The sequence below is a fragment of the Quercus lobata genome, chromosome 1 (assembly GCF_001633185.2).
Source record: "Quercus lobata isolate SW786 chromosome 1, ValleyOak3.0 Primary Assembly, whole genome shotgun sequence".
Lineage (NCBI taxonomy): Eukaryota > Viridiplantae > Streptophyta > Magnoliopsida > Fagales > Fagaceae > Quercus > Quercus lobata.
In genome coordinates, this window is record NC_044904.1 from 49587210 (window position 1) to 49659298 (window position 72089).

The following is a 72089-nucleotide window of genomic DNA, read 5'->3' on the forward strand; positions in this document are numbered from 1 at the left end:
AATTTTGACAAATCTACCATTGTATTACATCTTCTTATTATATCTTCAATACTTGCAAAATTTTTAGAAAATTAAATATCAATAACTATGTCATCAATAAATTGTTAAAATTACAAGTTTTTGTAGTTTAAAATTATGCATAAAATATAAACTTAGAAATCATATAATAAATAATATTCGATTCATACAAAATTTAACATTTGTATTAAGAACACACAATTCAACTATTAAATTTTTAAAATATGTAGTAATGTTTATTTTACAGATGTAGGGTCGCGGTTCAGGGCCCAGGCCCAACAGGTATGGGATTCTGGCCCAAGGAGCCCGAAACAATGAATTTATAGAGAGTGGGCTACAGAACTAGGCCTTAACGAAATGTATTCTAGCTAAAAATTGGGCCATGCAACAATTAAAAGTAAGGAAATCCCCTTCATGTCCATTAGGTGTTCAGTCCGAGGAGACGTGGAGGATGTATATCGGTCCCTACTCAAAGGTTATGGTTCTAATACTGTTTTTCTGCTCTAAGTTTCCCCCTGTCCTTCATGGGGACTCTCTTCTCTTATATAGCCCTCTTGAAGTCATCATGACTCTACACTTGTTGATCATCTGAACATTCACTTGAGTGTCTGTCCCATCGGACATCCCCCCCCCCCCATCTTTCTATGAGTTGAGGTAGTCGAGGCAACACTATTCACAAGTCCTCTCCACATTAATACGGCCAGAAAAGTAGCTGTCATGCATTAAAAATGGCAGCTGCAGCCTCACCCTTGGCATCTTACGCTTTCTTCCTTCTTATGGGCTTGTGGGACTCATCCTTGTTACTAAGGTTCGTTGAGGTGGATCCTTCTAGCAGGCAAAGTGCACGTTTGAGCCATATTTGGTACATCCAAGAAAACATTTCTCATTGGACAGCCTTTTAAACATCTTCAGGCGCACAAGAATTGGGCCGGGAGCCCTTTTTGGCACCCACGCCTTCTCCTCGGCCGTGGTCGAATTCTCCATACGGGACCCAAGGCCCATTGTATGATCTTGGACCTTTGCCCCTACAACTGAGAAATGAAGTTCACATGATAAATCTACAATCAAAAAGAGTCTATTAATCGGTACACATGCCTTCCAAACTTTCCTTTTTCATGGATCGACTAGACAAGACAAGCAATAGCACTAACAGTAATGGCTAAAATTTTGCCTATAAACATAAAACGAAGGGCCGAAAACCACATTTGAAATGTAAAGTTATACCCAGTTTTTCAATTTTGTTGCTAGATTTCAAAAGTAACAACTAACATAGAACAGGGATGTACCATCTAATTAAGCACACTTAATTTTTTTTTTTTTTTTTAATTAAGTCAAATTGAAATTATTATGAAAAAAATATGTTTGTTCTTATAAATTACTAGCATGTAACCCATGCAAATGCATGGATACATTTAAAATTAAACACAATTTTTATTATAAAAATATAAATAATTAGTCAGATTATATAAAAAAAAAAAAAAATAGCATGTAACACATGCATACATATTGATACATTTAAAATTAAACACAATTTTTATCATAAAAATATAAATTGATGAACACAAGAAAATCAATAGGCTGAACGTCTCAAGCGTTGATGATCTCAGTGTGACTTGGAATGTCCTGAAAAGATAAACACAAAATCAGAGGAGACTGGGGAAGACCGGCCAAGAATCCTTCAATGGTAAAGTTAGTATCTTCGGAATTCCAATTTGTATAGAAGTGTCTCAATACCTTACCCTCCTGTAGAAGAGCCATTTTATAGTGTTTGTCTGAGGCAATTATTCCCCTACCATTGTGGAGTTCGGAAGATTCGGAGGTAATTTCCATAACCGCCATGGAAGTTACATTATTTGGAATCTGTTTTCTACAAATCGTTTATTAGAGGAACAATTTGTAGTCTGACAAGAAAACAGAGGTCGCGTCAAGGAACATGTTCAAGACGCAAGGTGCTTGTCCTTACGACTTCACAGACGGACGAGCTTACCCTTGGACGAACGTGTCTTTCCATTAAACTTTTCCTTAGGACGAGACATATGGATGAGTTTAGAAGTTGGTCTTTTTTATAACACCATCAGTAATAATTAATCAAATTATTTTTCAAAAAATGTAAACGTAATTAGTCACTTATTAATATTCTTATCTAAATTTAATACTACTTATGATCATTTTTTTTCTAATTTTTAATAAGATAGAACGTGTGGTGATTTTTATTGAGTATATATGATTAGTTTTTTTTTTTTTTTTAATTTTATAGTTCATTAATATTAGATTCTTAGTATTTTGCACTCATTAACTCACTTGGCAAAAAAAAAAAAAAAAAAACTTAAGTGGACATATGGCACAAATTTAAGTGGATAATGGTGTAATCCCCACATAAATTTAGATGCATGGCACAAATTGAATTCTAATTGAACTTTCTCTGAGTTTTGCATATATATATATATATATATATATAAAGAGAGAAATGGGTCCAAGTTACACCTAATGTCACTTCACAATAGTTACACTTTTTTTTTACCGTAGATTACCATTAGATCTAATGGTCAATAACATTCTATGTCTTATAATTAATATTCTAAATATTGCATTAATGAGTTACCAAAAAAATCCATTTTATTTTGTTCTTTAAAATTAAATGTCTTCTCTCTCCAATTCCAAAGCACACACATTCTCTCTCTAATCTCATCTCCTTCTCCATGGCTTCACCCTATCCACCACAAGACACATGATATCTCATATATTTATCTTTAATAATAAAGAAAAGAAATTAAGCAAGAGCCAAATCACTCCATTTGTATTGTGTTTAAAGGACAACCCAGTTTTTCTCCCTCTCCACCCCCCCCCCCACCCCTTCCTTTTTTTTTAATTTTGCTTGGGCCCCTATGATTGTAGTCTGTAGATCTAGCAAAAATATGAAATCTTAACCTTCCACCACTTATGACATTAAAACCCCAATTTTTGAATTAGAACCACTAACAAACGTTATGAGATTTTAATGTAAGTTTCCATAGTTCCACCACAACATTGGATATCAACCATTCTTATCAAATTAAGTGTTTATTTTAAAGGATTTGGAGGTAAGAATATTTAAGAGAGAAGTTGCCAATTTGATGGCTTACAAACTTAGAAATTGCAATAGCCATATCATTAGAACTTTTTTTTTCTTTTTACTGGAATTTCTTTGTCATCCCAATGACTGAAGTGAAAAACACCGAAACATACTGTGCAAACTTCAAATACTGCCTCAACATTTGATTTCTTACAATTGAATAAACTGCTTAATTTTTAAGAAAGCCTATAACAGCTATTCGTAAATGAAGATATGAGATATCATGTATCTGTTGTGGAAAGGATTAAGGCGTGAAGCCATGGGAGAAGGAGATGAGTTTAGAGAGAGAAGATGTGTACTTGGTGATTAGAGAGAGAAGGCATTTAATTTTAAAGAATAAGGAATAAATAGAAGGAAGTTTTTTTTTTTTTTTTTTTTTGGAGAGATAAAAGGAAGATTTTTGGTATCTCATCAGTGCAATATTTAGAATATTAATGATAAGGCATGTATAATTTTTTAACCATTAGATCTAAAGGTAATTTACAGTAAAAAAAATGTGTAACTCTTGTAAAGTTACACCAAGTGTAACTTGAACTCATCTCATATATATATATATATATATATATTAGCAAGCAACCTACAAGGTGGTGGGTTAAAAAGTGTCATGCTTTCAAGTATCAACCCAAGTGATAATAGTGAACCTGCATGGTCGGAACATAAATCTTGTTGGAGCATGACACTTTTGGTTAGGGGTGGCAATTTCAACCCAAACTCATTTGCCCACTTATACCCACCTACTTAAATAAGACCCAAACTCACCCAATTATTAATTGGGTTAAATTGGTTTTAATTGGGTACCCAATTAGACCCAAGTATCAATTTTACAAATCACCCAACTCTAAAATACCCCAAAACCATTAAAATAATTAAAATACACTTCAAATGACCAAAAATATCCCAAAACCTCTAAAATGACCAAAATACCCCCAAAATCTCTAAAATTACCAAATATGCTCAGAAACCACTCAAATGACCAAATATCCCCAAAATCTCTAAAATGAGCAAAACACCTATGAAAACTCTAAAATTACCAAAATACCTTTGATATCTCTAAAATCACCAAATATGCTTTAAAAACAACTAAAATGACCAAATACCCCCAATATCTCTAAAATCACCAAATATGCTTTAAAAAAAAACCACTAAAAATTATCAAAATACCCCCTAAATCTAAAATATGACCGAAATACCTCTAAAACCTAAAATATAACTAAAATACTCTTGGAACCTAAAAATTACCAAAATAGCCCATAAACCTAAAAAATGACCAAAATACCCCTGAAACATAAAAAAATGACCGAAATACCCTCAAACCTATAAAATGTCCAAAATACCCCCTAAACCTTTAAAATGACTAAAATACACCCAAAACCTCTAAAAGGACCAAAAATAACCCGAAACCCGTAAAATTACCAAAAAATACCCTAAAACCTCTAAAACGACCAAAATAGCTCTAAACCTCTAAAACGGCCAAAATACCCCTCAGAATATCTAAAATGACCAAAATACCATTGAAACCTTTAAAACTACCAAAATACCCCTACACCACTAAGATGACCAAAATACACTTGAAAACTCTAAAATTACCAAAATAGAGGTTTGGGGTATTTTGGATGTTTTGAGGGTATTTTTTTTCAAATTAAAAGTTCTAAGAGTATTTTGGTCATTTTGTATGTTTTTCAGTAATTTTTTAGGTTTTAGGGGTATTTTGTTAATTTTTAGACTTTGGGGCTATTTCAGTAATTTCTAGGTTTCAAAGGTATTTCGGTTATTTTTTAGGTTTCGGGGGTATTTCGGTCATTTTTTAAGTTTCAGGGTATTTTGGTCATTTTTTAAGTTTCAAGTATATTTCGATCATTTTTTAGGTTTAGAGTGTATTTTTATCATCTTATAGGTTTTAGGGGGTATTTTGGTAATTTTTAGGTTTCAAGGATATTTTAGTCATTTTATAGGTTTCGGGAATAGTTCGGACATTTTTTAGTTTTAAGGGGTATTTTGGTCATTTTATACGTTTAGGGAAAATTTTGGTAATTTTTAGGTTTCAAGGGTATTTTGGTAGTTTTTAAGTCTCAGAGGTATTTCGGTCATTTTTAGGTTTATGAGGTATTTCAGTACTTTTTAGTGGTTTTTTTTGGGCATATTTGGTGTTTTTTTAGATTTCGGGAGTAATTCTTTAGGTTTATGGGGTAATTTGGTAATTTTAGAAGATTTTAGGAATACTTTAATTATTTTCATGTTTTAGGATTAGGAGTATTTTGATAACTTTGATTATTGGGTAATTGAGTGGGTTGGGATTTACCCATAATAATTGAGTTGGGTTGAGTTTGGGTTAGAAGTAATTAGTTAAATAGGTAATGATAGGTAAATAGGTTTTATGTACCCAACCCAATCATGTCTGCTCCAAACTCACCCATTTAACACCCCTACTTTTAATCCATCTAAATTGAGGGCATGTAAGTTAGGGATACTTTAGTGTCCGTTTGAATATCCCATAAGTTTCAATATTTATTTGCATAGTTTTCATCAAAATATATAATTTTTTTGTTACTTTTATGCTGAATATATGACAAAAACCTTTAAAAAATAGTTTATTTTCAAAAGTACTAGTTTTTTTTTTTTTTAATTGATACAAAGAAAAAAAAAAATTGTTTAGCTTTTCCTAACAGGCACTCGTGTTAAGTCAAATGACACATCAGCATTCTTTGTGCCACCATGCAAGTTCACATATGCCACATAGCATTATAGTGGCAATTTTAAATCATATAGACTTTTTTTTTTTTTTTGACTCCTAAGAGCACTAGTGGGGGGTGTAAACACCCCCCAATTGCTATTTTAGCAACCACTACACCAAAAATAAGCTACATCCGGATGAGGGAATGGATTTTTTTATACCAACTGTAGCACGGGATATAAAAATAAAAATTATTATTTTATTGAAAATATCTCTCTTTTCTCTGCCCCCTCACCCGTGTCTCCCATCTTTCTCATTGCTCTTCTCTCTCCTCTCTCCTCTCTCCCATCTCAGCTGCGTCTCTCTCTGTCTCTCACAAACCTCACCTCCTCTCTCTCTCTCTCTCTCTCTCTCTCTCTCTCTCCGTAGGTTTCATGGGTTAATTTTGCTTTCGGTTGTGGTTTTAACATGGGTTTGGTTGTTGATTTGGATGTGGTAATGGCAGGTCAATTTCTGGTGGTAGTTGTTAGGGTTTATGCCCTAAAATTCAATTTATTGGCATGTCATAAATAATTAAATTGTTTAATTATATGATAATATTTATTAATGAACTAATGGAACATTATCTTAGTCCTTGAGATGCATTGTATGTGATTTATGTGAATAAGTTACAGAAGATATAAATCACAAGTTCCTTATAAACTCAAAACGTAGTTCGTAGTCGATAATGAAATTGGGCATTTCATCTGCAAAGACTATAACACATCAACTAAGATGATTTGTCTTGATCATGGAAGTGGAGATTTCTAATTGATGTGTCTTAAGAGTTAAAACATATTGAACTGGACCGCTGTGAGATTAATTATTCAATCAACAACTGTCACCTAAATAATTAATCTCACGACTTCTAATTTCATAGACTCTTAATCCTGAGAGGATAGTGGACTTGATCATGAAATGTAGGTTACTTTAATATATTAAGAGTGAGATCTAATATTCACGGTCAAAATCTCAGTATATTGGGTAACCACATGTAATGTTAAGAGAACACATATTCTCAAGATGGAATTCATAATCTCTTTTTTATAGAGACACAAAATATCCCCTTAAGATAAGTTTAATGAGAACTAGTTATTCAGGATGCCCACTTTAGTAAAGAGTTACTAAAACTTATATTTATTGAAATTGGATTTCAATAAATGTGAATAACTAAAAGATTAAACCGGTTACTCAAGGATAAAATAGTTATTTACAAAGTGACAGTTCATTATGACTTTGTTCACTATGGATATTTTATGGAGGGGTCAAATGATATCATTAGAGTTTTAGGATATAATTTATTAATAAGACCTAGAATGCATATATATTTATATAATGGTATTAAATATAATTAATGGTAACTTTGGACTTGTCAAAAATTGACAGAAAAACCTAAGGCCTATTGGAGTTAGAGTTTTATTTGTTCCCTTTGGTCCCATCTCGAACGACAAACTAAAACCTAATTGAGTAGGCCCAAAAGGCTAAACCAATTAGATAATCAGTTTTTATTTAATAAGAGTTATTAAATAAAATAACTACCAAGGTAATTAGAATGTACGTATGATGAAAAGAAAAGAAAACAATTTTTCTCTACGAGGAGAAGAAGAAAGACTTTCTTTGAAAATCAACGTACATAAAATACTGATTAAAATATCACACTTCTTGGGCACTATGTGGAATTGAGATGAAGATAAAAGGTATTCTCAAGCCTTGGTTTTGATTTTCATAGCATCAAGGTACGCTTTCTATTTTTTGTTCTAAAATTCAAAGTTACTTGTTATCTCTCATGAATAAAGTAGATCTGTGATTGTTGCTTCCGCTGTGTGTTTTATATGAGATGCAAAATCAGATTTTCCAACAATACTTAGGTTGGTGGTTGCGGTTTCTAATCTGGGCTTCGGTGGTATGGTTGGGTTTTGGGCTGGTTTTGTGTTTCAGTGGTGTGAATCGACGATTGTTGGCAGCGCTGGGTTTGATGTGGTGGTGCAACGGTGGCGTCGTGGTGAGTTCGGTGGTTTTGGGTTCATCTGATGTGGGTTTGTCGTAAATGTTTTTTGGTTTTAGGTTATTTTGGTATGGATTTGTTGGGATTTTGCTGTGTTTATTTTGGGTTTGGATGCTTGTTGATTTTGGTATGGATAGATTTGGTTGATTTTGGTAGGGATGGATTTTGTTTGCTGGGCTTGTGGTATGGATGGGTTTGGTTGCTGGGACTTGGGGGCACGGCAAGGAGAGAGACTCTCTAGCAGTAGTAGATTGAAAAAATAATAATAATTAAAAAATAGATAAAAGAGAAATGAGAAATAATTTGTTTATATTATTTGATGGTATAGTTTATATTATATTAATGAGTTTTATGTAAAAATAGAGACTAAGATACTGGGTGAATTGTAAAATGAGATAGTATAACAGATAAAGTAAGTTTTGAGATTATAAAATAGAACTTTTCTAACATCCCGGATGCTAATGCTCTAAACCTTTCTTCTTTTAAAATGTAAATGTGTCCAAATGACACGTCAACATTCTGTGAGTGTAATACAAAATTGGATCATTTTACATTTTTCAAATATTTTAGTTGATACTTCTGAAACTCTAGGAAGTAGGAACGATTGGACATTGAATTCCTTTCAAAAAAAAAAAAAAAAAACTTTTTAAGGACTAAATTTTGATATTTGGCTTAAAATAAATACACAATGTTTTTCTAACAAACACCCGATATTATTAGATTTGATGCTTGGACTTCGACTGGAAAAAGCTATATGCAGTACTCTCATGTATATATGTCTGGACTCTGGAGTCCAATTGTTTAATAAATAACTATGACTATGATGTTACAAAAAAGAATTAATACATAATCTTTTATCATCTAACTTTATAGGTACAAGTACAACTATATATATATATATATATATGTATATGTATCTACACACACACAACTATATATATATATATATATATATATCTCTTTGCAAATCATATAGCCATGCAAGAGGACTCACCAAGAAACTCTGATCTCAACTGCATCAACAGCCGGCCTAGATAATTTAGGCCCTCTCCATCTCGCCCACCGCCCCAAAAAAGATCATGTGGTGAAGCTTCTACTAGAACAGAACCAGCAGTTGAGAGCAACATAGAATTCAAATGAGGGTAAATCGAGAATTTGCATTTCAATGCTCTGTACATAACGTCAATCTTTACACTGTCCCAATCTGATCTTACCTGCGTACCCCCACAGAAAATAAAAAGCTTAAATCAAATTGTTAGGAAGAGAACAACAATGCCTCTGATGCTTTTGTGTCTGCGTATGAATATGATCTCATCAAAAAAGTTTTGTTTTCCTGGCCATGAAACACATAAGTGTATTGAGTGACAAATGTAAAATTTATAAATCATTAAATCACACTTGCCACAGCTAGACAAGTCAATTAGGACCATGTAATAATGTCATGACAATGCAGGGTACTCTGACTTACTGAATTTCCTCACTTTCATACCAACTCTTTTTTTTTAAGAAAGAATTTCAACTTATGATGTCTACTCTTAATAATAGCTCTTTATCATCAAACCAAGACACCAGTCAATTTTTGGTGTAGGCAGGGATTGAACCCCAAATTTCTTATTCAACCATCAAATACTTTACCAGTTAAGCTAACTGAAACCCACACTTTCTTACCAACTTGATGACTTAGTTTCTAACCTATTTTTTTACTATGTTTGTGGAGACGGACAAAATGGTAGGTTTTGCAAAATTGGTGTTTATTAGAAAGGTGCAACAAGCACTATCTCACCTGAGGAAAAACAAAACCTAGTTGCATGTGGAAATGGAATAACTAGACCAATAATTAAATGAGGGTCAGACCAACTGAAATTAGTTAGGACCATAAGACCGCTCTCTTTAAGTCTGTTGGGGGCCAAAACGAAACCTGTAAATGTTAACAGGGTTTTGAATGCAATCAACTTCAAATGGGACGTTAGCTCTAACATAATGCTTCTGATTTAGGGAGAATATATATGCTGGGATCCTCGAGAAATTACAGTCCAAGTGGCAAGTGCAGCACTTCTCAGACCAGGTTATGCATTGTCATTTCTTTTTTATGATAACAAAGGTTATGCATTGTCATGTAACAGATGTAGAAAAGAGATGACGATCTCCGCAAACATCCCAGGAATTGTCCTGAAGGATTTCACTGCATTTCAGGGCAAGAAAGAGAGCTGGGGTGGAATCACACACTGGCCTCCTTATGCTGGTGACTGAGATGGAGGACTAAAATTTTATGGTGGATGTGTTTCACCTAGTTTAACAAGAAACCTGAGAATCCTATATGAAGGAAGCTCCACAGGGTATGGAGTACTTTTTTGGTTCTACTTGTTTCAGGTGTCTCAGAAGTTGAAGCTACTTAAAGCTGAGTTGAAAATGAATAAGAAGAATTTTACTGCTGTCTGGAAAGGTGATCATGGCTAAAGAAAAACTGAATGAGTCATGCAGATTGGTTCAACAGGATCCTGGCAATGCTGACCTGTTTGCTAGTGAAATTTTTACAGTCAAGTATTGCAGTGAAATGAGTAGAGCAGAGGAGAGCTTTTTTTTTTCAACCAAAGGCTAGGGTTCAGTGGCTTAATTTGGGTGATCATAACATGAGAGAGTCTCTTGAAACAATGAAAAAAAGATTTAACAGGAACAAGATCATAGCTTTGAAGAGAGATGATGGTTCTGAGGTGAAAGAAACAGCAAGAGTCAAGCTTCATTCTTTCTATCATAACTTATGGAGGTTCAGGGGAAGTTCTAGAGATGCATCTAACTTCAGAAGATTAGAGAAGCAATTACTCTCAGATTGGAAAAGGAAGATCAGAGGTGCTTGGGGCAGCCAGTTGCACAAACTAAAAATGAAGAAACTAAAGACCATAAATGATGCAGACAGTAAAGAAGAGTTCAAGGAATAACAAGATTAAATACACAAGATTCCAGAATTGTGGTCTAGTTTTGATGTAGGGCCTTCTTAGCACCTTCATAGGTTATTTTAGTTATTATTTTTATTTAGTCTAAGTATTAAGTTCTTAAGGTTAGAAAGTTGCTGGTTTAGTTTTAATAAAATAGGGGTAGTTTGGTAATTTCCGGATTTGCTGGAATGGGCCGACTTATAAGCCAAGCCCGTGAGTCATATATTATGTTTTTGAGTCATTTTCTCATTTGGTTTAGAAGTCATTAATTTCTTTTTGGTTGGTTATTAGTATTCCTAGTCATTTTAGGAATAGGTTATTTAGAGTCCTCTTAGTCCTCTAGGAAAGGGTTTAATAAAAAAAAGCCTATATAAAGGCTTTATTGTAGTCAATATTATTCATGGTGATTTTGATTTTAATAAAATTCAGCAGCTTATTTTAACCATTGAGGATGTTATTTTCTTCTCCTAGGTGTGATTGCCTAGTGTTTTATTTATCTTGTTTTTTGTTTTATCCCCTGTTTTAAGCCCCAAACAGCTATCAAGATTCATTCTTTCTAACCTAAAAACCTTAAATATAAATCCTTATTCAAGAACTCATCAAGAATCTAGTATAATGCTGAATTCTTAAAGACCTTACATCAAATTTGGTATCAAAGACCAAATCAGCACTATGACAACTAGAAGCGGTCAGCCTTAAAGAGGCAGAGATCTTTCTAGGAGAAATTTGAACAGCAAAGAGAAGATCCTATCTCGCCTCCTCATGTTAAAGCTGAAGGTATGTATCCTTTCGAAAGGCCTCACTTTTACACCTTATGACATTGCCCAAGAGCTGATGAAGCAAAATTATTATGAGAGATGTGATTGTCGCAATGAGGCAGAAGATATAAAGAAGTTTGCATAGAAGTTCCAAATTTTTATGGAAAAACTGATTCCCAAGTATTTCAATTTGGCTTGTTTCTTTGAAAGGATATTTTGAGTTGTATGACATTTCCGATGAGAGGAGGGTCAGATTTGCTATTATGAAACTTATTGGACAAGCCCAAATCTGGTGGATAAGTGTGGACTATGATCATCGACGCATTGGACAGCCTCCAATTGTTAGATGGGATGACATGAAGCAAAAACTAAAATGAGAGTACTTGCCTTGTGATTATGAAGATGAACTCTTTGAACAATTAACTACTTAGATAAAGCAATATGTTGGTAGTTGAGTATATGAACAAATTTGAGAAGTTAAAAATTCGGAGTAGGGAAATCAAAGATCCATGACAAACTTTAGCCCAATTTAAGTTAGGGTTAAGGGCTGAAATTCATAGCCAAATGATTACACAAAAAACTCGCACAGTTAATGAGGCATTCGAATTGGCTTTTAGAGATTGAGAAGCATTTGAAGCGGGAGGTTTTATTCCCAAGCCGGGGAGACACCTTTAATAAAGGTTGACCCTAAAGGACTAGAGCATCTACAATGCAGCTAAATTACAAAGCCAATACTGCTATTGGGTCGAAAAATAAGGCTACTATGGTTGATGAAGAGAGAAAAGAAAGCAAGGATGATTGTTTAAAGTGTAGGGAAAAAGGGCAAATGGCATGGCAATGTTTGAAGAGGAACTTATATGCTAATGTTGAGGCTCAAGAGGCGCCTATTGGGGAAGATGAAGAGGGTAACAACTCAGGTAGTGAAATTGGACCATTGAATGTTGATGATCTCCAAGAAGTAGAAGAAGACACATCTCTTCTTTCAGTCGTTAAGCGTATTCTTGCTACACCCAAGCAAGAGGAGGATTGGAGCATACTTCAATCCTCCTTTTCCCTATACTTCAAACAATGATCATTGCTTTCTTTTCTCCATTCATCAACCATAGTGCCTTATTTTTCAACTCAATAGCAATATTGACCTTGTAATTTGGCTGCATAGTAGATGTTCTAGGGTCAACCTTTCTTAAAGGTGCCTCCAAGCTTGGGAAGAAAACCTCCTAGTAAAGGGCTGCTTCAAATGCTTCTCAATCTTTAAAGCCAATTGGAATGCCTCATCAACTCTACGAGTTCACTGTGTAATCATTTGGTTACAAATTTCAGCACTTAACCCTAACTTAAATCAGGCTAACGTTTGTCATGGATCTTCGATTCCCCTACAACAAATTTTTAACTCCTCAAATTTGTTCATATACTCAACTACTGACACATTACGGGCCCGTTTGTTACCGTTGTTTAAATAACAGTTTTCAGTGTTTAAACAACATTACACATATTTTCACACTTTTTCACACAACCGTATTTCCAAAAAATACAAACGACGTTACTAGAACAACATTACCAAACGGGCCTTATCTAAGAGTAGTCAATTGTTCAAAGAGTTCATCTTCATAATCACAAGGCAAGTACTCTTGCTTTAGTTTTACTTTATGTCATCCCATCTAACAATTGGAGGCTATTCAACGCGTCGACTATCATACTCCACACTTGTCCACTAGATTTAAGCTTGTCAAATAAGTTTCATAATAGCAAATCTGACCCTCCTCTCATTGGAAATGTCATACAACTCAAAATATCCTTCCAAAGAAGCAAGCCAATTTGAAAATACATGGGAATCAAGCAAGCAAGGAGAGGAAATACCATTAGAAAATATCCTTCCAAAGAAGCAAGCAAGCCACCTTATTTCAATTTTTTTTATTTGGTAATTACACACGCACCTAGTAGGCCTTGAAACCATGATCTCGCCCTCCACTTTACTCTTACAAGTAAAGGAGATGCCATTTGAGCTATAGCTCATTGGCAACTTCAAGTTCCAATTTTTTTTAATTCTTGATACTTTCTCAATGTAACTTTAGTTTAGGGTTCTTATTAATTGTTAACCAATGTGAAGTGCATGTATAGCTGTTTTGTTTCTTTTACTGCCTGTGCTGTTGTAATGTTTTTTCCTTTTAATACAATTGACTTACCCGCCGTTTATTCTCAAAAAAAAAAAAAATACAATTGACTTACCTAAAAAAGGAAATTGATAGGGTTCCTTCATGTCCTCAGATATGGACCCTAGTTGCAACTCATTAAATAATTTTCTTAGAAAATAGAGATCATTGTACTGTACTTTAAAAATAATAATGATAAATGGCATGAATTTGTGCTTTCTAAATGGAAACACATCAAATTAAGAGGTTGAGAGCAGTATCAAATCCAACCAGAAAAAGAGAACCATACCAGATCAGGTTGCTGTCTCTGTATTGACCTTCCTATTCGTGCTGCTTCCTCTGGACTTTTTGCGGATTTGATATTTTCAACACATTCCCATGCCACAGGATCATCCACCCCAACAAACTTTTGTGCCTATGAATTGAAAAAAGTTTTGAGAGAAATTATATAATGATGCAATGCACAAACAGAAATATCCAGGAAAGGACGTACCTGGTAGTAATGCTCTACACTCAACCAAGTGGCATAATCACCCTTCTCGTCAGGCATTTGAATTGGATGATGAGAAAAATTTGAAAAACAACCATAAGGATCCCATGTTTTATAGAAGAAAATGATGCTTGATTCATGTGGAGTGACAGTAGGATCAATTGCAAAGGTCTCATCCACTGATGGGATAACAGGTGTGACATCTGGTAAGGGCTGAAGAAATCCACTAACAAACATGTCAGGTCCAACCTGTAATTCAAGTCACAGAAGCACAATGTAATTATTCCTTATTTGTACTACAAACAGTAGTATACGTATTACATTTCAAGTTCCTGAAAGCTCTGCCAGAATAATTAGCTTCAACTGAAAGCTTACATGTTCAATGGAAACAGGTAAGATGCATGGACATGGACACAGGTTGACGGGTACAGGTATGAGAATGTTACAGCGACACAAGCAATTTTTGAAAAATTATAACATGATAGGGCAAATAAGACACCATTATGACATAGATATGACATGGGTACGGCATCCTAAATGAAGTATCTGTGCATCCAAGGGAAACAGTATAACCTGATTCCAGTTTTTTTTTTTTTTTGGGTGGGTGAGGAGGGCATTGTTTAGGTTGACCAATACATTTGTCTGTTGAGAAAATAAGAGCTTTTCTGCTGTTTTTCACATTTCCAATAGATTATCTAAATCTAAAACCAATCAGTCTAGGGTGCAAAGAGAAAAAGAGCATTGGAAACCCCCAACCTAGTCAGCATAAATTGTCTAACCAGCTTAGAGTTCTACTCTGGTTGGACAGGAACAGCATTGGCCATATTCTATCCACTGAGTACAATATTTTAAACTGTGTTAATTTGCTTTTCAGCATACCAGATAGTGCTGCACGTGAACCACATGTTCCAATATATACAATTGCGGAACTAATGAAGGAAAGAACTTATATATTGGACGGTGGATTGCATCTTGAAACTTGAAACACGCAAGGAATATCAACTTGAAAGGAAACATAGATGGTACAAGGTCCAATTATGAGAACAAAATTTAACCAAAACCAAACAACAAAAAATCTAAAATTCACCACCAACCTGCTCATAGCAAACATCAATCAAATCTAAAGCTTGTGTCATTTCAACCATCCCAAGTTCACCCACAGGAGATGGAGCATTCTTCCCACCAATAATTTTAGGAGCAACAATTGCAAATACCTGCAACCAAAAAAAAAAAAAAAAAATCATAGATCATGAAAACCATAATGTGAGCCAAAACCATACTAAGGTCAAAAGTGAGCCAGATATAGGAAGCAATTACATGAGCACTTGTTCCCCTTAACATCAGTAGACATTTATTGTATTGTTTCAGTCCAATTGTTAAAGGCTTGACTTCAAGAAACCCAAATTTCTTTATATGATAGGCAAATTCACAAACAAAGGATCTAGGCAACTATGATTCTGACAGAATGAAAACCACTAGTAAAGAGTAAAGACAACAAAACCATGTTTAAAAAGAATGTATCCATGCCCACATATCTCAAGCCCCTAATAGAGCATAACAAAGTGCAATAGCAGATCCAACTGGTAATCAGAAACTGTTTGTAGCTCATGAATTTGTTGGTTGCAACTTCATGTTTACAGTAAATAATGCATGTACTAACTTATAAAACACAAAATAACAAATAAAAATGCTCTATGAATTAGGATAATAATGAAAGAAAGCAGATTGCACCATATAAGATGCAAAAAGTAAAACGCATTTACTCATGAAGTTAAATTCAGCAGAAGAGTGGCCAATATATAAAAATTTCATAAAATCTCATGGAGGAAAACAAAAAAACCTTGTGTATTACTCCAGATGAAATAGCAGATGCAGAAAGTGTCCCTCCACATTCCCAAAAAACTGAAAGACACCCACGATCATGCAAATATTCCATAACCTCTCTAGGGTTTAAAATGTCAAACTCCACAATTTCTACTCCTTTAGAAGCAAGCAGTTTCTGAAAGCTCCTCCTAGCACCCCTTTGTGTTACAACTATAGTAGATACCTCAGACAAGTCCCAAAGGTTTGCTTCCTCAGGAAGATCAAGAGTCTGACTCATTACAATGCGCACAGGCATATGCCCACCCCCATGTCTTGCTGTTAGTCGTGGATCTAATTCAAGATAAGAATTTTATTTTTATTTTTTTTTAATAGCAATAATCTTCAGTACCATCACCTACTACATGATCAAAACAATCACATTGTCACAGGTGATTAAGATACTTACTGTCCCTGCGTACAGTATTTCCTCCTACGATAATGGCATCACTTCTACCCCTCAACTCAAAAACTCGACTCCGAGACTTTTTACCGCTTATCCAGGATGCATGTCCACTACTACAAGCAATTTTTCCTGTTCACATCTAAAGTTATACCATTCACCCTTTCAAAAGAGGATAAGATACACTTGAAAATGGTTAAAAAGTTAGTAAACAGTATAATGCTCACCATCAAGAGTCATTGCAAACTTGAGAACGGAGAAGGGAACTCGCAAAGCAGATCTACATATAATAGGAGCATTGACTAGGAGGCATGTTTTTCGAGCTTCCTACATAGGTAACTCCAACAAATTAGAATATAACAGAACTCCATCCTATTATATGGGAGAAGGGAGTGACAGTTTAGCTATAGCTCATTGAAATCTGACTTTTCCATACAGCATTGTCATGATCAGTCTTCCTGTCATATCTGACTTCACCAGGTTTTAAGATTCAAATACGTTGCACTCTAGGACAAAAATAGCTACTTTATCCTTAATGAAAATTATGCCACTCACAATGACTTGATTGTTAACCAGTCCATAACTTATTAATAAATAATAACTTGAAAAGAGTTAAATAATTTATCAGTCTTTTTATAGTCTTGCAAGCATGATACACTTTTACATTTTCCATTGATGGTGTCATATAAGCATTCTAGATGAAGGAAAATAATAAGAAGAAGAAGAACTGCATTAGCCAATGAACCTCAACTTAAATGGCACTTCCTCCTCTCACAAGGTAGGTGAGGACTAGAGAGTGAGGCCGAATGTCCAAATCCCACTTATTAATAAATATAAAAATGAATGAATTAACCACAAAGGAAAAATGAGAATTCCACAGAACTAATTAAAAGGAAACCTCAAAACCCATTACCAAAACTTCTTTGTACAATCAACCAAGAACATTGCAAGTGTGAGTGGAAAAAGGTACACATACCTCAATAATTTTGCTCTTTAGATCCTCTCCAAGAACATCAACTTGAACTCCTTGACTTCTCAATGCACGTACCGCATTGCCTCGGAGATGCTGCAAAGGGTGCCTCATGCCAACCACAACTCTTGATATCCCTGCCTAATCTACATCATTGCAAATTATCCCAAAGCCATAAACAAGGCAAAAAGGAGTAAAAACCACACTAAAACATAATCAAAGACCTAAAAAAATTGTTAAAGTAAAAATGTTTCATTAAGTTTAGAGTGAGAATTTTTTTTTTCACAAAAATGTTCAAACTAAGATGAGCAACAATAACAACTTATGGCCCATTTGGTAGGCAGAGTTTAAACCACAGTTTTCAGTGTTTAAGTGCTAAAAAACTGGGTCCAAAAAAAAAACAAGTTTGGTAACAGTTTTTAACAAAATGTGTTTTGAGTCACCGTTCTCAATTTATAGTGCCTAATCACAGTATTTTGAGAACAAGTCAGGCTGTTTTCAATTTTCAAGTAAGAGTTTTGAGAGGCATTGATGTAATTATTCTGAAAACTATGGGACCCACATGATGTAAACGCATAAAACAAACACTTTTCTTTAAAAACACAAACTCATTGCAAACACTGAATAATTTTCTTTAATAGCAATTTTCCCATCATTTTGACCTAAACAGTGCCACCAAACAGGCCATTGACAACTCAATGGCTGTGAAAATAGCACTGCTCAAAATGTTATCCAACAGTTCATTAGGTTTCCTAATAAAATTAAATTCAATCTCAGATGCATACGGACAGTATAATCATTTCTAACCACAATGCAACTATATATGTTTGTATTTTACTGGAGAACTTAATTTACTAAACCTACTGTATCTAAGTTTTTTTGTTTTTTAACCTGGACGAGAGCGGAGACAGCAGTGTGGTCGCCGTGGCAGTCACCGGGCTCCAAGTTGACATAGGCGGTGGCGCGTCGACTCCACGCACCGGCCGACTCAATGGCCTGGAGCTCGGCCGGCTTGGTGCCCTGAGCGTAAAGGTAGCCCTCGCCGGCTACATGGCCAGAGGAGGTGGCGATGACGCAACCGAAGTTGGGGTGAGGGGAGGTGAAGCCGGCGGACTTGTCGGCAAGCTCAGCGGCGCGTCGGATGTACGCGGCCTCGAGCGCGTGGCTATTGTTGTTGATAGTGGCCTTGCAGATCATATATGGTGGCCTGTAAGTGGAACAACATGTTCCTAAAGTAAATGCCATAAGGCCCATGACAAACACACTCTCTCTCTCTCTCTCTCTCTCTCTCTCAGCTTCTGGATGGGTTGAAGAGGTTTCCAAGTATTTGTCTGATAAAACGACAATTTCTTTTTTCTTTTCTTTTTTTTAATGTACATTTTTTTTTTTAACACTCGCTTTTAAATGACTGAGATACAGTCATGACATGAAATCCCCAACAGATACATAACAAAAGTCAAGTTTAGTAGGAGGGAATGGGAGAGTAGGGAAGAGTAAGAATGAATTCTTTTTTTCTTTAGTTTGGCTATAAAGGAGAGAACAATGGTCCATTTGGGAACACTTATCTAGTTGAAATTGAAAATTTGTTGTTGAAATTACTATAAATAAAATTAAAAGGTAATTGAAATAATACGATGGAACTTATGAATAGTGTCAAAAAGTACAGCGAAGCCTATAAATAGTAGCAAAAATAAGCTAAATAGTAAAAAAAAATAGCTTTTTAAGCCATTCCAAACGCACACGAAATGTGGAAAATCCATAAAATATATAAATATATATATATATATAATGCAAATTGCATCAATTAAATTTGACTAAAATTTATTTTAGTCTTCTAAATCTATTTTCATTTAAAAAAAATTTTTAAAAAGTTTCAACCTATGACATCTACTCCTGATAATGGCTCTTTCCATTAAAAAAATTATGTTAAATATGCCATTAACTAATGAAAAAAAAACATTCACATAAAAAAACTTGTGGTTGTTTAATCCCAACGATTTAGGGGCTCGTTGGGCCTAAACCCTCAATTAATGTGTATTCTTTCCTAGTTTAGCCCATTGTGGGAGGCCCCAGAAGGAGTTTTGGCTAGTGGTTGATGGTTCAAGGCAATAGTGCAGTGTTTACCTACTTGAAAAGTAGCTATTTAAGCTAGATGTCAAACAACTAAGAAGCTCCTGTTTATGACCAAGCTGGATCACCTTTCCCAAGCATTGTCGTTCCCGTTTCTCACCTTTCTCTCATGCTCTCCCCAAATATCTGTCTCAACCATTATCTGACCCTTCCCTCCCCCTTATATACCCTCTTGTGAGTGGGTAAGTCATAATGAGCAAATCTTCCATGCATCATGGTCCCCCCAACAGAGGGATCTAGGTGGCCTTTTGGGTCTAAGCCACTATTTAACCCTATCAAGTCGTATCTTAGGAACAAGCCCATGACCATGCTATTGAAATAATTTTCTAGTAATTTGTGTCATACGCTGAATCTTGTGTTCAGCAGGCGGATTCCCCCTAGGCACTGCTTTCCATCCTCGGTAATAATAGTGGTATGCTTGGGCATTCCCACCGAGGACAAGTCCACATGTGTGGCAGTTTGGCATTCATTAGGCTTGGGCCGATATTAGGCCTAAACATGCTCTGTTTGGAGTTGGTATGGGCTGAGCTTTTGCCCCTACAAATCTATAAAATATTTTTATTAATTTTATAGACTTTTTCATGTGAGAAAAATATTTTTTTTTAATGGAAATTTTTTTATAAAATTTGAAAGAATGAATAATTTTGTAACTTAGAGGACCTAATGAAACAAAAATAAAGTTATAGGACCGAAATAAATTTTAGTCAAATTTAAATGGTGCAATTTACATTTTAGCCAAACAAAAAATATTCTACCATTTGACTAAAAAAATAAAAATTACATCATACTAAGAATTAAAAAGGTGTAGATCAATCATTTCTCATCTACCAACCCCCCAACCCCCTTCCTTTATTTTCTCCCTATATTGAATAAATTGATTTTTGGTGACACAAATTGAGTCTATTTGTCATCAACTTTTAGCATTAGCTTTTAGCTTTTAACTTTTATGTACAACTTTTTAAATCCTCACCTTTTTCAAGGTACAAGTATACTTAAACACACTTTCAACAAAAATTTTCAGCAAAAAACTAAATAAGTTGTTTTCAAATTAACAAAAAGATAATACACTTAAGCCACACTATTTCCACCCATTTTCCCCCTTTGAACCAAACTTTTCCCTTATTAGTTTTTCATCCTACAATTATCACCTTAACTAAATGCATGCTTAAGGACACATACTTTGATATAATTTACTTGGGTGTCAACTAATGATCGAAGTACTTTAAATGATGGACCCATATGTAAATTATGTAATCCAATCACCTATTGATACCCAATCAAGTTGTAATAAGTGAATGCCCAAGTGTGTGGTCCTAGAGAAACTAGATATATAATTTCCAGTAAGACTATGAGTCCTTTTTTTTAGACAGTTCTCAGGCCTAATGCTGATGTGGGATCTGTCCCTTTTTTAGACAATTCTCAGGCCCATGCTAATGTGGGATCTCAAGTCACTGAAAAGGGGCTGGAATGATGTTGGGTGAACTGGGTCCGATTCTTCGCGGCCTATTAGGGTTGTTATATGAACCAATCTGTGTGCAAGTCACACAGAACTCCACAAGGCAAAAATGCGATTTCTCCTAAGCAATAAAATATCATTGTAAGTATTTGAATGTTCTAATTTGACCTTTTATTCTTAGGAAATAAGTAAAAAAATGATTCATAATATTCACAATGAGAAAGAGATTAAAAATAAAATATTTAGGGCTTATCTTTTATTGTATGTACTACTTTCTGCTACTTTCTACAATAGAGTTCCTTCACTCAGTTCCTCCATGATGGTTCCTTGGGAAAGATGTTGCAGTGGTTCCTCCACCAGTGGTTCTCAGATCGTGATTTCGTGGTTTCCCGAGCATGATGTCGTGGTTCCCAAGGCAATTAGGTATTTAACCCATGGAACCCAAAACGTTGGTTGCCTGAACCATGTGGCCTTTAATTTGGGTGCCTAAAATGCTGGTTCCCTAGGCCAAAGGATCTTTCTCCATGCTTACTATGCAATGGATTTTATCATTTCCCTTTACCTCTATAAGTTCTGCATAAGAACAACTATACAATACAAAATATTCTTAAATAATTGTTAGTTTCTCAGATTAGGATATACATTCTAAAACACACACACACACACACATATATATGAATGAACTTCATAAAAATGGGTTAGCCACAAAGTCCTTGGCCCCAATTCTCACAGACTTAGTGCTTTTGCACAAGACTTATGGGATTTGGAACTCAAGTCCAAGTAGCTTTGCTTGGACATTTCCTTCCAAGATAGTCAAGTGAGGAGGATTTTTGTGGGAGAGAGTGAGATCTGATGTGTGCATACTTTTGTATAAATTTCTTTAAGGACTAAGTGATATTTTGAAGGATCTCAAGGATATGGGACGAAGTCCTCATCCTTGGCTCTCTTGTTTTGTTCTTCCTCCCCTCTCCTAAAACTTCTTGAACTCTCAGAACTCTCCTCTCTGTTATGTTTTTGTGTTCTTTTTATAATGGTCATGGTCTAGTTCCTCTAAATGAGGATGTCTTTGGTCTGCTTGGGTAAAACCATGTCATTTGATAGGAATTTGAAGGAGCTCATTGGGTAGAGGGTTAGCTTAGTTTGACAATTATAACTCAAAAAGAATATTTGGTTTTAGCTACAAATGGAAGATACCTTCCAAGAAAGTCAAAGGAGTATGTGGGATATTCAATGCAATGGGTGATAGTTTTGATTGAAAATGACAATTAAGAGGAAGTTGTGGGGAGATGTCATGCACACGGAGGAATTGAGTTACGCCATTGGTTCTTGCATTCCAAGCAAATACATGAACCAAGGGAAAAACTACAAGTTCCACCTTTCACTAGAAATCACCCCCTACTAACCAAACCACTTCTCCCTTACTACCAATTTAAGATCTCATGGGCTTGGACCATAGGTTAGAAAGATGATGCCTAGTCTGCCTTGCTCCTCTGCCCTGACTGAGGTCCTTTAGTTCCTTCACCAGGTTCTGAACTTAAGGCCACCACTTGTCCCTTTAAGTTCTCTCTGCCTCCCAGAAACTTGATTTTGACAGGACATCCGATGGATCTCTCCTTCTTTTCCTTCTTTCAAGGATACATGTGAATGACTTGTTCCCAGACTACCTTCTGGGTCATCTAGGTCATTCTTAGCATCTTCTAGGTTGTCTACGTCTTTCTCTAGATCTTCTAGATTGTCTATGTCCTTCTCAGGATTTTAAAGCTTTCTCTCAAAGGACCCGCTTCCTAGAGGATGGAGGACCCGTTTGTGGCCCAAGTTTGGGTCCTCTTCTTTTTACTCTTTCTTTCACTTTCCTTCTTTTTGGGCCTTTGGGCCTCCATGGTCCTTCTTAACTTCACGAGCTAGGCCTACTTTTGTTTCCTTGCTTTTCATGGAATGAACTTCCTTATCACATTTTGGTCCTCAATAGACTATAGGCACAAAATTTTGTATACTTCCTTTCCTTTTTCTATTATGGTGGGTGAAAGTAAGATGCATGTAATGCTTTTGGTTCTTAAGCTGTCGTTCTTAAGCTGTCTTTTTCACATATTCTAGAATTTATTTCCCTTTTTAAGCCTTCTTTCTTGGCTGCTTTAAATTCCTTTACTTGTTGAGACTTTTGTTTTGTAAACAAGGAATTCAATTTTTTTGCCACATAATCTTGTTAGTTGGGTAGCCATTATAAGTGGGATGTGCCCATAAACATCTCATCCCTCCTGATTTTAAGTCTCTCTTCTTGGCCCTAAGAGATGATTTTGGTCTGTCCCTTTTTCTTCCATTTAATATAATTTTTACTTATCAAAGAGAGGGGGGGGGGGGGGGGAATTAAAGTGGGGTGAGTGGAGGTAAGTCTATATAAAGGAGTGAAAATTCTTGAAATTAGTAAATCCTAAAAAAGAAAAAAAGAAAAAAAAAAAGATATGGTTAGATTACAATTCAACTTAATACTTACGCTTTGTTTGTTTCAACATTAACATTTTCAAAAAAATAATTTTTGAAAAACAATCTTATTTTCTTATGTTCATTAATATTTTTTAGAAAACTATCACATTTTACTATGTTTGGTAGAGTCCTTGAAAGTGAGATAAAGTTGTTTTCAATCATTTCCATATTGCCTCTTAACTTCCTTTATTTAGCGTGACATGAGATAGAATTGCTTTATAGAAAATTTTAGCAGAAAACAATCTCTAAAAAATAATGTAGGAACATGGATATATAGGGCCCAATTAACATCAGTCCAATAGCAAAAGTAAGCCCAATATTGACCGGTCCACTTTAAGAATAAGCCTTCCCAAGAGAATCAAGCCTCGGACCACAGATCAGGCATAGCACCATCCTAGATCCAAATACCAAAGATCCCATCTCGAGGTAGAGATCTTCACTAGTCTGACGAAGCCAGTGCCTTTGTTGAGCTTCCAAGGTAGAATTCTAGAAAGTATGAGGTTTTCTGAGGAAGCTTTATGAAGCTTCCTGGTGATTCTACAATAACCTCCACATTAATGAGAATCACCTGCCTCGTACAATCACATTTAATGCTAAAGGACGGACCTAAACAGTAAAAGAAGCCCCAAAAATATCCATTCATGATGAAAAATGAGAAAAGAAGAGTCTGGTGGGACCAAAAGCTATCTAGCTGTATAGGGACAACACACTCTAGAGAAGAAGATAGAGTTAATATAAGGGAGGATAGGAGAAAAAGAAACAGACAAAAAAAAAATATGAGAGAGAAAATTTCTAGAAGAATAAAGTGTCATTGTTCTTGAGAAAAATCCTTGTAACTTTATCCACAATATAAATTGATTAATCTAGTTTGCATGATTTTTACGTAGTTGTTTTTTTGTTCTCATTCAAATCTCCCATTATGGATTAATATCAGCCCATAATACAAATTATTTGTGCCCTTAACTTTTCATAACCAACTCATTTTTGGCCACACACAAATAAGTTATATTTTTAATAAGATTTTTCGTTAACCTAGGAAAGTTTTCCTTTGATATATTTTTTTTTATTCTACCAAATTATAAAAAATAAATAAAAATAAAAATTCTTCTCAAAATGTTTTCCATTGAAGTACACAATGTTCATCTTGAGAATGTAGTGCTTTGAAACTTGTCCAACCCCTTGAGCACGAGTTCTTCAACAAATAATTAGAGCAACTTAAACATAATTTCAATCAGTTCATTTAGGGTTCGTTTGGTTAGAGGAGTGGAAAAGTAGGAAGATAGAAAATGGGGAGAGGATAGAAAAGATTTAGTTTTCTCTCATTTGTATTTGGTTGGGAGAATGTAAAAGTTAAGAGATGGAAAACTTATTTGTTTGGTTGAGAAGAAAAATAAGAGGATGGAAAATAATAAAGTTAGAATTGGAGTGGGCCTTTTTTACAATATTGGGCTAGGTTGCCTCCTGTGGTATTAGGCCCTAATGTTCTGAGTAAGGGAGTCGAGATCGGTCCAGCTGCAACTCACTTTGGTCTGGTTTGTGCACAAACTATGCCCCGTTTGCCAGGCTTTGATGACAGGCCTATGGCAAGTAGAACTACTGCGGGTAAGTTATGGCAGGCAAATATAATAAGGACAATACAAGAAATAGTGGACAAAATGAATAAGAGCGGGTGACAAAGGAGATCCTGTAGGTCGAAAGTAGAGAAATAAATGAATAATAATAATAATGGGGTTATTGAATTAGAGAAGGGAAAATCAGTCTACCATGCTAAGTAATGCCACGGAGTTGAAACCAAGAAGGTAAACCACTTCCTCAATGCAACTAATCTCCCAGGGGAAAGAAATTAATTGCTTTGAGAGAATAGGCCTGAATGGTTTATGTTTAATGGGTGATCCTTTGTCTTTTTGATAGAGAGCAGGGCCTTAGAGGGAGAGAGAAGATCAACATATTGGTGCATGCCTGCCATTCTATACTCTCTATGCTCTATCCTTCCTAGTTTTTCCTTTCTTTCTTCTTTTCTTTCTCAGTGTTTACTCGCTTTTGTTGCGATTCACTCTTAGAGGTTACTATTACAGTGTTTATGATCGTGATTGTGATGCCCCCCTTTACTGTGCATGGCAAAGCCCCTTTTTATAATGTCTGCTGTGACCGGATTTTACTATTTTAGCCTTTAACAACCTTTGTCTGGTCTGGGAGTACTTGCCGACCACTTACTGGTTTGCCAGCCATCACCACTTACCTGCGCTGGCCGTGACACCAGACAAAGAAGGCTATTTTGTTTATTTACCTGCCGTGCTACAGTGAGTGCTCTCTCTCTCTCTTCCTATCCCTCATGGCATGCACTTAGTGGTCCCAGCTTATCCTTACTTCTTTTGGGTGGTATGTCGTCCCAACAGGACGTATCCCCTAAAAAAGCCCGAGCAGGAACCCTAGAATAGGTTTTCCCTTCTCTCCACTGCCAGACCATGCCCTCTTACCTCTGACCTATGACCTCACCACCTCCTGTATTGGCTGGGTACAAGCTGGCGAGATATGAGCCTTGCAAGTGCTTCATTTCCATGTATATCCAAAACCTGCCTGTTGTTCACGCATCTGCCGTGGTCTAAAGACTTGTCTGCACATCCTGCCGCCCTTCCTTGGCTTCTTATGGCGTGAACCATTTTCTAGCTTCTCATTCTTTAAAGCCTGCTCCTTTTGGGGCTGGGCTTTTGCTTGGTCGTGGGCTTTTCCTCCTTCGATCCACTCTCTTATTCTTTTCTGCAATCTTTGTGTATCTTGTCGTACTGCTCTATCATTCCTGCCGTAGTGTTATTTGACCCAAGCCTGCTGGGCTTCTTTGGGCTTATTGCTTATTCTTCCCTCAATGACTCAATATAATCATTTGAGCTTTTTTGGTTACATTGGGCATCCTTGGCTCATTTACTTTCCTTGGGCCCTTTTCCTGGCTCTACATTCCCACAGGTTTTTACTAACTCCTTTGAGCTTCTCTGACCCAATTAACTTATTATTCATCTTTGAGGTTCATGGACTTTCCATCAACTTCGGACTTTCCATCAACTCCTTACTTTCCTTACTTTAATTACCTCGGTCCTGCTGTAACCCATTCTCACTTGTCTACATCACATACTGTCCATGGGTTTGCTTCTTCTCTCTTTCTGGGCTCTTTTAGGCCCGTCTACTTCCTCAAGGCCCATTTACTTGTTTTATGGGCTTACAATCCATTATTCCTGCCATCTGGGTTTAATGGTTTTTCCATCCACTTACTAATTCTTTTCTGCCCATATTGCTAGGCTTCTTTTTTCTATCGAGCTTCCAAAAATGATCATCAATAAGTATAAATTTACAATTATATTCCCATTAAATTTTTTTTTTTAAAGTAACACATATTTTAGCAAAAAAATTGTGTATGTGCAAACAAAAAAGTAACACATTTTTTTGGTCAAAAAAATTATATATGTGCAAGTGGACAAAGAAAAAAAAAGCTACTAGAAGTCGACACCAAAAAAAAAAAAAAAAAAAAAACCATTTTCGTTAGCTTAGTTTTAGCCTTTTCTCTCCTCCTTATTTTTTGAAGAAAACATTTTAGTGAGTCCAAGAAGAAAATACTCAGACCCTAACATATTTTTTTCCTCTCTCCCAACCAAACACCCACTAAATATTCTCTCATCAATTTTTCATCCTCCTTAAAATCTCTCCAAACAAACATACCTTTAAATTCAAATTAAAATCTAAAATTTAAGATCTTCAAAAAAAAAATTACAAATTAAACTATTTTCGTTAATTTCATATCATACCTTTGATTTACAAAATTGTATCAATTTAACTTATAATTGTTAATTTAATTTGAAGTGCATATAACCTTTAATATGAAGCCGTAAAATCACCTCTAGACTACATAATTTCCCCTTATTATTAACTCCGCCACTATATTTATAATTATAAAATAGCCACCCCCTCTATTATCCTATATTTAAGATTTATAAATTCTCTCTTTACTTAGGCAAAAACAACTTCATGCATACACTATATTTTACATTCTATCATGTTAAATATTTAATTAACACTTTTGAAAATTCCCATTAAATTTTTTTTTTTTAAAGTAACACATTTTTTAGCAAAAAATTTGTGTATGTGCAAACAAAAAAGTAACACATTTTTTTTTTTATCAAAAAAATTATATATGTGCAAGTGGACAACGGAAAAAAAAAAAGCTACTAGAAGATGACCAAAAAAAAAAAACCATTTTTGTTAGCCTTTTCTCTCCTCCTCATTTTCGGAAGAAAACTTTTTAGTGAGCCCAAAAAGAAAATACTCAGACCCCAACATATTTTTTTCCTCTCTCCCAACCAAACACCCACTAAATATTCTCTCTACTTTTCTCTCATCAATTTTCCATCCTCCTTATAATCTCTCCAAACAAACAAACTCTTAAATTCAAATTAAAATCTAAAATTTAAGATCTTCAAAAAAAAAAAAAAATACAAATTAAACTATATTCGCTAATTTCATATCATACCTTTGATTTACAAAATTGTATCAATTTAACTTATAATTGTTAATTTAATTTGAATTGTATATAACCTTTAATATGAAGCCGTAAAATCACCTCTAGACTACATAATTTAAAACATAATTTCCCCCTTATTATTAACTCCGCCACTATATTTATAATTATAAAATAGCCACCCCCTTTATTATCCCATATTTAAGATTTATAAATTCTCTCTTTACTTCGGCAAAAACAAACAACTTCATGCATGCACTATATTTTACATTCTATCATGTTAAATATTTAATTAAGACTTTTGAAAATTAATAAAATAAAGCCAACAATAATTTCTTGGAAGTACTACAAGTCTAAAGGCCAAGATCAGCATGTTTCACTACAATAAAACTAAAGATTCTAGCGAAAATGCATGTCAGAAACTAAAATTCTAAACGTTACACTCCTATCGCTGTTAGATCCCGAAAATAAAATTTTGACTGAGAAATTGACTTCCCATTTTATTTGAACCAAAGCTTTACATTGAAAGCCAGAAAGCAAGCAGGAAAAAACAGAACATCTCGCTAAGAGAGAATGAGTACATAGTGGAATTGATTATTACAAATAATAAACCATTCCATATGGTTCTATGGTATCATCATCAATAGGCACACGAAAGTGAAGAAAAACAGGTTTTTGGAGTTTATGAGTTGATAATCTCAGACAATTGACAGATATTAGATTGTAAATTTAGCTTGCAGGTGGATGTGGATTGCAACGCCATCAGCTGCAGCTGCTGCACCTTATTCCTCTTCTTCAGCCTCCTCCAGCCAATTCACAAAGGACTCCAGGGCCTTCACAAAGGTTTGCCTGTGTTGCATTTTCAACACGTAATTATAAGCCACTAAGAAAAATGGAACAGAATCCAATAGAATTAAAGGGCATGTCAATTAAGAATGCAAGAGAGACTATGATTTCAGATATAATAGAATGACAGAGAAGTACTTGCTGGTGATCTTGACTAGTTTATCCAAAAATTTTGGAACTAAAACTTTGTTGTTGTTTTAAGAAAAATAGAATAGAAACCAATAAAACTAAACTAAGAGGGTAACCCACACTGAGTATCCTTTATAATTACCATAAAGGTCTGGGTTACTGAAGACACCACAGATCTAGTGCAATGGGAAACAAATGAAATTATTTAATAAACATAAAGCTCAAATTCTATGCCAAAAATCCAAATCCAAAATGCATAGTATCATAAATAGCTACTGCGGCTACTGCCCATCCCTGGGAGAGTTTATAAATATCACAGAAGAACAGAAGAAATTGGAAAATACTCAGGGTTCCAAAATTTTCCACAATAAGACTCCATTTCAGATTACGGAAATAGTACTACAATGCAATCGGAAACAAAGGAAATGATTTAATTACCATAGAATATAGTGCTATGTGAAATTCAAGAAGAAATTTAAATGGGACATAAGAAAATACTTAACAGATTAATAGCAAACTTTTGCTGGGTCCAGAAGTATTTTTGAGTTACAAAACATGCTTATATCATAATATACTACTATTAGCTAAAGAAAACTCTCAGCCAACACATGAAATTTAGAGTCTGTTTGAGATCCACTTATTTTGTTTGAAATTAAAAACTTTTTACTGAAAAAACTGTAGATAAAGATAAAAGTTAGCTGAAATAATAAAGTGGGGCCCATGAATAATACCAAATAGTGCAGTGGGGCTCATGAATAGTAGCAAAAATAAGCTGAATAGTAAAATCAACTGGCTTTTTAATTTTTGCCAAACACACTTAGGTTGTGTTTAGATACCGCTTATTTTGTTCAAATTGAAAAATTATTGTTAAAAATACTGTAGATAAAAGAAAAGTTGGTTGAAATAGTACAGTGAAGCCCATAAATAAGGTTAAAAAGTGCAGTAGGGCCATGAATAGTAGCAAAAATAAGCTGAATAGTAAAATAAACTGGCTTTTTAATTTTTGCCAAACACACTTAGGTTGTGTTTAGATACCGCTTGTTTTGCTCAAACTGAAAAATTATTGTTCAAAATACTGTAGATAAAAGAAAAGTTAGTTGAAATAGTATAGTGAGGCCCATGAATAGTACCAAAAAGTACAGTAAGACTCCTGAATAGTAGCAAAAATAAGTTGAATAGTGGAATAATTTTAATTTATAATTCCTTCCCAAGTGCATGCTTAATATCCTGATGGAGGAAATGAAATGAACTTTCATACCTGCCCTTGGGGTTTGTTCCTTTGCGGAACCAGTGAAGAATGGTGTCTTCTGCCAGTACATCCTGTTCATAGAGAGACCTCACAATCTCAGGGAACAGCTTCATGAGCTTAGCATCCTCATAGCATTGCATCTGAACTTTGTACATGAGTTCCAGCTCAAGTTTCCCATTGGTGCAGAAAGTATTCAACAGTGTCGCCCATGTTTTCACCTGTATCACAAAAAGCTCACTCCCACCATCAAATTTAAAGCTAACAAATTCCCTCGAATGAGATAAGGATATGTACAATCTGTAGTTTTCATATCAAGAATAAAGCTTTTCTTGAAAAGCTACATTCAGTTAGCTCACGCTATATCAATACAATACAGGTTTATCAAGATGCAACTAATGGAATTTGACATTAGCAAGAGAGTACCAAACATTCTCATCAACTATGAATTAATATGACAGCTATATTTAGCAAATGTAAATCATACGACGTGAATTGCAGAATCAACTTCAGGAAAAAGATTTCTCATGATCTTTCTAATAAAATGACCACAAGCATATGCATTGTTGTGACAAGATTTACAATCTAGGATTTAAATGGTATGAGAAAATGAAAGCAAAACAGAGAATGCAGAATATAAACATTGATTCATGTGGATCAGTCTTCTACACCTAAATCCACGGGCACAGAGCAATTTCAAAGAAGATGATGATTACAATGGTTTTTCTCAAACTCACCTAAAAAAAAAAAAAATCCCATAACTCACTGCCTCTAAGGATCAAAATTATCTCATGCAATAGGCATATGACACAACCTATACAACATACAACGTCCATGCCTCTGAGAGCCTCAATATGCATCTGTTAACCTCTTTAGATACTCTTCTATGTCAGGAAAACCTTTTTTTTTTTTGAAGTAACAAAAAAAATTATTAGAAAAAAACATACCTAGTACACTGGTGGTGTACTAAGAGAGAAGTACAATCAATTCAAAATACAATGATCAAACAAGTGAAAGAGAGAAAATCAAGGGAGATTCTATGTCAGGAAAACTTCAAGTGACAATTCATATTCTATGTCCTAGAAAGGGAAACAATTATCCAGATAGTGCCCCCTACCACGGGTTAAAATTATCAACCCAAAAGGCCAGAAATGAAAGCATAAAAGAAAAAGTACTCTAGCATGAAAAATTGCATTACATATAAAAAAGTACAAGCAACATGTAAGACATTGACAAACAGTGAGCAATAATATATCCTGCCCATATGCTAAGATAAAGATGTAAAGTTGTGTAGCAAATAGCAATGATACATAAAACATTCAACATTGGTTTCTTCAATGGGTAAAGTATTAACCACTGAAAAGAAGACACAAAACAAGCATAAGTCTAAACATACCTGGCGTAGAGCTGCATTAGCATTTTGCTGCTGGTTTTTTCCAGACCACTGAACAGCATCCATTATGACATCCCACAAAATCCTCACAACCTCAATGTCTGGCAACTTAGCATCTTTAACACGCTGCTTCACAGTTTCTATGACTTCGGATATGTCAACCTCCTCTGTTATCTGGGTTGTTAAAGCAGATTTCATGTCCTTAAGTTTCACTTCAAATATTTTCTTCTCATTGTACTCAACCAAAGGTACCAACCCTTCCTTCCTGAAAATTTTGAAACCAACACAAATATTAGTTCCAAATCATGGATTTTAGTAGACAATAACAGTGTTCAAATTAAAAAAGGGGAAACAAAGGAAAAAAGGTAATAATGATAATAATAATAACAGTAGCAACAAGCAAAGAGACTGAAGTTACAAGAGCTCCAAAGAAATACAAAAGGATTTAATAAAAAAAAATATTCCTTCCAGCAAGTACGGCATTTCTTTGATATATCAGAGGGCAGAAAGCATTCAGATAATACAAAGGATAGGTCTGCAGATAGGAGAAAGAGGGAGGTATCATAAAACATTATCCATAACTCCAATTCCTTAAACATATGGTTAAAACTCACGTGAAATGCTCTGAGAAACCCTCAGGGGACCGTTTTGCAGATGGGAAGAAGTCCAGAAGATTTTCCTCCACTTTACCCCGCTTCAGTATAGAAATCAAATCATCAAGGCTATTGTCAATCAGATACTCCTTAAAGAAGTCAGTTATAAAAGAAAGAACTAGCCCTTTGGCCACAAGATTATCCTTGAGCAGTGGCTGGAACACGGTCTCCGGTGGAAGACCTGATAACTTCTGGGAGAAAGCAAGTGCCGTGAAAATTGCCAGCTTCTTCCTCTCATTTTCCTCAAAAAGCTCCAAGGACTGCAGGAATCTTCGCATGACATTCTCAAGATTTTTTATGAGAAATGGCTTCCGCCGTAAAATTTTCTGTATGTAGATTACAGATGGTAAAATGAGTTCTCGTGTGGGCTCACAGTCTATTATAGAGTAAGGGTGGCGCTCCCCCTCATCAGGTTTGGTTGTTCCAGGTTGTGTACGCCCCCCTGTGAAAACAACCTGCAGTAATCTGACAAATTAGACTATTCCATGTTCAAAAGAGTAATAAACTAATAGGATTTACAAAAACTAAATAACTTAAGATTCCCACCAGATATATGTAAAGAGTGAAACACCAAATCAAATTTATTTGTGTCAATCACCATAGTAATAAAAATGGCAGAAATCAGAAATAAACGACATTCAGTGGGACAAAGTAAACGATTGCCCCCATTAAGATTTCAGAAGGATAAGTAGTAAAGCCAAGTATAAATTGTATAATCCAGTAAACTGCATTCTGTAATATTAACAAATACGCATCCAATTAACATTGGGAAAAAAAAAATCATGTTGTTTAAATTGATGCCACAAAAAAAAAAAAAAAAAGAGAGAGAGAGAGAGAGAAAAATGAAAGAACCAGATTCAATTTCTATGATTATGACTGCCTCAATGAATCGTCCACTATCATCGAAGCATCATGTAATAAACCACGATTCTATGGACACAAATTTCTGAATCTAGTTTCAAGTAGAACCAAAGGCTAGGATCACCATTCTTCAGAAATTAAAAATAAAGATGCATTGAAACTGATAAAGGATTAACTTTTCTTATAACATAAGATATCAAAAATCTCTAGAGCATCAAGTAGCTTACCTCAAAAAAGGTGTCACCGTATCTTGAGAAATTAAGATCTGCAGATTCAAGACTCTTAGCGATAAGTTCCTGAAAGTAGCAAATATTGTTAGGTATATCAATTGAATAGTTTGTTAGATTATAATTGCAGAGGAAAGAATTTTTTATATATAAGTATAAATGCATGAGTAACACTTACCAGATCACCAGCATTATCCAAATAAATCTGGACCACTGCATCCGAAAACGCTGCAGGGTCCAGTGGCGCTGCAATGTTCCGTTTGCGGGTCTTAATCCGCGTACCACTGGACATATGAATCAGTTAAAAGAAATAAGAACAAGTTTGGGACTAAGAACTCTAACATTGTAGTAACAACTAATGTTGTATTAGGCAAGAATATCCAAAGTTGTGCTATATTAACTGTACATACTGTACACGAATAATTCCTACTTCCTAGGCCATATAGCCACAAAATTAGTTCTAATTATTGCAAAACAACATAACCATTACATTTCCCCTCATATGTAGAGTAGATAACAAATGCCACTTCTTTAAAGATCAGAAAGCACATACTTATTGACTTATAGGTACATTAAGCACAATTGGTTCATCTATGTCATCTTTAATTGGGATAGCTACAAGTAGCATTTGTGAAAGTGAAACAATTGAAAAGCCTTCACAGTTGTATATGTATCATATCCACCATCCTAACCATAAACACATGCCAAGAAGCACAAAATCCAATACCCTCCTAAAGTAGATTCATTATCTGTGATTGCAAAATGCTGATTTTCAAAATCGTTTTATGAGTGAAGGAAAAACCCAAAAACAAAAATATAATGCAGATCCAACACTTAGAAGAGAAAACAGTAAAGGAAATGAAGCATCAAAGCAGCATGTGATAAATTCAAAATATATCTGTAACAGCAAATCATTCAACACAATGCTCTTACTTTGGTCATAAACAAAAGAATGAAATTTAAAAATTGGACAAATATTTATTGCAGATGACCAAATAAACCAAAATCCTCACGAGATTGAGCCAAATACAACAACTTTGTTGAATTGAGATACTTCAGCCCTTTCTATCTTCTGAAACCAAGATAGTACAACAATTCAGATTTAAAATACCATTTCACTTTCTCCTTACTTTTTTTTTTTTTTTTTAATCAACAATTACAAAAGTGGAAACAAAAAACTTAACAGTATTTCATTAGTTAGATTGATCTATGTTTCAGATGCATAATCAAAGCATATTCCAAAATTACAAAGAACAAATCAGATTATACAACACATAAAAACAGAGAAAGCGTCTTACCATTTCACTTTCTGCTTACTTTTTTTGTCAACATTTACAAAAGCAGAAACGCAAAACTTACAGTATTTCATTAGTTAGATTGATCTAAATTTCAGATGCATAATCAAAGAATATTCCCAAAAAACAAAGAAAGAAAATCAGATAATACAGCACATAAGAACAGAGAACACGTCTTACCCAAGAGTGGGTCTCTCCTTCGAGCTGCAGGCATGAAACCGAAAAGCTTCATCAGTAAAAATGAATGGCAATTTTTTAGCAAACTATGGATCGTAACCGATAGTATCAAAGGTGGATTTTTTCAGCAAAATCAAACAAACCCAATTCAAAGATAAGATCAAAACAAATATTGCCCAGATAATAAAAATCCAAACAACAAGATCCCCCAACCATTAAAAAAGATATTCCTGAAATACGAACTCTTACACACATCCAAAGTATTTTCCTTTATCAAAAAATACAGATCAGAGGGAAAAAAAAAACCCTAAAAATTCTTTGTTTTTTACAGATAAAATAAAGCAATACTTACAAAAAAAAACTAAAAAAGGGAAACTTTTTCTTTCATTTTTCTTTTTAGGAAAAACCCAATAACATAAAAGAATTCCTGCAGAAAATTCTACTCCAAATAGAGGCCAAAAACCTATAAGATCCAATAATTCAACAAGAATCCAGATCAAAAAACCTACCAAGAACATCATAAACGAAAATATTAAAGACTTTAATACATAAACAGAGCACACAAACTAAAAAATTGAAAAGTTTGGCCAAAAAACACCGTTTAGGGTTTCGAGATATAAACATTGAGAAACGGATCTGTGAAGAAAACAAATCACATAGAACAGTTAAAGTTAGAGAGAGAGAAGGAGAAGAAGAAGAAGAAGAGTACCTCATAAACCAAGACGATGAGGGATCGGAGAAGATGTGAGTCTGAGAGACTCTCTGCGTTGGGAGCTTTTGCGATTAGAAAGAGAGAGAAAGAGAGTCTCGTAAGTAGGCTTAGACACAGATATTTTTATTCTTCTAATAAACGCACAGAGAGAGAGAGAGAGAGAGAGAGAGAGCGAGAGAATAAAAAAAAACTTTAAATGAAAAATAGAAATGTGTGTGTTTTTTTTTTTTTGAGAATCAATATAGAAATGTGTCGGATGGTCAAGTTAGTGGCCTCCCACCTTGTCATATTATGTGTCACACTCACACTCACACTTAGGGGTGTCAATTCGGGTTAGCGTGTTGGGTTCGTGTCGTGTCGAGGTAGGGGTATTCGACTAAGTGGCTCAACCCTAACCCGACCCATTTAATAATCGTGTCATGATCCTTCAACCCTAACCCGACCTGTTAATAAGGCGGGTTGACCTGACCCAACCCATTTGACACGCTTAATAAATGAGTCGTGTTGGGTTGACACGAATGTAACACAACCCATTTCAACTTACATAATATTAAATATAACATCCATCTAAAAATAATTTTTTTTTACATCCTAAAAAGCAGTGCTTACACTTCAAATCTTCAACTCACATTCAAAATAATATAATTTAACAAAAATATAACATTAATTTAGAAATAAGTTCTTTACACTCCAAAAGAAGTGCATACACTTCAACCCAAATTCAAAATAACAAAGTTTAACAAAAATAAAATAACATAATTCAACAAAAATATAATATCCTTGGAACCTGCCAAATGCTAAGTATCAACATTGAAAGAATTTGAGCAAATAGTAGACTAATCTTAACTATGACCACGATTATCATCCATTGATTCTTTGTTGATGTCCAAATTCATAACATCTTTCACAAGCTCATCCGATTTCATTTGTACAAGTTCTATGCCAAAAAAAAAGAAGGTATTAGTAGTTCTAGGGTTTGTAAAGTTTCAATTTCCAATTATATCCCTTGTAAATTTTTGTAATTACTCACTTTTCTTTTTAAATTTAAAATATATGTTGGATATAAAATGTATTTGGAACTCGTCAAATGCTAAGTATCAATATTGAAAGAATTTGAGCAAATAGTAGACTAACCCTAACTATGACCACGATTATCATCCATAGATTCTTTGTTGATGTCCAAATTCATAACATCTTTCACAAACTCATCCAATTTCATTTGTACAAGTTCTATGCCAAAAAAGAAGAAAAAAAAAAGGAAAAAAAAAAAGGAAGGTATTAATAGTTCTAGGGTCGGTAAAGTTTCAATTTCCAATTATATCCCTTGTAAATTTTTGTAATTACTCACTTTTCTTTTTAAATTTAAAATATATATTGGATATAAAAGGTATTTGACAAATCTAAAATAAAATAAATATTTATTTGTTATATGAGTTAAACGGGTTGTGTTAAATGGGTCATTTCAGGTTGACACAAATAAATTGGCGTGTCAAACGTGTCTATTGCGGGTTATGCGGGTTGACCCACTTATGACACGTTTCTTATCGTGTCACTTTCGGGTCGACCCGTTTATGACCCAAACCCATTAAGGCCCAACCCTAACCCAAAAAAACACGTGTCGGGTTCGTGTCGTGTTCGCGGGTTGGGTCAAACATTGACACCCCTACTCACACTCAAACTCACTCACTCTCACATGATGCTTATGCAAATTGAGGTTATGAAATCTTAATTTTTTATTTATTTGATTAGGTGATTGAGGTTCTCAAATCTTAAAGGAATGTTTGTTAATTTGGATTATACCAAGTATATTAATATAAAATAATTATTTCTTATAAACCAATTAATACTTTTTTCAAAAAGAAATGATAAAAATATAATATATTCTTGTAAATTTGATCACTCTCATATCTATATCTATATCTATATATATATGTGTGTATGTGTGAGAAACTGAGAGAAATTCAAATTAGAATTCCAAATTAAAATTCTAATTTTGCACCATGTGTCCTAAATTATTTATTATTAAAGAGTTTTATTTCTTAATTTTAGAATCAAATGTAGGATCACATCATAAATATTCATCAAAGTGAGTTATTAAGTACAAAAACCAACGAATTTAGAATAAATGAATCGTAAAAAAAAAAAGTGTTTCACAATAATTTTTTTAAAAAATGAACAATTTACATTTTATTCCTAATAATATCCTTACAAAAAATTTTAAAAAGTTAACAAAATATAAAAATGATTATTAATAGTATTTAAATTATATATATATATATATATAAATTATATTATACATCTTATTATATATCTTTAAGTGTATCCATGCATATGCATGGAGTTACAAGTTAGTAAGGGGTAGTGCATAGATCGGGTTGATCCAAGTTGATGGATTTTTTCAATCCAATCCATCATAATCAGGTTTAAAAAAAAAAAAAAAACACATAGATTAGGTTGAATTAGGTTGACCCATGGGTTGGTAGATTTTTTTTTTTTTTTTTTAAATTGAGCATTAAAATAATAGAGGTATAAGATTACCAACATAAATAAAAATAATTTTATAATTTTATTTGTGTTAATTTGATACACTATTCAAATCTGAGCATAACACCAAACCAACACAATAACAAATAATATATAACCTTATCAAGCTTAGCATAATACGAAACCAACACAATCTATTTTATTAATGCATCAAACCATATACTAATAAAATAATAAAATTGTAAATACCGGATTTAAGTTCCTGGTCCAAAAGGTGGATGGACTCAGGCCCAACAAGCCCAAAACAATGAATTTGTAGAGAGTGGGTTAGAAAACTAGGTTAAAATGAGTTGGACAACCAATAAAGTAGACTCCAATGACAAGAACAGGAAAATATATTGATTTAAAGTAAATAAAATCATCATCGACAAGGTCCGAGGAGATTAGTTCTTATATATTTCTCACAAGTTTGATTACAACTTTGATTCTTGATTGCTACAGTGTTTCTTTTTTTTTTTTTTTTCCAAACCCTCTCTTTCATTGCCCACTTCTTCCTTTATACTTTCTTCTCCTTTCATCCTTACCCTCCACGTGTAGACCAGACGGTTGGTGTTAATCCTTATCCCATCAGCACCTTCCTGAAGTCTTTGTGTAGTAGTTGTAAAACTGAAAACCGTTATTCAGGTATCACTTCCATATTAATGCAACCAGAGAGTTAGTTGTAGAGCATTTAATGCGGTGGTAGCAGCTTTCCCTTAAGATATTTCATGGCCTCTTTTTGTCCTATTCCTTTTGGACACTTATCCTCATCAATGGAATCGTCCGGGACATTACTCTTGGTGTCAGATTGTACCTTCTGACCTCGGCTGAGGGAGTATTCATCCTCGGCCGAGGGAGTATTCCTTGATCGTGATCAGGCTTCAACTATTCATTTACCAATATGGACCCTTATAAAGGTGTTTACCCATTCTCAGACTATTTGATGTCCTTGGATTAGGGCCTTAGCCCAATATACTTTACAAATATGTACTTCTAGGCCTATCACCCCTACAAAAATCATATAATATATATTTTAAATAAAGGTGGGTTGAGTTGGGTTAGGAAAATTTGTGAATTTACTAACCCACCCACGCTTAACCCAACTTCTTGTAAAAAATATTTTGGCAACACGACCTAACCATCCCATCAACCCTTAAAAATTGAACCAACCCACTTGGTTGGGTTAAATTGAGTCAGTTTTGAGGACTAATGGGTTGGCTATACACCCCTAATCTTATACCTATCTCTCTCTCTCTCTCTCTCTCTCTCTCTCATATAGTCAGAATCTCATATGTATGTTTTTTTTTTTTTTTTTGCTTGACATAAGAGTCTCATATGTATGTTAGATTAAACATTAAGAATTTAAAATCATATAATTTGTCAAATGCTGGTACTTTAATCTTGTATAAGATCTTTATTTTTACTTTTTTTATTATGATTATTCTATTTTAAAATGTAAAATAATACATCATATATATATAAACATTAATAACATGATTCCTTGTTTGGATTTCATCATTTTGAATACTAAAATATCCTTATATAAATTCTTAAACTTTCTAAAATACTCCTATCTTTTAGTTAAATAATTTTAAATTTAAAAACACAAACTAATTAAAAGAGTAATTTACTATTATAGAGATTATAAGGCCCAAATAACATTGGGTCATGGGCTAAAATACGCACAATAGGTGCTTCTTCAAGAGGAAAGTCTCCCTAGAGGATCCATACCTCGGACCACTGACCAAATGGTGCGTCATTATGGATCCAATGGTAAGTTCACCAAGGACCCCACCTGAAGTAAATATCTTCACCGAGCTAGCAAAGACAATGCACCTACTGAGCTTCCGAGGAATGATTTTGGAACTTATAGGATTATCCGAGGAATCCTGTAAGGGAGGTGTTTTCCCCTCTGCGAGAATCTCCTCCATCAGGGCTAATTTCCTGATGATCTCTATTTCCTTCATGGCGCCTTATCTCTTGTTATAGGGCTAACACTTGTACCCTTAAGCGATCCATTTCCCGATCCTTGTTGGATTGGTTGGGTCCTGTGGAGTTCATTACAGACCTCTCCCTATGATGGGAATAAGGCACGAGTTCCCTGTTGTAACTCCGCTATGGCTCCGACCAACCTTCCTTCCTCCATTCTAACAGTATGCTCCTATTCCTTGAGACTAGTCCTATAGACATGCTCGGTTGAGGTGACCTAGGAGCCCTATTCCTTCCTTGGCTCGTCATCTTAGCTCTAACTAACTTCTAATCCTATTTCTTGGTGAAAATTCCCACAGACGATGTCAATTGTGGGGTCAAACATAATTACAACAAAACAGTATTTAAGTCTTTAATCAACACAATTAATTTCTAACAAAAATAGAATTTGATTCCACAATGGGAAGATTAGACAAGAAATCAAAGCTAAAGATGACAAAAAATCACACTTTCGTATATGGAAATTGGTTTCTTGAGGTACATATGGTTGTTCTAAGGGAAGACACAAGTTTTTCACTCAATGTTTCACTCCCTTGTTCTTCCTTCTCAAATTTTCTAGATCCCCTTTCTCGTTGGCCTTCTTTTATACTCCCTCCACATCTTCCTCCAACTATATATTTCTTCGTTGGATTTAGGGAATACTTGTCCCATCAGCCCCTCTTCCTGCCATTTCTTGATTATAAAGGTAGACTTTTAGGGTGTTCTCACTATTTAGGTTAGTCATTTAGCATTTAATGTAGCTAACATTAGGTAGGAAGTGCTCATCAACGCGGAGGTGACTATTACATTAGGCTTGCGTCGTCTTCCTTGGGAAGATAGCAAAAGTAATATCTTTGATTAACCAGTCGGTTGCTCCTTGGCTGGGTTGCTTTACCTTGGGACTACCAAGTTCCTCAAATTACTTGGGTAATAAGCCTGAAGAGGATAAAATATAAGCCTGACGGGCCTATGGTAATGGGCCTGACTGATAGGAACTGTTGGGCCGATGTAGAGATGATCCAACGCTCATTGAAGGCCCATCGCTGAAGGACACAGTAAGGGCCCATGATCTGAGATCTCTATCGCTCATTGCCTAGAAACGCCCTAGAATCCCAATATGGAAATCCGAGCACAAGGGTGATTCTAGAAGACACGCACGCTGAAAGTAGATCTCCTCTATAAGGAAAACCTTGCTCACCACACTCGGAAAGACTTGAAGTAGAGTCCCATATGGAAAAGACTTCTACATCAAGAAGGAAAAGGCAACTCTCTACTACTATAAAAGTCCTAATACCCTCGCAAATCAAGGTACGCATAATTGACCCTCTCTAGCACTCTAGAGTTGTAAGAATAGTTCTAACTTGACATTCGGAGAGTATTTGGCCGGCACCATACCGGTGCTCTCTAAGGTTTTTTTCAATTATTTTGTTGTGCAGGTTCGCTTTAAGTCGCGAGTGCTGTGTGACCTATTGGTGATATTTTCGGCATCATCAAAGCCTAAATGGTTTCTCTGCTTTTGGGTTTTAGCTATCTCATATTTACATATGGGCCGGGCCCATGCCATGGAAGGGGATCTTTGGGTTTTTTTTCCTCGGCCCAGAGTCTATGAGACCTCTGGATTTTGGCCCCTACCTCCCACAAGTTAGATTATGCTAGAGTAGAATTTATATCTCAAAAAAAAAAAAAATTCTCCATCAAACGAATAATGTCCTCCGTTCTTTTGCTCACCTTCATCAAAAGTAGAATTAAGAAGTAATTGATTACAGAAAATTCAGTTCATGCATTTCTTTAAATACTGCGGGGGTAATTAAGAAACCAAAGGAAAAAAAAAAACCAAAAATTGATAATGGATAATCTAAGAGAGAGAGAGAGAGAGAGAGAGAGAGAGAGAGAGAAGAGAAGAGAAGGTACTTGTGAAAGTGGAGATCCTTGGTGTGTGTTTGTTAATTCTCCATTTTTTTTTTTTTTTTTGCTTTACTCCATCTTAGTTTGTTCTTCCATCTTCACTTTCTCTTAAGGTGTGTTTGGTTGGAAGTGAAATAGGATGGATGGAAAATAATAAAGAGAAAATAGGAGAGAAAATGGGTTTATGTGTTGTTTTGTAAGGAGGAGGGGAAAGAAAATTTTTGGGTGGGGCCCGAGCATTTTCCACCTAGGCCCACACAAAACTTCTCTCTCTAAAATGGAGAGAAAACAAGCATGTAAAGCTTGTTGCTTGTCTAATTACCGTATTGCCTGTCACGCCCCAAACCCAACTATAAAGATAGGCACGTGACAACCGTTGTACACTTATAGAGTAAGCACCGTATAAGTGTGCAAGGCTTTCTTAGTAACTAAAATTTATTCTCAAAAATTAAATCAAATGAATCCAAAATACCTCAACAATTTCTTTATGAATAGATCTCCAATAATTTAATAGGAACAAAATCCAAACCTCATGTACATAATGCCAATTGGCCAATAAATATAAAACTATTAGAAGACCATCCAATCCCAAAATCACTAAATTTCTTTTCCTGCTCACAACACAAGATCAAAACTCTCAAAACTTGCTATTCTTCACAATCTGAAACTTGAGGGGAAAAATGGGGTGAGCTGATAACTCAATAAATAACCAAAATCCTAATAAGTTCTATCAAGCAATAGATCAGTAAAGTAATATGATGTAATGTGAGTCTTCAAAAGTTATAATAGACTATGGGTTTTCAAAAATAACTAAATAAGTTTCATAGTCTTAAAATAATAAATTGCAAATAGATCATATACTTTAATCTTACAAATATATCATAAATAGTTTAGAAAGTAGTCAGTTTTCTATATATCAAAAGCTATAACTTACAATAGGTTCCAAAAATACATAAGAGCATTCTCATCAGCTCTCTCATAAAAAATGCGATTTTGACACATCAAAAGCTTATTTTACTATTTTACCACATCATTTTACAATACACCATTTATCAGGTGTTTTATTTTTCCATTCTATACATTAAAATAATATTTACACCACATTAAAATAATATATTAAACTCCTCCAATAACATCAACAACAACAACAATTCCTCCACCTCTGCCGCAACAACGGCCACCAACAACCATTGTTGCAACAACACCGATAGCCACCACTAGCTCAAACCCACATCCACCAACAGCACCTTAAAAAAAAAAAAGACAACCAGGAAAAAAGAAATCCACAACAACCCAAAAAATAGCCACCACAACTACCCAATAATCACCACCACAACCACAAAATTGCCACCACAACCACAATACCATTGCCACAACTAACCCACAACTCACTACATTCACAAACCTCAAAACCCATCCCAAATCAAACAAACCCACAGCTCAGGCGGCGAGGTCGGCTTCAGGCGGGAGACATCAGCGGCGAGATCGGCTTCAGGCAGCTTTAGGCGAGATTGATTTCAGCGGCTTGAGGTGGCTTTAGGCGAGATCGGCTTCAGGCGGCTTGAGGATGAGAGAGGAAGAGAATAAGAGTGAAGAGGGAGCTGTGGAGGACGACTATGGCTCCAGTGAGATTGGCGGCTTCGGTGAGATTGGCGGCTTCGATGAGATCGGCAAGAGAGAAGAATGAAGATGCAGAGAGAAAAGAACAAACGCAGATGAGAGAAAAGAGAGAGAGAAAGTCTGAGTGAATATATGAGAGAGAAAGTCTGAGTGAATAAAAAAATAATAAAAAAATTTGGCATGGATGTCCGTACCGCTATTTAAGACGGTACTGTAGCTGTGTGCCAAAATTTTTGGCATTTGAAACATCTCATGAGGCTCATGTTTTGGGGTTTGGTGTGCCAAATGTCAAATATTTGGCATTTGGCACACCTGATGAGAATGCTCTAAGCAGTTTTAAGGACTCAAAATAGTTCAAATAATTCAAACGTAATTCTGATTCATATTCTTAATAATTTTATGACTATGGTCACGCTATATCCTCGTGACTGTGCATCAGAGTACCAATGAATAACCCTCTTTGGCGGGGTATCAGAATCAATTCAAAATCAGATTGTCCATAATCATATATATGGAATCATAGTTTCTAACAAAAATATATTTTATTCAAGCATGTAAATAAAAATCATATACTTAGTATTAAAATATATTTGTAATAATCCTTTACTCGAAATCAGTAATACAATAGAAATAAATATTCTAGGTATCAGAGTCAAAACATAGTTAAATTGTCTAAAATCATATATATCAAATCATAGTTCGAACAAAAATATATCTCATTCAAATACATATATATATATATATATAATTATATACTCAGTACTCAATATATGCGTGATAATTTTTTATTCTTTACTTTAAATCAATGTAGCTAAAACAATTAAATAAAATAATAACAATTATAAACAAATTTCAGTAGTTAAAATATAGTAGTATAAGTAAAATAAATCTAATTAGGATAAGGTTACTTACCTCAGCTAGCTCACCACAAAGAACTTCTCCCTAACACTTTCTCTAAAATCCTTAGATATCACCTAACAATTTTGAAACACCATTTACTCAATAATCAAATAATAAGAATAACTTGCAAGGTACTTGGCCAGAAGAGAAACTTCTAAAGTATCCAATAATTTCTCACTATTAACTCTCATTCGGTTTCTCAATGGCTATATTCCACATTTTACAACGCAAAAGACCATTTCTATTAACTCTGTTTAAATTTGTTTCACGCAAAAATCCCAAGCACTATGTAACATTAGACTCTCCTCACAAAGGACAGAAAGGGAAGACAGAGGACCGGTCCTGTAAGTAAGGGAGCAATGCTAACTAAAATTGCTAGTGAAAAGTTTCCATGAGATATCAAAAGATGATATGAAATCACATTATCCAAAGAATAAGTGGCATAGGGTGCATAATTACCATCAACCTATACCACCTAGTGAAGGAAACTTTTTTTGATCCAACTTTCAAAAAAATTCAGATGATTCTCCCCGAAGCACAAAATTTTAGTTCATTCAAAGCCTCTCTTGATCTTTAATTTTTTTTTCCCTCACACGATTATTTAGGCTAAAAAGTTAAAGCATTCATAAGGACTGAATACTTTGTAAAGCTGAGTACAATCTCTAACAAAAAGCCTCTGTCTCTTATCTTCATAGACTCTAAAGTCTAATAGGCTATTGCACTAATGGTGGTCTAACCAATAATCCACTGTTTATTATAATAAATATTCACAAAAGAGTAATATGCGCCCAAAGCAATTCCGTAACCAACAAAGCACCAGAATTAAAGATACTAGTCGCTAACCCGTGCGATGCACGGGAAAGCACAAAGAATATCTACAAAATCTATATAACATTATTGTTATATTTGTTAGGTTCAAACACCCTCTTCTTGAATTATCAAATTATTAAAAAAAAATTAATCCTTTTCTTCACTTTTTACTCAAACTTGTTTTCATAGCTCATATTTAAACAATCGTAGTAGGAAATTTTCTATTAATAGTAAAATTTGTGTAAAGACAAATTACAGTTTCATGTAAAGTGTACATACCCATACTCTATACCTCTAAGGAAGGAAACATCACAAACCCTTTACATATGTAGGTTGGATTTAAAACAAACTACATATATTCCAAGTCTGATAAGCCAACTCAATGGTAGAAAAATGTTCTTTATAAAATTAGATAGTAACATATTTTACAAAAGGGGACAATTTTTTATAACTCTATCTTGCTACTCATATTCTGTAGTATATAACAAAGTAATATATATATCTAGGTACAATGGGCAATAGCATTGGCTGTTCTTAAGCACAATTCAATATAGACAAATGAGATAGAAAAGAAAAAAAAGTAACATAACAAATACAAAAAGTACCACTGTTCCAGCCCTCTATAACTCCATAAACAGAATCCTTTCCTAACCCAAAAAGACCACCAACAACTCTCCACAACAGTCAAACCAACCTCTCAAAGAAACCCAAGGAAAGCACGACGAAAAACGTATAAAGCTTCCTCCTTTTTCTTATTGAACCAAGAAACCCAACAAAGGTAGCTCCTTTTCCTATTCACCCTGCACAACCAATGGGAAGAACATATACAACAAAGCAAGCAGCAAGACATGGGAGCAAAATATAGAAAATAACTCTATCTCTACCTTTCCCAGCATCCTTGATTGTAGGTCCTTACTTTCTCTTAGCTTCTGTTTTAACATATATAGTATTAGATTAGATATTGATTTGAAATCACGTGAATAAACTGCTAGTTTTCCATCATTCTTTGGACAATATTCTCCCCCCTCCTTGCAATAGGATTTCCGAAAGAGCAATTAAGAATTTTGATTGAATGATTAAATTTATTAGTTTCTAACAATTTACAATTTTTAGATAAGTGGTAATTTATTTAAAGTATCAAGGCAGATGGAATTAAGTATGAAATCAATAAACTATAGGGTCATTGACTATATCCTAGTTGCGTATGTTTTCCTAAGTGAATTGATACTGGGATTTCAATATCAGTCACAAATAAAAAATAAAAAGAAAATCTAATATCAGTTTCAATGGGAGAATAGACTCAAGGTTTTTTTTTTTTTTTTTTTTTTGTGTAAAATAAAATATAATCATATCAAATACTATGAAAACAAATGGACTCATTGTGAGGAACTATCAAATCATAGTAAGAATTTATTTCTATGGGTTGACCAAGTATACTGGAAATGCCATTTACTACTTCCAATTTTCAAAAAACAAATTTGTATCAAAAAAGTTTTTTAGAGTTTTGCCATTTCAAAATAATTTTACTGAATGTTGAGGAAATTCTGTGCAGGAGATGCAAAATATGCTCCTTTGAGAATGCATCCAAAAACCTGAGACTGTTCAAGGCAGACTTACTGGATTATAGCTCAATACGTTCAGCAGTTGAAGGTTGCATTGGAGTATTCCATGTTTCTAGTCCAGCAGTGCCTTCAACGACAGTAACAAACCCTGAGGTAAGAATACCTAACTGTGATTTCTTTTTCCCTATAAATAAATAGTTTTCCATCAATTAGTTCAAAATCTATCAAGAGACCTCCTTAATAAAATACATATATACGTATATACACAATTAAGTGTGCAATGTAGTGTTGGTGTAGTTATCTGGATATCAACTTCCTAATGTATTTGATATATTAATGCACATACATAATTTTTTCCTTTCACATTTAATATACTTTGTGAAGGTGGAATTGATTGAAACTGCTGTAAAGGGCACACTTAATGTACTGAAAGCATGTGTTGAAGCAAAAGTTAAGCGGGTTGTTTTTGTGTCCTCTATTGCTACTTTGCTGATGAATCCCAGCTGGCCCAAGGGTCAGGTGATGGATGAAACTTCTTGGTCTGACAAGGAATATTTTAGAACTACAAAGGTAAACTACCACAAAATACAATTTTATGTTAAGCTTGTTGCTTTATTTTGTACAATGTGTGATTACAATACATTTTTATGATATTTCTTGCATAGCAATCTGATTTATAGATTGCATAGTTTAAAATTTAAGAATGATAAATAAATTCATGGTGGCTTATAATTGCATAGTCTCAAGAGATGAGATTAAAAGGCTTAATTATATTATAAATTTCAATACCAGAAGACTTGAAAAAATAACCTGAAAAAATTAGCAAGGGGGAGAATCTTTCCAAACTTAGAATTTAAAAGTTTAGGGAACTGGAGGTAGAAAGCTCTAGTATGGATCTAGGAACTAAGTTATGTGGGAAAACAGATAACCAAAAATTAAAGAAAGAATCTTCCACCTCTAGAGGAAGAAGCCAGAGTTTGAAAACCCACTAAACTGTTCGAGTTCTACCACAATAAAACCAAAACAAAAAAAGCAAATACTTTACCGGTTACGGTGATACGGCCTATCTCTCTTTGCTTGCGGTTCCGACAAACCTTAACTGAACAATAGACCTAAATAAGATTAAAAAAGAAAAGCAAATATCAGCACAACATTCAATCCTACACTTATTTGATCCCCAGGATTTCATTAAGATTAGTTACAGAAAACTATTTTTACTTTGAAAAAAATTGTCAATAAGTCTAAACAATAAACCCATCTATTGTGACCAAAGCATCCAAATTAAATTACTAAACCCAGTTCCAAAGCAATAAATTCAACTTGTCACCATTTAGAGAGAACTGCGATTCCAAAGGAGCTTCAATTAGAAAGAAAAAAAATAGAATAGGAAATATTTCCAAATTAAAAAATCCAGGCCCAATTGTCCACTGCCCTTTGCTCTTTGCCCTGTGCATCGTGTGTGTGGGTTTTGAGTTTGACTTGTGGTGATAGAGTCCTAAACCAAAACACGATGCAATTCCACAATAGTATACCCATCAATTAGCACTGTTTCTGGCAGGGATAGAATGGAACAAATAAATTAAAAAAATTTTAAAAAAAATCCAAGGGAAAAAAACAAAAACAATAAAGTCATCTATTTTTTAATAAGGGTGAAAGAAGAACCCTAGACAATTCAGAAGGGGAAATTTCTTTTAAAATATATACAGACGACTTTAAATTCAATTTTGAATTATAAAAAGAACCTCCCTACAGAAAATTTTAAAACGTTGCAATTACCTACATGAATAATTATGTGTTTTTCTAAGCACCGATAAGAAGTTCCAGGGAAAAATTCATAACACATTGATAGATTTAACAGTAATAAACAATTAGAGTGAAAGATTTACAGAGAAAACAGCAAAGATCGTAACGTACCTCAGCGGAGCAACCACGAACCTCGCGGAGAATGACCTTAGGGAAGCCATTGACGTTTTCATCATCTTCTCTCTCTCGCTCTTTTCTTTTTTCCTGATTCTGGAATAGGGTAGGGACGGCCAGGTTTTGTTTTAGGTTTTGTTGTTGGGTTTTTTTTTTTTTTTTTAATATATATATATATATATATATATTTAAAGATAAGTATCTGGTGTTTTTGAGTGAATAGAGTCTTTTAACGGAGTGAAAAGAGTTTTTAATTTTATTATTTAAATATTATGTTGAAAAAATTATTATTTAATATTTTAAATATTGTGCTGACGTGGAAAATTGTGGAAGCTTCAAAAGCTTCGGTTTTATATATATATATAGATTACGAAGAAAGACGTACAGTGAAAAAGGGATTTTTTCACCTAATTCCAACCCTTCTCTGTTTACATTTACGTCGACGTCGTGAAACCCATAGGATTTTTATTTTTTTTTTTTTTTTTATTTTTATTTTTTTTTATAGATAATTTCGCTTATGACCAAAATACCAACATAAAATATGCTCTAATTCTAAAAAAAAAAAAAAAAAAAAAAAAAAAAAATTCTTAGACTCTTACCTCAATTGTGTCATCAATTTTTCATTACTTGAACAAACTTAGAAGTCCTCCTCCAAAATATCTATGGTTATACTCTAACTTAATTAGCTTATATATAGAGAGCTAGGGTTTCATCCTAATTTTTTAAAATTCCCTAAATAATATTAATTATAAAAATTGACCCACAAAGAAATTTACTTAAATACCCTTTTTTTTTAATCTTTTCTTTTTCTTTTTTTCTTTTTCAGGTGTTACATTGCCCCAAATTAATGAGTCTATCTCTCTCCTAGGCCTTGCTTCTCTTTTGTTTCTTTTAAACAAATCTATCCAAATCGTTCTTTGCCCAATTTTTTTTTCTTCGTGCCACTAATGTATCATATATAATATATATATATTTATATTATCTATATATATATATATATATATAAAACCGAAGCTTTTGCTAGCACCATAATTTTCCATGTCAGCATTATTTTAAAAAATATATATATTTTGATTTTATATTTCTATATATATACTAAAGAAATATTTTCCACATCACTAATATATTTTCAAATTTTATTTAAAAAAAGAAAAAGAAACATCAAACTAAAATGTGAAACCCGACTCCTATTTTATAACACCAACAAACTCAAAACCCTAAAGAGTCATGCGCTTGGTTAACCCTAATTCCTGAAACATATCTTATATACTCTCTTTTCACAAACCCTCACACACACATACAACACATCGCCGCAAGAGCACAAGCAGCAGCAGCACCAGAAGAAAGAAGAAAGAAGAAAGAAGAAAAAATGGAGGCAGCGAGAACCGTAAAAGATGTGTCACCTCACGAGTTCGTCAAGGCCTATGCCGCTCACCTCAAACGCTCTGGCCATGTATATCTCTCTCTCTTTCTCTATTCATAAACTCTTATTTTTACATGTTGATGATGCGTATATCTGTTTTGTTCTATGAATCTGAAACTTTTACCTTTTGTTTTGTTTGATTTATTTTTTAGTGAGAAGTGAAAGTGATTGTTCTTTTGGGTTATTTGATGAAATATACATTTGAATCTTATTATTGTGGATGTATAGCTATGCCCATTTTAGTGTTTTTGACTCCCCCGCTAGCACCAGCGTATTTATTGTTTCTTTTTACTGGTTTTTGAAATGAGTTTTTTATAATGCCTGCAGACTTCTCCAAATAATAACACCTGTTGCTACAATATGCTGTGCTCAGGCTTTTTTCAAACTAACAAGGAACTTGTGTTGGGTGGATCCCTCAGCCCTATTTCCAACTATGGTGGTGACCAACAGATGCTCAGAATCCTTATCTGGAAGGTAGTACAATATTTCAATTTAATTACTTCATCAAATACTTCTAATTTTTTGTCTCACTTATGATTGTATCATATGTAATTTTTTTTACCAAAAAAATTTATAGTAATAAATGTTACAGATATGGCTCAAGCCCAAGTCCTAATGCATTATATTGTTCTTATTTGAGTTGATATACTAATTTAGAAATATTGTGAAATTGTTTGGGGCATTTTATTGTAGATTATTATAATTTTTAATTATGAGTCTAATTGGTTACCTCAAAGGAGTTAGGCCATGTACATCTATTATATTATTATTATTATTATCAATTAATAAAAATTGATATATCATTTATTGTATGTAATTATTTTGATACAACTCAAAACAAACATCCAAACTGAAACATAAAACCTTGACTCCTATTGATACAACTATTCTTAATTAAATTCAAAAAAATCATTATTTGCTTTGCCTTTATATGTTTGTATGATGTTCTCTATCATTTTTGTTTATGAAGTTTGTCTATAAAACTCACAACAAGTGAATTAATAGAGAGATTGAAAATTGAATTAATTACTTTTTTTTTTCCATACAAATTTGAATAAATATATATAATTTTAATTAAAATGTACTGTGCATTGCATGAGTTAGTGACTATATTATACTATAGAAATAACAACAAAATATGAAACTCACATTAGTAGTTGTTCATAGAAGTTTGTTTTTTTGGTTGAGTTATATTATTTTTGTGGGGAGTTTATTATTGAAATGCAACTTCATAAACATTTACGTTAAAAGACAATTTGTGTTCCAATATTTATGGGACAATATAGTATTTTCCAGCTAAAATATAATGAAATGGAGATTTAAAATAATCTCTTAAACTACCCTAATAGAATATGCAATAACTCATATTTAAGGATAAAATTTAACTACAAAATTAGTTGTAACTTAAGGCTACAAATTCACTCAATAAAATAAATATTACAACATATTTTGAAAATCTAACCATTGAATTGCATATTTTTTACGCTTTTAATACACATGTTAAATTTTGTATCAATCAGATATTATTTACTATATGATCTATAAGCTTATATTTTATGCATAATTATAAATTAAAAAAACTTGCAATTAAAAAAAAATAATTAATGCCATAGTTATTGATCATTAATTTTCTTGAAATTTTGCAAGCATGGAGGATATAAGAAGAAGATGTATTTTAATGGTAGATTTGTCAAAATTCAACTTCAATAAAAAGATATTAAGTTTGTAGCCTAAGGTTATAACTAATTTTGTAATTAAACTTTGTCTTATATTTAATAGTTTTCCCGTGCATCGCACGGGTTGGCGACTAGTATATAATAATACAGGAAAATAGTATAATGAGTAAAAAAAATAATATATTATATTATATATATAATGTTATTTTATTAATTTTAATTAATAATAATTAATATTTTCTTCTTATTTAATGAGTACAAAGAAGTTATATATATATATATATATATATATATATTTTTTTTTTTTTTGACAAAGAAATCATATTTTACATATTATATACTGTGGGGACCGTTCGATCAATAGGCCAATAAAGTTCAGAATTGATTCAGGATTGTTGGGCCCGTGGCCCATCTGAGGATACATATCCGTCCGAGGAAGCCAAGTTAGGTCATAAGGTAGTTACTGAACGGGATGGTAGACAACATCACAAGGGTAGGGTTCTGCATATCCGTCCGAGGACACCCTACTCCTCGGCAGTATGCGTCCGAGTACGATCAGGACGTGGTCTTATTGCAACCAGACCTCAGAATTAGGTCACCGTAAAGGATAGATTAACCGACCAAAGATGAAAGAGAATAAGACAAACAAATCTCTATAACTACAGCTGCCTCCGCATTAATGACCTCTCAACCAACTCTCTGACCGCATTAATGTGGAGGTGATACCTGAACAGTAAGGAAGCATCCTTACAGCTGCCCATAGGAAGTTCCAGGAGGTGCTAGATGGGACAGAAAGAAATCCTCCGGACCAAACCTACACGTGTGCGGTAAGGATGGAACGTAAAGGGGGGTATATAAACTAAAAGAAGAGCATGAAGAAAGGGATCGAGACAGAAAAAGAGAAGGGAAAGAGACATAAACAAAAAAGAAGAGAGCAAGAGCAGAGAAAAAGAATTGCATTGATCACTAAAGAAAACGATCGTTGTACCAACTTTAGACCTTTAACATACTTGAGAGTGAATCTTTTTAAGGGAGACCACAGTTAACCTAGTTTTTTACACCCACGCTCTACAAATCATATTGTCTGGGCCTTTTTACGTGCGAACCCAACATTGTTACGGTTCGTTACAAAATCGCGTCCTTACAATTGGCGCCGTCTGTGAGAAGAGCTTGTGTTAGCTTGTACAACTTCTGGTACAACGTTTCCGATGGAAGGAGTGGAACTACCTCATCCCGCAGCGGGACCGCATCAGGATGATGTCAACCTGCATCAGGCGAAGTCAAGGGGCTCTCAGCATGGTGGTCCTCGAAGGAGTCCCGAACGGAGGGAAGTCCGGGAGGGGAGTGTACATACAACTCATACCACCAGGAGCCATTCACGCGGGAAGAGTCACGTCTCCCATGCGAAGCATGGTGGGAATCTGCAACGTGAGATCGCAGACTTGAAGAGAGAGTTGCGCCATGCACGGCGGGAACGTTCCCCACCTTGCTCTGAACCATCATCCGGGGAGTCGGATGGAACTAGCTACAGGCGGAGGTCGAGAACTCCGCAAAGCGAGATTTTCTCCTATGTAGAGGAACATCGCCATAGGCGTAGGCATAGAAGTCCAACTAGCAGGGGCTTGGGAAACAATGCCATGAATAAAGCCTTGAGTCAAATTTCCAAGTCACCCTTTACAAGAAACATAGACGATGCTACCCATCCTTGGCGGTTCCATCAACCTACGTTCTCTCTGTATGATGGCTATTCAGATCCAGTGGAACATGTAAGCTATTACAGTCAGAAGATGGCTATTCACTCCAGGGATAATGCTTTGATGTGCAAGATTTTTCCCTCGAGTTTGGGTCCAACGACGATGAGGTGGTTCAATGGCTTAAGGGCCAATTCTGTTGGATCTTTCAAAACGCTGACTCAGGCTTTTGGTGCTCGCTTTATTACATGCAGCCGGACTCTTCTGCCTCTGGGATCCTTGTTGACTTTGTCTATGCGAGAGGGCGAGACTCTCAAGAGCTATTCGGATAGACACTAGGAAATGTTTAACGAAATAGAGGGGAAGAATGATCTTGTGGCTATAACCACTTTCAAAGCCGGTCTCCCAGCTGATCACGACTTGAGGAAATCCTTGACGGGTAAACCTGTCACCAGTGTGCGTCAACTGATGGACAGAATAGAAAAGTACAAAAGGGTAGAGGAAGATCAACTTCAGAGGAAAGGAAAGGCCAAGATGATCTCTCAGGAGAGGAGGGATTTCAGGTCGGATCATTATAATAACAGCCGACCAAGGAAGGACTTTGTTGGGTAGTCGGGCTCGGCGGACGCCCAGGTTGTTAATGCAGTATTTCGGGAGCCTGTTCAGCAGGTTTTGGAGAAGATAAAGAACGAGCCATTCTTCAAATGGCCGAACAAAATGGCGGGAGAGCCTAGAAAACGCAACCCGAGTTTGTATTGCCATTACCATCAGGACCATGGGCACACGACGGACAACTGCAGGAATTTATGGGACCACTTGGAGCAGTTGGTCCGTGAAGGGAAATTAAAGCAACTCTTGCATCACTCCAGCGGAAGGGCGAGCCAAGCAGGTTCCGAGGTGCGTGGGGATACTTCATTAAGGCTCCCCCTGGGTACGATTAACGTCATCTTTGCGGCCCCAGAGAGGACTGGATCTTGCCCCTCGAGAGTGTTGTCGGTGTCCCGATCCCCGGCCGAGGATCATTCTCAGGCATTGAAGAGAGCCAAGAGGCATGTCCCCTTGATTTTGGGTTTTTCAGATGAGGATCTGGTTGGGACCATACAGCCTCATGAAGATGCCTTGGTGGTAACATTGAGGATTAGCGGGTACGATGTCCGAAGAGTGATGGTTGATCAGGGAAGCGCTGTGGATGTGATGTATCCAGATTTGTACAAGGGGCTAGGTTTGAAACCAGAGGACTTAACAACTTATAATTCCCCTCTAGTGAGTTTTGAGGGAAGGCTGGTCATTCCTATGGGGCTAATCAGACTGCCCATGCAGTCAGGCACGGATGTGGTGGAGGTGGATTTTATTGTTGTAGATGTTTTTTCTCCGTACACGGCTATTGTGGGCAGACCTTGGCTTCACACCCTCAAAGCGGTTTCGTCCACCGTACATCAGAAGGTGAAGTACCCATCCGGAGACCAAGTGCTGGAGATCGTAGGGAGTCAGGCGGTTGCTCGGCAATGCCAAGTAGCGGCTATACAGCATCGGCCAGAGGCAGAAACCTCGGCTACCGCCGATAATGAGTTATAGCAATTAAAGCCCCTAGTATCAGGCTTAGAAGTGCCAACCAATGAGGTAGAGTGTGAAGATCTGGAAAAGGCAGTTATCGCTGATGATCCAGAAAAATTCTTCCGGGTTGGGGCCAAGTTGCCTTTGTAAGAGAAAGCGAAATTGCTGGAGTTCCTCTGAGCCAATGTGGACGTTTTTGCATGGGACCCGTACGAGGCCCTAGGGGTGGACCCGAATTTCATTTGTCACCGACTCAACGTGAACCCTGCCGTTGTCCCCAGGAGGCAACCTCCTCGGCGACCATCGAAGGAGCATGCCGAGGTAGTTAGAAGCGAAGTTGCCAAGCTCAAACAGGCTGGGGCTATCAAGGAAGTTTTTTACCCTCAATGGTTGGCCAATACGGTGGTAGTAAAAAAGAAGACTGGAAAATGGGGAGTGTGCGTGGACTTCACGGATCTTAATAAGGCCTGCCTCAAGGATCCATTTCCTATGCCGAAGATTGACCAGTTGGTGGATGTGACCATGGGTCACCCTAAGATGAGTTTCTTGGATGCCTTTCAAGGGTATCACCAAATACCGTTGGCCGTCGACGATCAAGAAAAGACTGCTTTCGTGACCCCGATTGGGAACTACCATTACAAATGATGCCTTTCGGTTTGAAAAACGCTGGATCTACCTACCAACGCATGATGACGAAAATGTTTGAGCCACAACTGGGTAGAAATATTGAAGTTTATATCGATGATATGGTTGTAAAAAGTAAAGTAGTGTCCGAACATGTGGAGGACCTCACTAGTATCTTCGGGATACTGAGAGAACATAAGTTGCGCTTGAATGCTTCGAAGTGCTCCTTTGGTGTAGGTTCCAGAAAGTTCTTGGGGTACATGGTGACCCATAGAGGAATTGAGGTGAATCCAGACCAGATTAGGGCCATTAACGATTTGCAAGCACCTCGGAATCCAAAAGAAGTGCAGAAACTGACTGGGATGACTGCTGCATTGAATCGGTTCATCTCCAGGTCGGCTGAGAGGTGTCGTCCTTTTTTCCGCCTGTTACATAAGTGGCAAGGATTCGAATGGACCGTGGAGTGTGCTAAAGCGTTCCAGCAGTTAAAAGATTACTTGTTTAGGCCACCTATCATGTCTAGCCCTGAAGTGGATGAGGTGTTGTATGCCTATTTGGCGATAGCTCCCCACGCAGTTAGTTTCGTCTTAATACAAGAAGACAGTGGCGTCCAAAGGCCAGTTTATTATGTGAGTAAATCCCTCCATGAAACCGAGGTAAGATATCTGTCATTAGAAAAGGCCATATTGGCGGTGGTCCATGCAACACGTAAACTTCCGCACTATTTTCAAGCTCACACTGTGGTTATTTTGACCCAACTGCCTCTTAAGTCCATACTCAGAAGTGCTGACTACACCGGTAGAATTGCCAAGTGGGGCACGATTCTGGGTGCTTTTGACATCAAATACATGCCCCGCACCTCTGTAAAAGGTCAAGTCCTCGCCGATCTGGTAGCTGAATTCGCTGAGTGCCTTGAGGAAATTAGTAGGAATCAAGATCACATGGATGAAAAATCGGTTGGCCTGATATCCGCACAAGGGGAGTCTATATGGAAAGTGTATGTGGATGGGGCCGTAAACCAACGGGGAGCTGGATTGGGATTGGTGCTGATATCCCCCGAAGAGGTCATCATCGAGAAGTCGCTAAGACTAGGGTTCTCGGCTACTAACAATGAATCAGAATACGAAGTCTTGATAATGGGAATGAGCATGGTCCATAAAATGGGTGGAAAGACAGTGAAACTATTCTCAGACTCGAGGTTGGTAGTCGGCCAGGTGATCGGAGAGCTGGAGGCCAGAGACCCAAGGATGCAAGGGTATCTGGACCGGGTTAGGCGTATGCGAACGGAGTTCGAGTCTTTCGACGTATTACATATTCCACGAGGTGAAAATACCCACGCTGATTCCTTGGCGACCCTTGCCACCTCCTCGGTACGAAATTTCCCTCGGGTGATTATCGTCGAAGACTTGTGTACTCCCACTTCACCAAAAAAGGAGGTTTGCCAAATCCATCAAGTTAGTTCGTCGACAAGCTGGATGGATCCCATTTTAAAATTTCTCGAAAGTGACTTATTGCTTGAAGATAAGCTGGAAGCTGAGAAAGTACGAAGGAGAGCTCCTTGGTATTGGTTATCCAAGGATAAAAAGTTATACAGACGGTCCTTCTCTGGGCCATACTTGCTCTGTGTGCCTCTTGAGACAGCAGAGTCAATCCTGGAAGAATTGCATGAGGGCATTTGTGGAAGCCATACAGGAGGAAGGTCTCTATCATGCCGAGCCCTCACGCAAGGTTATTGGTGGCCGAATATGCGGAGAGAAGCGCAGGAATATGTTAAGAAATGCGATTAGTGTCAAAGATATGCCCCGAATATCCACCAACCGGTAGAAGTTCTTAACCCTCTCTCAAGCCCGTGGCCTTTTGCGCAATGGGGGCTGGACATTGTCGGCCCTTTTCCTAAAGCCATAGGAAACAAGAAGTACCTGCTGGTCGGCACAGCCTACTTCACTAAATGGGTTGAAGCTGAGCCCTTGGCTAACATCAGGGACGTAGATGTGAAGAAGTTTGTCTGGAGGAACATTGTTACACGATTTGGAATTCCCCGAACTCTTGTCTCGAATAACGGACTCCAATTCGATAGCAATGCCTTTAGGGAATATTGTTCAGAACTGGGAATAAGAAACAGATATTCCACTCCAGCTTATCCACAAGACAACGGGCAGGCTGAAGCTGTTAACAAGGTAATAGTCAATGGGCTTAAGAAGAGATTGGATGATGCGAAAGGAAAATGGGTGGAAGAATTGCCACATGTGCTTTGGACGTATCGGACAACACCCCGACATTCGACGGGAGAAACTCCCTTCTCCATGACCTATGGGGCTGAGGCCGTCATTCCCCTGGAAACGGGATTCCCAACGTTAAGGACCAGTACATTCTCTTCGGGTAATAATGATGCGATGTTGGAAAAAAGTTTAGATCTGATTGAAGAACGAAGGGAGAGCGCGATGGTTTAGTTAGCTTACTACCAGCATAAACTCAAGCAGGGCTACGATAGCAATGTGAGGATGAGGCCGTTAGCCATAGGAGATCTGGTGCTGAGGAAAGTCCTGGGGGCCACTAAGAATCCAAATTGGGGAAAACTGGGATCTAATTGGGAGGGGCCATATCGGATCACTTCTATAGCAGGAATAGGAGCCTACTATCTAGATGACCTAGATGAAAAACCTGTACTCCATCCTTGGAATGTAAATAATCTCAAGAGGTATTATTATTAATAAAAGTGTTTCAATTCAAATATTTTCTTTTAAACTTACGTCAATCATACATCCTGTACTCCTGCATCCTATTATTTATATTGCATTGTTAAACAGAAACCAAGTTATGCCAGGTCCTCGGATCGCAAACTTAGTGGAAATTAACATCCTATGATTTATATTGAATTGTTAAACAGAAACTAAGTTATGCCAGGTCCTCGGATTGCAAACTTAGTGGAAATTAACATCCTATGATTTATATTGAATTGTTAAACAGAAACTAAGTTATGCCAGGTCCTCGGATCGCAAACTTAGTGGAAATTAACATCCTATGATTTATATTGAATTGTTAAACAGAAACCAAGTTATGCCAGATCCTCGGATTGCAAACTTAGTGGAAATTAACATCCTATGATTTATATTGAATTGTTAAACAGAAATTAAGTTATGCCAGGTCCTCGAATCGCAAACCTAGTGGAAATTGACATCCTATGATTTATATTGAATTGTTAAACAGAAACTAAGTTATGCCAGGTCCTCGGATCGCAAACTTAGTGGAAATTGATATCCTATGATTTATATTGAATTGTTAAACAGAAACTAAGTTATGCCAGGTCCTCGGATCGCAAACTTAGTGGAAATTGATATCCTATGATTTATATTGAATTGTTAAACAGAAACTAAGTTATGCCAGGTCCTCGGATCGCAAACTTAGTGGAAATTAACATCCTACGATTTATATTAAAACGTGGAACAGAGGCTAAGTTATGCCAGGTCCTCAGACTGCAAACTCGGTAGAAATTAGCCTTCTATGTTGTGTATTGAATTGTTGAATGGTAATAGAGTTGTGATGAATCTTCTAATCATAAACTTGACGGAAATAATGCCCTATAACATTCATTGAGGAGTCGGACAGAGAGCTTTGGACGCAAGATTGGTGCACAATAAAGAAGGTGGTTAAAATGAACCCATGCAAAATTACAACGATAAAGTGAATGACTGCAAAGATAACATAGAGCCGCCAGAATGATAAGAAAATGAGCAAAAAAGTCCTCTATTAAGTGTCTTTTTAAAGTTACAAGACAGGTTCTACTTTTTTAATTTCAACTGGATCTACGGGGTCTGGCTGGCGGGTATGTATGCCTCCGAAGTTGCGATTCCATCTTTGGCTTTGGTAATGCCCCTAGTTGGTAGAACTGTGGAGTCCAATTCCTATTGAAAACCCTGGGAGGCCGTCTCTGCCTCCGAAGGGTTGGTGATCTTGTCTGGGGAAGCTCCTGGAGGGACTAATCCCTCTTTAGTTGGTCCCGGTTGGCCGCAAGGAGGAGAATTACGAGGCAAAACCTCCTCGTTAAGGTTAATAACTTGAGAAGGAGCGTCAGCCTGATAGGGTTGAGGAGCGGAGGGGCGTATCGCCTCGGGGTAATATATGTTCTCTGGCCTACGTAGCTCAGATGAGGCTTCAACCTCAGCACGGTTAAGAGCCTCGCTCCAAGTTCTCGCGCAGTAGATGCGGCATACCTCCGGAACCTCGGCTCTCAAAGACTTCTCAGTTTCAGCTATCCCAATTTCGTAGCCTCTCTGCTCGGTTTCGTTCATTGCCTGTTCGGCATTAATTTTCGCTTTCTCGGCTTGCTCTTTGAGCTTTTCAGCTTGCTCCCTTAGCTTCTGAGTTTCCTCTAGGTGCTTCTTAAGAACAAGAGCTTGCTCCTGAGTCTTCTTCAGCTCGGCATTCGTCTCGCGCAGAAGTCTTGCTTGTTCCTCGGCCTGCTTCTGGTAGCCTTCTGATGTCGATTCAGCACTCTTGCGAGCTTCCTCTTCGACCTGTAGTTTTTTCCTTGCGTCGGCCAAATCCTGTTCAGATTTGGACAAGGTCTGTACAGCCATTACCCTTCTTTTCCTTTCGCCATCTAGCTGATGGGAGCAAGCATTGAGCATCTCATCTAGCTTGAAAGTATTTTGGATGATCTGTAAAAAAAAGGGGGGGGGGGGAGTTAACATTATAGTCAATGAAAAGTGCGTATTGGTGAGTAATAGTCATAGAATGAAACAGTGTAAAAGACAGCTTCTCACCATGCCCAAGTATCGTTTGTTGTCAAGGATGAGTTCATTCTTCCTCATATTCTTTATCTCGGCCATATCTTTTGGGAGCAATAAGGCTTCCTCTATGGCTGAGGCTACGTGACATCCAATGCCGCCGTTAAAGTCCCTTATAGAGGCATCGTCTCGCAGGGGCTCCCCACCGTGCATAGGTGCTGGCAGCCACGCTTGCGGCTCAGGATGTGAGGAATCAGATTTCTCTTGGCCCCGCGTAGCTGGGTGCTTAGTTTTCTGCTGCTTTGCAGCTTGTTGGTCATCCTCCTCTCGAGTGGGATGAGACTTGCTTGTATCTGCCACTTCCTTGCCCTTCTGTTCCCTGCGTTTTTTCTGCTCGGCAGCACTGGGAAGCGCTGGTTGTGGAGATGAACGAGGAGGGTGGCGAGGAGCTAGAGGAGGAGACCTGGCTGGAAGAGATGAAGCCTAGGATGGTATTGTTTTGGCAGGTGCAGACTTTCCTGGCTGACCTTCCATCAGCTCCAGCAAGCTTTTCTGGGGTTTCCTCTGTATCCCCATCTCGTCAGGGTCTTCCTCGGGGCTTGTGGGCTGATCAAAAATCCCGAAATCGTCCGAGGATTCAAATACTGTTACAACGGTTTTCTCGTTTTTTCCCTTTTTCCTTCCCCTTTTTGTTTCCTTTTTCTTGAGGGAAGGTAAGGGTGAAGAAGGTCCCGCCGAGATGCTGGCCACGAAAAGAGGCTCTGTGCGAGGTGTGTATTGGGGAAGCGGAATACCCTCTGGAACGATAAATCCTTCGTAGGCAACACTGATATGGTGAAGCCGAGGATCACGTACTCTAATCACGCACTTCGGCGCTTGAAAGGCAAAAGAAAGGAGGGTATAGCCAAGAATTAAATGTACTGCCTGGAGCTGACCATCAGCCTCGTTCACGTATATCTCAGCTTTCAATAACCTGTCTAGGCTCGCCTTATTGACTAATCTGAGATTGGGATTCGTGTAGCGCCTATCTGCAAAACCGTTGATTCTAAAGTTAAAGTTGTAGGATACAAAAATAATAAAAGTAAGTAAAATGTGTTCACGAGCTAAATAGTGTAGATCTATAACTTCGCACCCACCTGGTGTTCCCTCTACTGTCGGGCAAGGTAAACCATCGTGCCATTCCCCAGAAAAAATAAGGAAATCCTCTTTTAGGTTCTTATTTGAAGTGGGGAGGCACTGAATTAGCCTTACTTCAGGATATCTCGACTTGAGATAATAGCCCTGGTCAGCTAGACGGTGAAGGTTGTACACCCAATTCACGTCATGATGAGTTAGCTTTAGATCCATTCTCTTGTTCAGAGCGTCTATGCTTCCCAAGACCCTAAACATATTGGGAGCACACTGGGTGGGGGATAGCCTAAAGAAGTTGAGGTGACTCCTAGTGATACTACCCATGGGGATGGTCATCCCGCCCTCAATAAAGACAATCATGGGGATGACTACTTCCCCAGTTTGCCTGGCATCAACCCACTCCCCTTGGGCTGCGTACCTCATCCCTACCGTTGGAGGGATCTTGTACTTAGAGCGAAAGTTTCTAATACCCTCCTCGGATTCAACGAGACATCGAAATGGATTCTTCTGTTTCCCCATTTTCCTAAAAAACTTAGTAGAAAAGATTTTTGGGCTTGAAACGAAAGTGGTAAAAACTTCAAGAGGACTTACAGGTTCAAAGGAAGGGCCTCGGACAACGTATGATTATTTGAAGTCGCCAGGAGAATGACGAAGACTGGAAGAAGGTAGGTTCAATGTATGAGCTCTGGAACCATGTAATCGTCGAAAGTAAAGTACAAATTTAATTAGAGAGCGCCTTTATAGTCATATGAGGGTTGTGAGCGGTGAAATTCCCGCTCACAAAACAAGGAAAGCTCTCTGCCGTTTGATTTAGATCTCACCGTCGAACGTGGGAGATAGTGGAGTTGTCAAAATTTAATGCTGCCAAAATCGGGATGCTGAAGCGTCAGGGGCATGCCCCAAAATGCACGCAGGTACAGGCTTATGACGTCAAAATCCACCATCTCTCCCGAGGAGTCGAAAAGTGGGATTTTGAGGGGCTATTATGGGGATCGTTCGATCAATAGGCCCATAAAGTTCAGAATTGATTCAGGATTGTTGGGCCCGTGGCCCATCCGAGGATACATATCCGTCCGAGGAAGCCAAGTCAGGTCATAAGGTAGTTACTGAACGGGATGGTATACAACATCACAAGGGTAGGGTTCTGCATATCCGTCCGAGGACACCCTACTCCTCGGCAGTATGCGTCCGAGGATGATCAGGACGTGGTCTTATTGCAACCAGACCTCAGAATTAGGTCACCGTAAAGGATAGATTAACCGACCAAAGATGAAAGAGATAAGACAAACAAATCTCTATAACTACAGCTGCCTCCGCATTAATGACCTCTTAACCAACTCTCTGGCCGCATTAATGTGGAGGTGATACCTGAACAGTAAGGAAGCAGCCTTACAGCTGCCCATAGGAAGTTCTAGGAGGTGCTAGATGAGACAGAAAGAAATCCTCCGGACCCAACCTACACGTGTGCGGTAAGGATGGAACGCAAAGGGGGGTATATAAACTAAAAGAAGAGCATGAAGAAAGGGATCGAGACAGAAAAAGAGAAGGGAAAGAGACATAAACAGAAAAGAAGAGAGCAAGAGCAGAGAAAAAGAATTGCATTGATCACTAAAGAAAACGATCGTTGTACCAACTTTAGACCTTTAACATACTTGAGAGTGAATCTTTTTAAGGGAGACCACAGTTAACCTAGTTCTTTAAACCCACGCTCTACAAATCATATTGTTTAAACCTTTTTACGCGCGAACCCAACACTGTTACGGTTCGTTACAAAATCGCGTCCTTACATATACAAATGATATAATAGTAAATTTATATAAACTACATTTTCTACTCTCCCACTTTTCTCCATAACCAAACAAAAAATTTTCATCCTTCCACTTTTCTAGCTTTCCAACCAAACACATATTGAGGGAAAATTAAGGGTATGTTTGGTAACTATTTTTTCCCTTTATTTTCTATTTCTAAAAACAATTTTCTATTTTTGAGACTAAAAAACTTGTTCGGCAACCCAAAATAGACAAAAAACAAAACTGTTCTCAAAACTCAATTTGTGAAGGAAATTGAAAACATGCAAAAGGTTTTCTTCAGTTTTTAATTTTCAATAGTCAATGAAAATACGCATTTAATTTAATTAATCTGTCTCATTTAATGAGTTAGCATTAGAGTTCAAATCCTAACTAACCAAACATGTTTTTGATTTAAAAAGTACAAGAAAATTGTTTTTTTTTTTTAAATTATATTTTCAAAAACAAGTTTTTGAAAATAGAAAACAAAAATTATTACCAAACATAACTTAAATCTTTTCTATCCTCTCACTTTTCCATCTTCCCACTATTTTCAATCCTCACATTTTTCCATCCTCCCAACCAAACGGACCCTTAGTGATTGAGTCTGTTTTTGTAGTCTCTGGATCATTGAATTTGGACTATTTGGTTTTTATACTCAATAATCAATTGACACAAGAATAATAAATTTAGATTTTGGGCTCTTTGGTTTTTGCACTCAATAATAAATTTGGCACAAAAAATTAAAAATTTAAATGAGACACGTGGTGCAAAGTGCAAAATTGGGCTCCAATTGAGAAATTTAATTGTATTTTCTCTCAACTTTGAATATATATATATATATATATATATATTTTTTTTTTTTTTTGAGAGAGAGAGAGAGAGAGGACAAAGTTCAGCTGCAAACTTGGTTCTTTATGTTCTTAACACTTATATCAAATTTCAAGTTAATCAGATATTATTTACTATTTCAATCTGTAAACTTATTTTTTGTGCATAATTTTAAATTACAAAAACATAAGATTTAGGCATTTGATTGGTGATATAGCTATTTATCTTTGATCTTTTGGAAATTTTGCAAGCATGGAAGATATAAGAAGAAAATTTAATATGGTGGATTTTTCAAAATTCACATCTAATAAAAAGATATTAAGTTTGTAGTCATTGGCTACAACTAAATTTGTAGCCAAACTTTATCTATATATATATAAAACCGAAATCTCTAAAGTTCCCACAATTTTCCACTTCACCACTATTTTCTTTTTCTTTTTATTTTAGGTTTTATATTTTATATATGTATTATTTCTCTTCAATGTGTAATTATCTTATCGGTGTTACAATAGTTTAGTTTAAGTAAAACTCTATTAGATATATGTTTCAAGAGCTTGAAAATTCTACTTCAACTAAAATTCCATAACAAAAAATTCAACAAATATATAATATAAAATCATTATCTATATCTATATAAAACCGAAGCTTCTAAAGCTCCCATAATTTTCCACGTCAACAATATTTATATAAATAATAATAATAATTTTTTTCCCAACAAATACAAATTACAAACCCGATTCTTATTAAAACCCAACTATCTCTCAAACAAAAAACCCTAAAAGTCTAAAACCAACCGTTCTCTCTGCCTCTCTAAGCCGTTCTTTCTGTATCCCTAATAGTCCACCATAGCCATCTTTCCCACCCATGACTGAGCCGTTACCCATCATAGCCATCACAAAATCTCCAATGTCGCAGGCCCAGTTATGCAAGTGAGATGCTCTTAATATCATGTATCTAATCTTTCCCTCTCTCTTTCTCTTTCTAAATATTTGTTTTTTAATGTTCATTGGCTTTGCTTCTTTTTGTTGATTCCTGTTGTTGTATAAATAATATTTTGATTTTTTATTCAGTTCTTTTGCAAATACTGTTGTTGGGTATTGTTAGTTTTTTTTTTTTTTTTTTGATTTAATTTTGTGAATTCTTATCTGGGTTCATGTGGCTACCACTTAGAAACTTGATTTTAGTGTATAGTTTCTTTTTAGGCATTGATTTGTGAGCATTTTAATTCTTGATACAAATTCGAAATTCATAAGGAATTTTAAATTCTGATTCTTTGGGATTGTGTATTTGAAATTTTAGTGGAAACAGAGCTCAGGGTTTGAATTTTTTATGATTCATATGTCAGATATTGGGATTGGTAGGGATGGTGAGATAGGTTTATAACTACTTATTATTGTTTATATACATTGTTGACTTTTTGTTTTCTTCTTATCGTTTTTCCGTTTTTTGTTTTCTCTTTTCCCTCTGCGAGAAGAAACCCATTGAAGGTTAAGAAGAAAGAACAAAGTAGCCTTGCACCACGGGTCTGCCAGTAAAATCACTACGGTAAATTGATTTATTTTATTGTTCCCTTTCATTGTTTACTATCACGCTACTGTTATTGCTCAATCTCTTTTTCACTGACATTGTTGACCTTTTGTTTTCTTCTTTTCGTTTTTCCGTTTTATGCTTTCTCTTTTCTCTCTGCGAAAAGAAACCTAGCAAAGGTTGAGGAGAAAGAACAGAGTAGCCTTGCACGACCGGTCTGCAAGCAAAATCACTACGGTAAATTGATTTCTTTCATTGTTCCCTTTCATTGTTTATTGTCACGCTATTGTTATTGCTCAATCTCTTCTTCACTGTCACACTACTGTCTTTTTGCTTCCTTCCAATAATTTCATAGAAATATTGTTTTTCCATTGTATGTTTTGATTTAGACAACTTTAGTCAATTTTCCAAATTACACCACATTTGCTTTGGCGATATAAAAACAAATGTTAGACATGTTGGTGAGAAATATAAAAGCCATGGAAGAGTTGGGTTTCTAGCTTAAAATTATTAATGGCAGAATTTGATTAGTTATGTAGTTCCATATATTTAATACTCCTCAATTTGTTTGTTCTGCCTGTTTGTTGTGTTATTTGTTGCATTACTGGAACTGTTCAATTTGTCAATAGGATGTGTATTTCCGTTTTAAATTTATTTATTTTTTATAATAACAAGCGTTAATAACTAAGACATTGAAATTTTGTGCACACCATGTGTTTGACAAAATGCCTTACTTACTCTTGCATTAGTTTATAGCCACTTTATGGTTTGTGACTCTTGGTTTTAGTTGCTATTGGTCATTGACTACCTTTTGTTATGTATCAATAATAAGTCATGATGATATGAAAAATGAGTAGAATTTATTTAATTCAGCAACCTATTTATTTTAAGAAAAGTGTTAATTTAATTTAAAAGTTTCACTTATTAGGCCAAGAGCGGCAGCTTTTGTATTTAAATTTTTTGAGATTAGTGTGGAGCATTTCAGTTAAAAAGAAGCTTGGATCTGTCACAAGCCAAAAAATATATTAATACATCAATAAAAAACTTTGGCTAAAAGAAGCTTTTGTGTTTTGATTTTCCTAATTGTAAAAATTGGCTCTGTCATAACTAAACAACCATATCTTATAATAAATGGATGACATTTACTTGAATCTTCTTTGTTCATGAAGGTAGTAAATAATGAACTTTCTCTGTGATCATACTTGTGTTTTTTCTTAAATGGAGGAGGAACATTATAAAATGCAAAAAAAGGTGAATGTGCAGTGCATGATATTGCTCCAATATTTAAGTTGACCCTAAATAATTAGGAGTTAAATCTTAATTTTGGAACCTAATAACCTATCGTTGATGAGAAAAATAAACTAAAGAATTTGATGCTTGTGACTCTTGGAGAATATATTTCCGTACCTCTCTTTCTTTATAATTATTACTATAGCATTCGTCTAATTGAAAAAACATAGTTTAGCTTAAGATTGTCTAATATTCATTCTTTTGATATTTGGGTGTTAATGATATAGTTATTGTTAATGATACACCATATACTGTATATTAGCTTTCTACAAACACTGTAGTTTGTGAGATCATATTAACTGCAATTTCATTCTCTAATTCATTATAAACTGTGTGTATGTGAATGTGAGGTCATACCTTGGAAATTTTTATTGATTTTTTTGACCATTGGTTATGAGATTGATATTGAACTTGGACTTGGTTCTATCCATTTGGTATATAATTTTAGAAGATAATTTCAAGCTTTGTGAATGAGGGGTTGGGAAACTATGAAGTGGATCTGATTTGATTATGATTTATTTCATGGCGTGATTATGAATTTTAGTGTGATTTAAAGGTGACTTGGTGTTTTTCAATATATTATTGGAAATGAATTGTGAGTCTACAATTGTAAAGTCTCATTACATTAGAGTTTTGTTGATTTGATAGGGCATTTTGTGGTGGGGTTGGTATTGAACATTGAATTTTGATATTCTTCTTTTGAGTTTTAATTTCGTGTTCTTTTTGAGTATTTTCAGTTTAGTTGGATTTGAAGTTTCATAGGAAGGATTTTGTCTAGGTTTCAACAAAAAATGATTTCATGATAGTGGGACCAATAAATTTTTTTTGGAAGAACAGTGGGTCCTTTTTTATTTAATTTTATTAAATTTGCTAGAATTATTTGAACATTTACCCCAAAAAAAGCTCTTTAATTTTGCCTCTTCCTCATTTAATTTAAAAAAAAAAATTTAAGTTGTAGACTTGGAGTTGACCATGGAAGGAGACTTATTTCTGATTTTCCCTCTTCGATTCCTTAATATTCAGAATCTAGACTCAGTATTTCGTTTGGTCTTTCTTTCCTTCTTTTTATTCTTCTTTTTCTTCTTTAGTCCTTCATTTATGAATTTCTAAATTTAAGATAATATTAAAATTAAATTACTTTTTACTTAGGTATGTCAAAAAAAAAAAAAAAAAAAATTCAGTGTGAAACAATTAAATAGATCATATACTTCACTATATATATACATATATGTACAGAAAGTCAATATCACTTAAAATTTACATAGACAATTGTTTTTCTTGGGCTGAATGAGTTGTTTACTCTATTAAGGTTACAACTGAGACATTATATAGCACTTACATCCATTCAAACAAACACGTAAAGCTATACATTGAGGTCTATACAAATAAGACAAAGGCAAACGACCACGTCAATTAACATCAATCACTCACACATGAACCATTCTTCTTTTTTCCTTGCTTTACCCTCTTTTTTCTATTTGTTGAGATAGAGTAAATTTGTGGTTTGGTAAGAGTACTTGCAGCACACGAATGAGAATTACTATAGTTCACAATCGAATGAGTTTTTACTATAGTTCACAAATGAGTGTTTTTTGGTACATGCGACTCCTACTGCCAACGGTTTGAAGCCATGTCATATCTGTAATGCAGTAAAGATAAAAAGCAAATGATTGTTCCCAAGTAGATCAAAGATGACTTTTGTTAATCATGTGGAACTAACAAAAATGTGAAAACCATAAATGTAGGGTTCTAAACTGATCATTAACATATTAAAGGGAACAGCAATAGTTAAGGCCACCATATGCCAGTCAAGTCTTCACAGTTTTTCTTTTGTTGGAGGATTACTAGCAAGTCCACAAAATCAAGTAGGGGTAAGGCAAAGGAATAGAAGTGAGCACACCAAATGAACATGCATGGATTTGGGTGTACATGGCTTATGATTTAAGAAATTGTATATTAATTGCATACATAATGCTACCTTTGGCAAAATTAATCAAATAATGTAGTATGAAGTCCCATAAAATTGTGCCACTTCTTTTCTTAGGTTATTACAAGCAAGATTGCAACCATTGCCATTGAATAATTTTGATTTTATTAATCAGTCAAATGCAAGACCCTAATTGATAGTTTAAATTTTAAAATTAATACAAAAGAACATATTCAGTGACTGTTACGAAGCAACAAAGGAAGGAGATACAAAAAACACTTTAAAGTTTTTTTTTCTCAATTTATTTGAAATATTGATCAAGTAGTTTTTTAAATTTGTGTTTCATACATTTTATGGATAGTTGAGGATATTAAAGATTTAATTCTTCATTTTATTTTAAACTTAAATTTGTGTTTCTTACATTTGTGTTTCATTAAATTTATACACAATACTTACTCCACATTGAGTATTTAATTCGTCAATTTTATATTATATATAGATAATAATAATGATGTGGCAGGCTCTGAAGAGGTCAACAAAAAGTCAAAGGCTTCGGTTTCAAAAAAGAGCTATTAAGATAGGAATTATAGTTTTTTAGCCATGGGCTATGTGGAGTAAGTAGCTAACCAAAAAAAGAAAGAAGAAGAAGAGGAAGAAGATTCCAATTCCAAGTTTATCATTGTCTATTTGTCTTGTGTCCATTGCAGTCATAACAATTTGAAGAAGAAATCTTCTTTCTCCTGGGTATGACTGTCTCTTAAATCATGTTAGCTCCTTAAATATAGTGGTTAGCGATGGTCATGGGTAGGGTATGGATTGGGTATACCCATACCCTACCCAAAATATTTGCCCATGGATACCTGAACAGCAATGCCCATTAGCATCCATACACGATTCCTACCCAGATTTATTATCCATGGATATCCATACCCTACCCAAATCCCATTTAATTTAATTTTTTTTAAAATCCAAAACATTTTAACTTAAAAACTAACCAATAACTTTATCTTAAGAAAGTTGAAAACATATATCACTTAGCTCAAAACGAACCAGAATACACATAATATTTCAATTTACCAATGAACTATAATCCAAAATAAAATAGCAGAATGAAGAAAACTGGACCATGGGCTAAATATGATGTGATCTATGTAAAATTCATCAGCATTACCATGTATTAAGTATCAAGTGTGATCAAGAAATTGGTGGAGATTTTCAAAATAGATTGAAATCATGTTCACTAAAGGCCAAAAGAAAATCATGTACACTCGAGTAAAAATAAATTTGAAATCTTGGTTGCATTTTGGTCACCAAAAAATAAAGTAGCATATCAAACATATGCCAACACTTAACCTGTAACTATGGTATATAAAACTGTTTGAAAAGCAACAAATATTGAAAACATGTTTTCAACTAACATGAAGGTCTGTAGATTAATAATAAAAGTCTTCTAAACTCCATATGACATACTATCATCACAGAATAATAATATTTCCATGGTAGTGAAAATCAGCATGTGACATTGCATCAAAACTTAGACTCTCAATCTCTCAACCAATGGCCACAGTTTGAATTGTAGCAGACAAAAAAGAGCGTCACGCCCTCCTCCCCTCTAGCAGTTGCCTGCACATATTTATAAAAGAAAAAAATATAACAGGTGAAAAATCACTCATCATGAACTCTATAAACAAAGTGGGGGTAAAGAAGAGAAAGATAATATGCCTGCAAAAGCAGCAAATAACTACACTCCTTTGAGAGAAAACAAAGTAGCTGAGCAAGAAGCAAAAGAAAAGTGGGTATGGTTTTTAAAAGACAGTCATCTGGGACTTGAAAATTATTGAGAATCTCGAGCCCCATTATTAATTTGGGACAACATGGTCTATTAGGAGGTTGGATTCTTGGTTTTTGAGGTACCTAATGCTGGAAAAGTGGATTCATGCATTTGACAATGCCATATGCCATTATGGTCATCTTAGCTCTATATAATGCAGCCTGTGATTGCCTTTGGTGAGATAAATACCAATGAGATGGCGCACTACCAGAATAACCTCAACTTTCATATTACCATACATTGTGATACAACAGAAAGAAGTTCTAAGCATTAAAGAAGGGACAAATGTACTCTTAGTCCTTTAAATTTTTTTTGGAAAGAAAGATGTTGATCTAATATATATTGATGAGCATTCAATATCTAACAAACACAACATTTTTGTTCACATCTTTACGTAAGAAGCACTAACAAAATGCCATGATATTACCAAAACACCATAAAATGCGTATCATTCTAACTTTACCTAAACTAAAGTACCAGTTTTCAAACATAGACCAAAATCAAGAAAATCTTTGACCAAACTAAAGTACTCGTTTTTAAACATAGACCAAAATCAAAGATAATAATACCTGTCCATTAGTTTGAAAGCTCCATGGCATGACTTTCCTCCGCTTCATTTTCTTCATAATCATCGAGAATGTTTTGAGTGGTAGCATCTTTTGGTACACCTTTAAGTTTGCTCCATAACCATTTCTGCCCACACATCAATGCTTCTAAGGTATCATGATGAAGACGGCTATGGTGTGGACTCAACAATCTCCTGCTAGTGCTAAAAGCCGACTCTAAGGTAACTGTTGTCACTGGAATACCTAAAATATCCCTTGCAATGTGTAGCAAAGTAGGATACTTACTACCATTATGCTTCCATCAACCCAAAACATCAATACTTACTACCAAATTTGACACATACCCAGCTGACAAAATTCAAACTCTAAAACCAAAATCTAACACAAACCCAAACGATAAATTCAATAACACAACTAAACAACAAGAAAAGAACAAAAAACTCACCATTTGACAAATTCAATCTAGAAAAGGAAACAAAAGCTAATTTCAGCACTTACCTTGTTCGACTAGTGACAGACCCTTCCCAAAACGTCAAACCTAGATACCCACAACACAAAACAAATAGAGTAGAAGCGGTGGTGATGGTGAGAAGAGGCGGAGAGAGAGAATGTGAGTGATGGTGAGAGAGATTTAGGGTTTTTTTTTTTTTAATTTTTTTTATGGGTCGCGTTTGGATAACATCCATATCCTACTTGAACAATTCATGTAATATCCATACCCTACCTGATTAGGCTCTACCCATGAAGAACCATGAAGAACCGGGTATTACCCGGAATATT

The 72089-nt window shown here is 35.5% G+C and overlaps 3 protein-coding genes and 1 long non-coding RNA gene across 8 annotated transcripts; 1 reads left to right on the forward strand and 3 right to left on the reverse strand.

The window, feature by feature from the left end:
- Positions 1-8587: 8587 nt before the first annotated feature.
- LOC115991599 (riboflavin biosynthesis protein PYRR, chloroplastic) lies at positions 8588-18790 on the reverse strand. The gene is made up of 9 exons (XM_031115420.1): positions 18301-18790; positions 17416-17550; positions 16667-16766; positions 16446-16571; positions 16017-16330; positions 15271-15390; positions 14180-14425; positions 13976-14101; positions 8588-9059 (listed from the first exon to the last, which is right to left on the reverse strand). The coding sequence occupies exons 1-9, from the start codon at positions 18661-18663 to the stop codon at positions 8814-8816; spliced, it is 1776 nt and encodes a 591-aa protein (XP_030971280.1). The 5' UTR covers positions 18664-18790; the 3' UTR covers positions 8588-8813.
- Positions 18791-28453: 9663 nt separating this feature from the next.
- Positions 28454-35695, reverse strand: LOC115991605 (basic leucine zipper and W2 domain-containing protein 2-like). The gene is made up of 8 exons (XM_031115426.1): positions 35517-35695; positions 34811-34834; positions 33514-33619; positions 33336-33404; positions 32209-32702; positions 31598-31859; positions 30214-30422; positions 28454-28829 (listed from the first exon to the last, which is right to left on the reverse strand). The coding sequence occupies exons 1-8, from the start codon at positions 35519-35521 to the stop codon at positions 28763-28765; spliced, it is 1236 nt and encodes a 411-aa protein (XP_030971286.1). The 5' UTR covers positions 35522-35695; the 3' UTR covers positions 28454-28762.
- Positions 35696-45748: 10053 nt separating this feature from the next.
- Positions 45749-48935, reverse strand: LOC115991624. Of its 5 annotated transcripts, none has more exons than XR_004092255.1 (4): positions 48722-48912; positions 47853-47919; positions 46130-46991; positions 45749-46045 (listed from the first exon to the last, which is right to left on the reverse strand). It is a non-coding gene; the product is annotated as an uncharacterized LOC115991624 (long non-coding RNA). The 5 variants fall into 5 exon arrangements; XR_004092251.1 differs by having other exon boundaries at positions 45749-46174; positions 46863-46991; positions 48722-48895; XR_004092256.1 differs by having other exon boundaries at positions 45749-46991; positions 47853-48352; positions 48722-48935.
- Positions 46668-47840, forward strand: LOC115991614 (cinnamoyl-CoA reductase 1-like). The gene is made up of 2 exons (XM_031115435.1): positions 46668-46960; positions 47192-47840. The coding sequence occupies exons 1-2, from the start codon at positions 46688-46690 to the stop codon at positions 47456-47458; spliced, it is 540 nt and encodes a 179-aa protein (XP_030971295.1). The 5' UTR covers positions 46668-46687; the 3' UTR covers positions 47459-47840.
- Positions 48936-72089: the final 23154 nt, after the last annotated feature.

What these genes read in the sequence shown, in the direction of transcription:
- LOC115991599 (XM_031115420.1), bottom strand. Translation starts at nt 18,663, where the DNA reads ATGGGCCTTATGGCATTTACTTTAGGAACATGTTGTTCCACTTACAGG. An exon ending in AAATACTGTACGCAGGGACA is followed by an intron (nt 16,331 to 16,445) that starts GTAAGTATCTTA and finishes ATCTTGAATTAG; the next exon opens with ATCCACGACTAACAGCAAGA. An exon ending in CATCTGGAGTAATACACAAG is followed by an intron (nt 15,391 to 16,016) that starts GTTTTTTTGTTT and finishes TTTTGGTTGCAG; the next exon opens with GTATTTGCAATTGTTGCTCC.
- LOC115991605 (XM_031115426.1), bottom strand. An exon ending in AAGGAGAGACCCACTCTTGG is followed by an intron (nt 33,620 to 34,810) that starts GTAAGACGTGTT and finishes TCATATGTCCAG; the next exon opens with TGGTACGCGGATTAAGACCC. An exon ending in CTAATGCAGCTCTACGCCAG is followed by an intron (nt 30,423 to 31,597) that starts GTATGTTTAGAC and finishes TTTGTGATACAG; the next exon opens with GTGAAAACATGGGCGACACT.
- LOC115991614 (XM_031115435.1), top strand. Translation starts at nt 46,688, where the DNA reads ATGCCATTTACTACTTCCAATTTTCAAAAAACAAATTTGTATCAAAAA. An exon ending in CGACAGTAACAAACCCTGAG is followed by an intron (nt 46,961 to 47,191) that starts GTAAGAATACCT and finishes TACTTTGTGAAG; the next exon opens with GTGGAATTGATTGAAACTGC.